This window comes from Rosa rugosa, chromosome 6 (assembly GCF_958449725.1).
Source record: "Rosa rugosa chromosome 6, drRosRugo1.1, whole genome shotgun sequence".
Classification (NCBI taxonomy): Eukaryota; Viridiplantae; Streptophyta; class Magnoliopsida; order Rosales; family Rosaceae; genus Rosa; species Rosa rugosa.
In genome coordinates this window covers 35,850,687-35,911,634 of record NC_084825.1, presented here as the reverse complement: position 1 = coordinate 35,911,634, position 60,948 = coordinate 35,850,687, and the positions used below count along the sequence as shown (strand labels likewise).

The 60,948-nt window shown below is 41.2% G+C and overlaps 2 protein-coding genes and 2 long non-coding RNA genes across 4 annotated transcripts; 2 read left to right on the top strand and 2 right to left on the bottom strand.

The window, feature by feature from the left end:
* Positions 1-1,960: 1,960 nt before the first annotated feature.
* Positions 1,961-3,290, bottom strand: LOC133713537 (uncharacterized). Its single transcript, XR_009848074.1, has 2 exons — positions 2,678-3,290; positions 1,961-2,522 (listed from the first exon to the last, which is right to left on the bottom strand). It is a non-coding gene; the product is annotated as an uncharacterized LOC133713537 (long non-coding RNA).
* A 5,672-nt stretch (positions 3,291-8,962) lies between these two features.
* On the bottom strand, positions 8,963-10,146 carry LOC133717234 (uncharacterized). Its single transcript, XR_009849475.1, has 2 exons — positions 9,680-10,146; positions 8,963-9,524 (listed from the first exon to the last, which is right to left on the bottom strand). It is a non-coding gene; the product is annotated as an uncharacterized LOC133717234 (long non-coding RNA).
* An 11,709-nt stretch (positions 10,147-21,855) lies between these two features.
* Positions 21,856-23,532, top strand: LOC133716684 (receptor-like protein EIX2). Its single transcript, XM_062143360.1, has one exon. It carries the CDS (start codon positions 21,856-21,858, stop codon positions 23,530-23,532), a length of 1,677 nt encoding a protein of 558 aa, XP_061999344.1.
* A 789-nt stretch (positions 23,533-24,321) lies between these two features.
* LOC133716683 (receptor-like protein 43) lies at positions 24,322-25,672 on the top strand. Its single transcript, XM_062143359.1, has 2 exons — positions 24,322-24,380; positions 25,216-25,672. The coding sequence occupies exons 1-2, from the start codon at positions 24,322-24,324 to the stop codon at positions 25,670-25,672; spliced, it is 516 nt and encodes a 171-aa protein (XP_061999343.1).
* The last annotated feature ends 35,276 nt before the right edge of the window (positions 25,673-60,948 follow it).

Here is a 60,948-nt window from a genome sequence, read left to right as displayed (position 1 = left end):
TATTTCCCTCTCTTCCGTCGCGGTGATATTCCAAAGGAACCTCCAGTTGATTCCCTTTTGGGGAACTGGCTTTGCCGCAACGTAAGGTATCGAGCTCCACCCTACTCCGAGTGTTTTATTTACTTGTACTTGCTGGGAGAGATGCCGGACCCAAAAATAGTCCTTTCTAGGCGATTCCCTCCTCCCCTTGATGATGGCTTTCTGCCCAGTGGACGGGATCATAGCGAAAGAGCCTTCCTGGCCTTTCGTCGCGCCATCTCCTGCTTGGATATTCGTCTTGCCACTGAACGCGTAAGTTATGAGCTCTATGCCCCTAACCATTTTGCTCGCCAATTTGGGTTGGCCCAGTTGGTACCCTGGCCTCTGGTTGATTCTGCCAATTACTACACCTCTTGGCGGAGATTAGCCCCACCTGGGTCTGCCCACTTTCAGAGTCAGTTTACTTTGATAGTGATTCCCCCTTGGGTCAGAGCGCTGTACCCCCTCAACGATGTCGACGATGATTATGCTGATTGGTGGAAAGAAGTGTCCGTGAACTGTTGGGACCTGCCACATGACGAACTCTTCGTCCTGATCTTTCGTGGCATGAGTAGTCCTGGTCCGGAGGACCGCAAGATTCTTGAGCGCTTCTCCAACCTTGCAGCACAACCCCCGCGACCTATTCTACCTTCTCGCTCATTGCGTCTAGGGATACAAATCCACGAGCCTAGGGCAACAGTAAGTTTTTGTCTTTCTTCACTGTAACGCCCCAAGCTGCACCTCACCAGCTTAAGCACGTCACAGTGCCGCGAGACTCTAAAACATAAACCGAACGCTCGATTTACATTCTAGAGAACCGCTAGGCATTTTGTTTGAAAACTTTTCGTAAAAACACAGCGAAAGCTACAAATATTTTTGAGGTGAAAATCTTTGAGTTGCCCAAAAATCATTTTGTTCGTCCAGACTTGAAATGAATGCTCACTTAGGAGGCACAAGATTTAAGGACTAGGAATTTAACTACGTTTGACCCAAGAATTCCAGGACACAAAGTTCGAGAAATAGGAAGCAGAATAAAGCCCAGAAGGCGGTTTACCAAACTTGTTCCGCACACCCAGCTCCGTCCGCGATTGTCTCATCACCAGTGCACAGTACCTGCATCCACACTGTTGTAGGGGTGAGCTTTCGTCCTCGCTGCTCTACAGGAACTCTACCACGATTAGGTTTGAAACCAGCAAATATATTTTTGGGATCCCAGTATGAAAACATGCTTAAACCAAAGATTCCAAGGAACGACAAACTTTATAAGATTTTATAACTTAAAAACTGATGCATGATGCTTTAATAAATATGGCGCCAAATCCAAGTATTACCTGATGGCCGGTCCCATAGACCCACTACACGACCTTACCTCAATTTAATTTATCACCAGGTAAGCGTAGCGAGAGCGTCCGCTACCTAGCTACACACACGGATCGGGTCGTCATTGCGATCGCTCACCGTCCGACCGGTGCAACTAACCCTCCGGAGGTTTTGGGGATCGAACCCAAGGAAGTCAGAGCCACCCTTCGCTCTCAAGCCATCACATCTCTCACATGGTTTGGTTAGTATGCATTGCATTTGAACATAACCAAACCATACCACTTAACATGCATCGTTTTAAAAACAATAGATAAGAAAACTACTAACCGAGGAGAGTCCCGAATCCCTACCTGGATTCTTATGCTTATCTTTCACGCAGTTCGAGAGTCACGAACCTTCCGTTCCTCGGGTAACTGGAGTCCCAAATCCGACATAATGATCGTTAATAATTCGTCGAACAAGTAATTAAAATCTCGATGACTTAACTAATCGTTCGACTAACATTTCCTGGTTCGACTAGGATTGACCATAGTTTGACCAACATTGACCAATCACCACAAACTAGATAATTATCCCAATTATTGAACATATCACTTCAAATTTAAGTATTGACTAATTTCCATGCTTTTAACATACCCTTTCTCATTCTATTCGTAGCATAGTAATTCGTTCGAACTACTATGGATACCTAACCTTATTCCATTCTCGATTAGGGTGTGCCCAAAATACTAAGGGCACCCAATCAATGTATAACCAATATATTAAACTTTTCCTTCCCTTTCATCTGGCCAACTAACAATCACGACCAAACCAAATTACAAGTTCTTACAACACAGATAACTGGCACGCACTAAAACTAACAACATTTCGATTCACAGTGAGCATTATCACAACCACCAGAATTTATAACATTGAAACTATGCTCAAACCGTTCAAGGAGACTTCGATTTCAACCACAGCACCACAGTTCACCCAATCTGTCAAGAGTACCAAAAGAGCAGGACTTGAATTTTACCTTCAATAAGTTTGGTTTGCAAAGTTAACCTCCAGCTTGGATTGTGAGTTAACGAAATTCCCTTCGAAACTCTACTGATGATGAACTGAGGTTCCGATGCTCATAACCCAACAAGTTTCTGAATTCCAGTTTCGATCGTGGTCAACCCTCGTCTACGGAAGCACTCGAGCTAGAAACGAACCAAGAAGAGCCGGAAAAGTCACCGGCGTCGGTGACAACGTCGAACCCGAAACCAACCCAGAAATCGATTTGTCAAAACTTGATCAAATTGGAAAAATAATTACACAGAAGTGGAAAGCATAACGAGATGAGCGATTTTCATACCCCATACAGCCCAATCGATGGCCGGAATTTGCAGAAGCTCGCCGGAGCCGTCGGACTTTCTCACGTCGGTTCTTCTTCCTCGTCGAGCGCATGGATGATCTGAAGCGACAGGCGTGACGGAGACGATGAGAGGAAGAAATTGGTGGCCTTGCGTCATTGATCGGTGGCCTGACGCCGGAGTTGTCGCCGAGCTGCCTTGCAGGTTGTCGGGTTTCTCTCTCGGGCCGAGAGAGCTCGAGCTTGCTGGTTGCTCTAGAGCAATCTAGAGCCTTAATCTGATCTTGGGGTATTTATACCTCAAATTTAATTGATTTTAAGGGCTGTGATGAAGCGGTGGAAGCTTTGGACGGCCACGATTGCACCGCAGAAAATCCTATTTCTTTAAATCATTTTTCTAAAATCCCACAACTTTGGAAAATTGATATAAATAGCTCGGGTAACCGAAAAATTCCCCGAAAATTCCCACGAACTCGTCGTGATGTGTACTTTATTATCCAATCCTTAAATTAAGGATTTCACATTGTGAAAATTTCCAAAAATATTCTCAAGCACTTTAATCATTACCGAGATCGTAAATTAATTTCCAACGATCTCAACTTAACTCGACAAATTTTTCTGGGGCTCACAGTTCCACCCCCCTTAAATAAATTTCGTCCTCGAAATTTCCTGACTGGTCAAACGGTCAATAATACTTCACTTCTCATGTCGGACTCCAGTACCCATAACAATTCTCATTCATGATTTCTTGTGTTACAACTCGACTCTTACTAGTCATATATATCACCATCGGAGCTAACATTTTTCTTAACCAAGTGTTCCTCAATTATCATCCACAGGATACACTTCGCTCCGATTAATTACATTCTTCTGTAACCACAAGACTTTTCTTATAACAACTAGACTGAGTAATTCGCAATTTCATTACTCTCCTCATAGCAATACCATACTCGTCATTTCCAAAACAAATCGTGTTTATACCAAATAAGACTGGGTAACTACTAACCTTGTTACCCCAACACAATACTGCCACAGCTGGCAGCTCATAGCCAACTCACGTTTTCATCTAATTCCCGCTCATTACAAGTACAACATTCCGGGAACTGCAGTTTTGTCAAAAGACATACTTAAGTACTCGTAGTCAAATACACCTACCCGTAAGTAAAATTATGTTCCTCACGAGGGACCTATGTCAACTATGAGAGCAAGTCGACATAGTCGCCGCGACTCATAGCTTCTGGCGACCATTAACGTCCAATGGAAAACACTCTCTGTTAACAATTCACTGGTCGTCACTAACATGGAATTCGCAATTCATCGTGGAAGACATATCTGTCCTCAAAAGGACAACCACACACGAAGCTGGCTGAGTATCCGTCTTTTCTAGTCAAGCTATACAAGAAAAGCACAACGGAACCTAACAGCCAATTTCCAAAAGTTATTCCACGAATTTCCACGTGACGACACTTGACGAATTTTCTCGTAGTGCACCCGAGTTCGTTACGTATTCGTTTATGACCGCCGTCTCGGCTAACGCATCCATTCCACGAACTCAAAAGTGAAGCACTCCTTCCAACCACGCGTACGATATGCGTCGTGTTACCAACATCGAATCATGTTGCCCTACCTGCAACAGCCATGTGCCAACATATCTTTGGACACTAGTTCGTCGAACTGATGACCAGTCTTGAAAATGAGCTTCAACAAGTGTTCCTATCACTATCCGACGAAATTTGAGGATCACCGTTAAAGGTTTACCTCTTGAAGACTGAAGGCTCACCCGCTTCCACACATAGCACAGCGTTGATCTCGAAAGCATCACCAAAATTAGAGGAGCTGATGGTTAAACAACCATGAACAACACTCATAACGTACTTGACGTCAAAACACTTTTCCAGGTCACACGTCGTTCAGACCATGTCAAGCCATGTCGCTGAAGTCGCAAGTTGCGTTTCCGATTATGGTAATATAAGTTTTCCGCCTTTCATTCTTTGCACGTCTCTTTCTTGCCTTTCGGTTGCCAATCGTCCAGTAGTGTAGAGAATATCCTCCCTTACTACAGTTTACGTTGAACTTGACTTTTATGGATAAGCAACCGAAAACAATGCCAAAACTTCACTTTGCAGATTTTCTAAGAAAAGGAATTTGAGCTCTAGAAAATTTCAAATGATTTTCAATACCAAATCCGTAAACTTCCAAGAAGGGAAGAGAAAGGAAGTGAAAATTTTTACCAAAACAACTTACAGAGAAGTTTCCAAGTTTTCCTTTCTCGTAAAGCGGATTTGGAAAAATTGCCACGACTTCATGTCCAGTCGAAAAGAAGTGAAATTTTCCAGATCATTGGCAAAGATGCCAAACATTGTTGTGTTAACATTTCAAAATTTCGGAGCTCTGGAAGTCATTAGAAATTGATTCCAAAGTTGTTGAAACGGGAAAATCAGCAGAACTCTGAGGTTAAAAATCTAAGCTTTGAGACTGATTTGGAGGGTTAAAATTTATCACATTTGGGTGAAATTTATTGGAATTGCAAACAATTCTGAAAATAACTCGAAATACTTTTGAACCCGAAAAACCTTTTCAAACACAAGATTTTCTAAACCTTGGAAACAACTCAAATGGAGAAGTCTAAATGTTGAACTAGCATGATTACAACCACAACCAGAACGTCAGAGAATTGAGAAACAAAATCAACCAAAGGAAGAAAATAAAAGTCAACGTAACTATTTACAAGGAAGAAATACTCGCAGTCCTTCTAGGATCCTTACCGGTAACACGTGTTGTTGTAAATGGCCAGAATCCCAGAGAGTCGCTTACCCTTCCTTGAAATACGTTTTACTTGATGACCTTTCACCTGGAGTCAAGCCGTTTGGTCCATGGAACAAAGTAGCCTTATTTCCACATACGTATGCAAATCTCAAAGTTTGGAGACTCGAGTCAACTATAGCCATAAGTGACATGGAGTTTCTACCGCATATACGAGTGAGTCGAAGAAACACAATTCGAGAAGTCGCCATAGAGGTCGCACAGTGGACACACACCTCTTTTCCTTCTTTCCTTATGATACACTTCTGGCCCATGTTGAATACGCATTAACTTGCTAAAGCATTTCCGAAGAGGTCTAAACGCCACCAGGTATAACATAGGATGACCGTAGTCAACCTATAAATTTTCTAATCGCGTAGCTTCCCCGGCTACCCCAAAGCAACGCCTTATATGGTACCACTCGCCGAACCCATGCTTTCAGATTTTACAATCCTAAAATTCCACAAGCAATGTCAAATGGCGAGTACTAAAGCACAATTAAATCCCTCTTACTTAATTTCGAAGTCGACAGGTCTAAGCGAGGAATTTCATTCCGCTGTTCAGTAGATTAAGTAGCTGAAGATCCACTTTTCCTTGACTCATACCCCTGAGGCATAAGAAACGTCAACGAGTTGCGCTCGACAGGATCTTCCCGGAATAATGATTCAAATTCCTCGAGAGTTGTCAAATGACATTTCAAGGCTAACATGAGAGCAACAATCAACATCACCACTCAAACAACCAACCAAATTCACCGTATCACTTTTACAAGTTCCCACATTAATCACATTTACATAAACCCAAGTTTGTCGTTCACATACCTTGCTCCATTTATTTTTACCTCATACTGGGCCCACGTAATCTTTGTCGCAGTCTGTGCACTGTGGAGGAGCTTTGGGTGGCAGTACTTGTTCAAATTCAAGAAAAACAAATAAAGGATGAACAATAACTGGACTCGATAAAGATAACAAGACAGATGCAACATCGAGTCCCACCAACAATATTTCAATGAACAGGATTCACGTGAATATGCACAATTTTGGAAGTGAACCCATAAACCAATTCAACATAATGTATAACCATATAACAGTTGGACTTGAGAGAATTTAAGACAAATCACAACAATCGAGTCTGTGGAAGTAATCAAGTGAACTAGACTCGACAAGGTATCCAAAGAAGAAGCAATTTCCAAGTCCAACATTTAACAAACCGGATTCACTGAACAGAGCGATGGCAAACAACTGAATCGGTAAGTGAATCCAACAATATATCAACACTCAAAAGGATAGAAAATCATTCAAACACAAGTTCAATTACAAAGACAAGTTGGAACTTAAGTCAACCTTTCAAAGAAGGGGTAACGATTTTCGGATTAAAGGATCCAAAGGAAAAACAACAATAGTTCCGACCAACAACAAGTCAAAGTTCGGAGAATAACTCTAGAGTCATTTAGTTGTCGCAAGTTGTATTCATAAATTAACAACTTTCAACCTCGGTATACATTAGGGGGATCCGGTGGCCAGTCGGGCCCTAAACCGTGTGAAGAGTTGTAATTATATGAACACACACTAGCAACAGTCCTTTCAAGTAAACTCTCACACCCATGGAGTGAACCGGAATTTCATGGTAAAGAAATCCCTAAAATCACCCACGTAACCGGAAATCAAGACTCTAGACGAACTTTGACAAACTGTTTAAATCAGTGCCAGGTTTTATTCAAAAACCTCAAATGTAAAAACCCACGATGAAGTTAAACAACGATTTCTACTAAAACTTGCCTTTTTCAGCAAAAAGCATATTTCCGACAAAACACATTTCAAAGTCGTTACGGGTTTAAACACGTAAATAGTAAACACCAAAATCCAAAACTTTTGAACAGTAACGGGAAGCAAATCCCTTTTTTACCAAATCGCCTTTCAAAGCACCTTCGCTTTTAGCACCCCTTTTTCTAAACCTCTTTTTGGAAACACCTTTAAAACCCGCTCGTGAACCGTTTTTCGAAATCCTTTTTCCGGAAACTTTCTCAAACGTTTTTCGGAACTCGGTCTTAAAAACCGAAGTCAAACCCTTTTCAAACGTTAGGTAGAAATTCTAACAACGTCTCACGTCAAAGGTTCAGAAACACGTTTTTGAACAACCATTCCTCGAGTCGACTTTTCAAAAGGATTTGAAGATTTTCCCCGAGCCGACAAAACTTTTTCGAGTATCAGAGGTTTTTAATTGTTGAAATCAAAAACTCGGAAGCATTGCTCTGATACCACTTTCTGTAACGCCCCAAGCTGCACCTCACCAGCTTAAGCACGTCACAGTGCCGCGAGACTCTAAAACATAAACCGAACGCTCGATTTACATTCTAGAGAACCGCTAGGCATTTTGTTTGAAAACTTTTCGTAAAAACACAGCGAAAGCTACAAATATTTTTGAGGTGAAAATCTTTGAGTTGCCCAAAAATCATTTTGTTCGTCCAGACTTGAAATGAATGCTCACTTAGGAGGCACAAGATTTAAGGACTAGGAATTTAACTACGTTTGACCCAAGAATTCCAGGACACAAAGTTCGAGAAATAGGAAGCAGAATAAAGCCCAGAAGGCGGTTTACCAAACTTGTTCCGCACACCCAGCTCCGTCCGCGATTGTCTCATCACCAGTGCACAGTACCTGCATCCACACTGTTGTAGGGGTGAGCTTTCGTCCTCGCTGCTCTACAGGAACTCTACCACGATTAGGTTTGAAACCAGCAAATATATTTTTGGGATCCCAGTATGAAAACATGCTTAAACCAAAGATTCCAAGGAACGACAAACTTTATAAGATTTTATAACTTAAAAACTGATGCATGATGCTTTAATAAATATGGCGCCAAATCCAAGTATTACCTGATGGCCGGTCCCATAGACCCACTACACGACCTTACCTCAATTTAATTTATCACCAGGTAAGCGTAGCGAGAGCGTCCGCTACCTAGCTACACACACGGATCGGGTCGTCATTGCGATCGCTCACCGTCCGACCGGTGCAACTAACCCTCCGGAGGTTTTGGGGATCGAACCCAAGGAAGTCAGAGCCACCCTTCGCTCTCAAGCCATCACATCTCTCACATGGTTTGGTTAGTATGCATTGCATTTGAACATAACCAAACCATACCACTTAACATGCATCGTTTTAAAAACAATAGATAAGAAAACTACTAACCGAGGAGAGTCCCGAATCCCTACCTGGATTCTTATGCTTATCTTTCACGCAGTTCGAGAGTCACGAACCTTCCGTTCCTCGGGTAACTGGAGTCCCAAATCCGACATAATGATCGTTAATAATTCGTCGAACAAGTAATTAAAATCTCGATGACTTAACTAATCGTTCGACTAACATTTCCTGGTTCGACTAGGATTGACCATAGTTTGACCAACATTGACCAATCACCACAAACTAGATAATTATCCCAATTATTGAACATATCACTTCAAATTTAAGTATTGACTAATTTCCATGCTTTTAACATACCCTTTCTCATTCTATTCGTAGCATAGTAATTCGTTCGAACTACTATGGATACCTAACCTTATTCCATTCTCGATTAGGGTGTGCCCAAAATACTAAGGGCACCCAATCAATGTATAACCAATATATTAAACTTTTCCTTCCCTTTCATCTGGCCAACTAACAATCACGACCAAACCAAATTACAAGTTCTTACAACACAGATAACTGGCACGCACTAAAACTAACAACATTTCGATTCACAGTGAGCATTATCACAACCACCAGAATTTATAACATTGAAACTATGCTCAAACCGTTCAAGGAGACTTCGATTTCAACCACAGCACCACAGTTCACCCAATCTGTCAAGAGTACCAAAAGAGCAGGACTTGAATTTTACCTTCAATAAGTTTGGTTTGCAAAGTTAACCTCCAGCTTGGATTGTGAGTTAACGAAATTCCCTTCGAAACTCTACTGATGATGAACTGAGGTTCCGATGCTCATAACCCAACAAGTTTCTGAATTCCAGTTTCGATCGTGGTCAACCCTCGTCTACGGAAGCACTCGAGCTAGAAACGAACCAAGAAGAGCCGGAAAAGTCACCGGCGTCGGTGACAACGTCGAACCCGAAACCAACCCAGAAATCGATTTGTCAAAACTTGATCAAATTGGAAAAATAATTACACAGAAGTGGAAAGCATAACGAGATGAGCGATTTTCATACCCCATACAGCCCAATCGATGGCCGGAATTTGCAGAAGCTCGCCGGAGCCGTCGGACTTTCTCACGTCGGTTCTTCTTCCTCGTCGAGCGCATGGATGATCTGAAGCGACAGGCGTGACGGAGACGATGAGAGGAAGAAATTGGTGGCCTTGCGTCATTGATCGGTGGCCTGACGCCGGAGTTGTCGCCGAGCTGCCTTGCAGGTTGTCGGGTTTCTCTCTCGGGCCGAGAGAGCTCGAGCTTGCTGGTTGCTCTAGAGCAATCTAGAGCCTTAATCTGATCTTGGGGTATTTATACCTCAAATTTAATTGATTTTAAGGGCTGTGATGAAGCGGTGGAAGCTTTGGACGGCCACGATTGCACCGCAGAAAATCCTATTTCTTTAAATCATTTTTCTAAAATCCCACAACTTTGGAAAATTGATATAAATAGCTCGGGTAACCGAAAAATTCCCCGAAAATTCCCACGAACTCGTCGTGATGTGTACTTTATTATCCAATCCTTAAATTAAGGATTTCACATTGTGAAAATTTCCAAAAATATTCTCAAGCACTTTAATCATTACCGAGATCGTAAATTAATTTCCAACGATCTCAACTTAACTCGACAAATTTTTCTGGGGCTCACATTCACCATTCTTTTTCCTTGTGTTGATTTTCCCGCTCTTATTCCTGAGTGTGTTTTGCAGCAAACTACCTGGAGCAGGATAGCCTCTGTTCAGGCGGGGAAACAAAAGGCAATAGCAGAGGAGACTTCTGAGGGAGAGTTTTCGCATGATGAAGATCCCGCTGAGGTAATTTAGTTAAGAATGATCCCAAACTTGTATATTTGGTGCTTCCCCCCTTTTTGAGTTATGACTCTTTTCTCGTACAGGCCACTGCTGTCTTTGCTTGCAAACGCGATCGAGCTCAATTCGTCGAAGAGAGTTTTGAAGATGACGAACCTCTGGGAATGCGATTGGTAAACTCCGACCCCGTCTTATCCTTTTTAAATTTTAGAATCTGGGCAGGATCTTCACTATGTATCTTTTGACAGGTCCGTCAAAGGACCACTAATCCCTCTCGCCTGAGCGAGGCTGGACCCTCAGCCACTGCAGAAAAGCCAACTCTCTCGCTAGTTCAAGCATCAACTAACCCCGTGGCGCCTCTTCCGTCTCCCACATCTACAAAGCATCTGCAAGGTCCTACCATTCTAATAACGATCTCCGATGACGACTCCTCGGAGCATGAAAGTGTGGAAAGCCACTCTGAGGATTCTGCCGCTTATGAGGAACTGATGACGACAGAGATTCTCGCGGCACTAAAGGTCCAAGAGGTGAATGAAGTGAGGCCTCTTCCTCTTGGTGACCACGTACCAGATATTGACCCGACAACTCGAGAGGTAAGCCACTGTTGGCCAATGCTTTCCATTTCCCTTTTGATCCAACCCCACTTTCTGACATTTCTGAATCTAACCAGGATTCTGTTTGTACCGAGGAGGTGGCTACAAACGCTGAGGGTCCTATCGGTCGGACAGTCGCCCAAGAGATGAAAAATGATACTGACGGTGGTGGTGCCCCCCAAGTCTTGCGAATAAATGAGACAACCGTCGAAGCCGAGGGCCCTGTGCTTGAATCTGCTCCACTTGCCCATGGTGAGCCACGAGTTGAGTTTCCAGATTCTCCCGCGGCTGAAGGGACAGACCAACCTATTGAAGATGAAGAAACTGAGGAAGTTGTCCACCCTTTTGCATTGGTGGTTCGTGATCGTGTGGCGCCTCCGCCGCCTCCTACCAGATTCGAGAGATTGATGAGGGTGTTAGAGGTAACTCCTCCTTCTGCTGTGGATGAGGCTAAGATGGTGCTTCACGAACATCTGGGTCCTCAGGTTTTGGAGACTGACATCCTCTCGCGAGTCTTGGAAGCCCTAAGGTATCTTTACCAGGAGAAGGCATTGACCCTGCAGCAATTTAGTGCCATTGACGATCTGCTAAATGAACTTGGTGAGGCCCGCCAACGTCAACCGGCCGCGAACGCCCAGGCTCACGACACTCGAGAGGCTTTGAATAGCCTCTCTCGAGAAATGGACATCTCTCGCGGTATTTTAAATGAGCGAACCAACCGCCTGCGGGAACTACAAATCCAAAGGTCCGACTTCAAACTTCGGATCGAGGACCTCCATACAGGTTTAGCCTTTGTTGAAAACGCGATTGCTACAGAAGAAGCCCAACTCGATGAACCTCTGGCTGCTTCTGAAGAAATGGGCCGCAACCTGGCCCATCTCAGAGAACGGGCCACTCAGGCCGAAGCTAGTGCTATTGCGGGGAATCTCCGCGTGGAGGAACTTTGCTTGAAATTGAGCTTCATGGGCCAATCTCTGTAGGCCCCCCCCTCGAAAAACTGTTCGGTCTCCTTACACGTCAATAATCCATTCTTTTCCGAGATTTAAGGCATTAATCACTCGTTGAAAAACAACGGTCGTGAAAAAATAATCTTGTGAATAGAACAGTTACCTCCTCGAAAACCGTTCGGTTTCCCCACATGCTATTAATCCTCTAATAATAGCTAACTCCTCAAAAAATCGCTCCTCACATGCTGCTAGTCCCTTTTTTCCCGAGATTTGGAATCACTAATCTCGATTTACTGACATCGGTTTTGAAATTGAGCTTCATCCAAGGGTGGGGATTTGCCTGAAGTCCCTATAAATAGTTGTATTTCAGGAAGGGAATACTCACAACAACTTTTCTGAAATATTCGAGAAATGGCCTTTCAATCCTTGCTTCTTTTTCTCATTCTTCACAAATCTTCCCCTCATGAAATGACCTTTAGCCTCTAAATTTTAGGCTTTATGGCGTAATCTTAAGCCTGGGTTAGGCCTCATGGCGTAATCTTAGGCAACCCCTTGTTTCGTCCTTCTGGAGTTCTGCAACAAAAATGCCAGGCTTCAGATTGGTTTAGAAACACGAGGGGGCTCCAAGTGTGGGATCTCCGGTCATGTAAGATCATTTTTTGAGAAAATCCCATACGCGGAGCGAAACGGGGAGAGGGAGGACGGCCACTCTGAGGTTCATCTTTCCTCCTCTGTTTCCTTTCTTCTGGACCTGGCCCGTGTTGTGCCCTCCAGATGGAAGGGGCTTTGGTTCTCACCTCCTTCTCCCCCTTTCTATTCTTGATAGAATCTTGGAGGGATGAGAAGGGATGGACTCTTTGAAGGAATGGGTTCAAGCTACAGAATGGTTGTTCCTGTACTTCACGTCCAGCTAATGGTGGTTACCAAGGCTAGAGGGGGTGCAGAGACTCAAGCTGATATTTGGTTCCTTCACTCTCTGCCCCTCCAGGAGATAATGGCGCGGCTCAACCCGGCGTTGGATTCCATAGCTGCTTCCAATTGAGGGGGCTTGGAGGCTCCATTTTCTTTTACTGGAGTCTCCCCTTCTCATGAATAATGGTGTTGGCCAAGCCTATGTTGTATTCCTCTACCGCTTCCATGTAAAGGGGCGCGGGGGCTCCGTTACTCCTCTTTTTCCTTCCCTGAAGTCTGCCCCTCCTTGAGATAATGGCGCGGCTCAACCCGACGTTGGATTCCATAGCTGCTTCCACTTGAGAAAAGATTTAGAAGATAATCCGAAGATTCTTGTTTTGTATTCTAGCCACTTTTGGCTTTGTAATGAATGTATTGCTTTTGGCCGCAAAGCCACTTTATGAATACAATAATATTTTCTTATCCTGATATCCAAATATCCGTGAAAAGCCAATAATTGTGTCTCGCAAGGCCCCAAATATAGGCCCCCATAGTTGTATATTGAAAATAATATGAACTTTTAAAATATGCTCCGCGTCAAAAAGAGCCTCGTGGCGAGGTTTTTGAGGACATATGTATCTTTTGGATCCACTTGCTGGCTCCCAACTCAAAACTCTTAGCGACAATAACTCCTTCTTTTCCGAGATTTAAGGCACTAATCACTCGTTGAAAAACAACAGTCATGAAAAATAATCTCGTGAAAAGAACAGTTACCTCCTCGGAAACTGTTCGGTTTCCCCACGCGCCAATAATCCATTCTTTTCCGAGATTTAAGGCAACTTTAATCACGCTTTACTGACACTTAGTTTGACTCTTCTCTTTGACCGTCCATCCAAGGGTGGATATTTGCATGCCTATATCTTCCTCCACATTATAAACCCAAATTTCCAATCCCAAAATCATATCATCAACTCGAATATTTCTAACAGCAATTACTCATCATCATCACTCTTCAATTCTCGCATTCTCTCAATCCTTCACCAATGGAACCACAAACCCAGCAACCAACCGAGGATGGAGGAAGTAACAAAGCAGCCGGGAGTAGTGCTAACATGCTTTGTAGGCGGAACAGGTGGAATCCCACTACAGATCAGATAAGAATCCTCAAGGAGCTTTTCTACAATAAGGGAGTTAGGTCCCCAACTATAGAGCAGATTCAGAGGATCTGTCTCCAGCTGAAATGGTACGGCAAGATCGAGTTCAAGAACGTCTATTATTGGTTCGTGAACCAAAGGTCTCGAGAGTAGCAGAAGAAAAGGTCCACTTCGGATGTTCATGTGCCCATGCAAAGATCAGGGCTTGTTGGTGATGACAAAGTTACCAATTGGAAACATGAGGATCAGTATATTAACTTTGGATCTTCTGCACCTGCTTCTTCTTCCGCTGGTGTGATGATTGCTTTTAACGGGCAGATGGGGAACTATGGCGATTATGGATCTATGAACATGGAGATTGAAACCCTTCCTCTGTTTCCCATGCATGGTGAGGACATCTTTGGCAACATGAAGACTACTTCCGATGGAGGTGGCGGTCACGGTGGTGGCTCTTACATTTCCTTTGAGCTCAGCATTTCCTGCGAGGGCAAAGCTGGAAAAAGTTTCTGGAGCCGCTGACTCGGCTTAGTAGCTTTGCGAGTGTAGGAACACTTAGAATTGCCCCCTAAGAGTTGTATTTATGACTTTTTAAAATTTTTTTTTTATTATTATTATTATTTTATATATATATATATATATATATATTTTTTTTTTTTTTTTATTTATTTTATAAGTAGTTGAATTCAATAAGACAATATGAATCAAGGTTTAGACATGCGGCCCAAGTATAGTCGCCTAGACACAAATTTTCTTTCAAATCCTTTGGGCAACCTTACTGAAATGGCCAGGTGGGGGAGGGCGAACAAGAGAGGCAGAATCCATTTTGGCATGAGCTACTCCCACATAGTGGTTTAGGCCCATTTGCACGCACTTCTGGATTCAAGAACCTGTCATGAACGTTGTCCCCTTTCTAGACACCATTTCACATAGGCTATACTTACTAAGATGAGAAAGGTCATAAGTGTGAAGACAGTTCAACAAGTGTTAATAAAAGCCGCCCTTAACCTTAAGGGACCTGAACTAGGCACCAATAAGGAGTTTAGGCCAATATTAACAAAAGAGACTTCACCTATTCCGTTATGATTCACAACCCCTTACCAAATTCAATTTTTTTTTTTTTTTTTTTTTAACTGATTTTTTTTTTTAATGAAAAGAAAACTAGAAACGAAAAAATTAACAGAAAATTAAAAGCAAAGAAAGAAAGAAGCTAGCAGCACCATGTTTGGCTAACCTCTAGAAGACCACGGGGGAGGCCATCTATGCTTCACTCCAAGCTCCGGTGTATCAAAATTTGTAGGGTAAAAATTCCTCCTGTGAGAGCTTGTAGGAAAAGAACAAAGATACTTCTCGTTGAAGAATTTGGAGGAATTTGGCTCGTGAGAGGGGTATTCTTGCCCCCCAAGTATCTTTGTTGGTTGACGAGGCATGATCTCCAATTGTAATTTGGAAGATGACGGTGTCCCAAGATCGGCTTTGTCGCCAACTATCGCCAACTTCTCTTGATCAAAGGGATGATCATGGGTCATATCTTGCCCCCCATGCATCTGATCAGTAGCCACATATTTGGCTTGATCAGTGGAGACATCAGATATTTGTTCAGAGACAATTTTCTTGTCTGAAGAACAATCTTGTTGATGACGTTCTCCATAAGTAGCCTCTATGTAAGGCTGTGATTCACCAGTGAGGTCATTAGGTTGATTGCCACCTATAGGCAAATCAGCCTCATAAATGACCTCTTCTCGAGCGTTCTGCTCAATTTCTAGGTCCCAATCGCGAAACCTCTGCTTTGTTTTTGCGATCAAAATGGCCATGTCCCTGGCTTGCTTTTCTTTATTCATCTCGATGTTGGCCATGATGATCGCGAGCTGTTCATCAATGCTTGTCCCCTCTGGGATGGGAATAGGCATAAACTCATCATTAATGGCGGTATCGCCAATGGTGGCAACATTGTCCATCAATTCACTTTAGGAATTTCTTTTGGTAAAGATTTTCCCCTGGCATCTCAATGATGACGAAAAAAGACTCTAGTATAGTCCCACTGGGCGTGCCAAAATGTTTGGCTCCAGTTTTTCTTGAGCTGGTCAACAGTCTCTTTTCTGCGCGGGCGTGCCAGCACCGTTCGGGTGCGGTCGTCGGGGGTGTCCCTTGACCTGACTTCTATCAAGCGATTGTAGACGAGGAGAGCACCAACCTCGTCGTGGGATTCTTTGTGCCTCGTGGCGAGGACTTTTGCTGAGCTTCTTGAAAATCACAATCGATACTCGATGTTGTAGATCGAGCAGAGCGAGAACCACTGGGAAGTAGAGAGAACTTGCTAAAGCATGACTTTAGCTTGGCTGGGTTGCTAGGGCGTTACCCTTGCTTGGCTGGTTCTGTAACCGTTGTGGTCGCGGCACTACCGTCGGCTCCCGAGGAGACTAGGACCGAAGCACGTTGACAGAGGGTTTGGTGGCACTGAAAGTCGGCTTCCGAGAAGACTAGGACTAGTAGTGTGATCACCGATAAGAGAAAGAGAAGGAGAGGAGTTGCTCTTAGAGAGAACTTAGATCATCTTAGAGATGTTTTGATGTATGAATGAGTATGTGTGAATTGTGTTTCAATGTAACCTCTATTTATAGGCTACCATGCCAACTACTTTGGCATTAAACAAATGAAAGTGGAGCACTAATTGGAGATAAGGGAGGTGGAGGTGTAGGTGGAGCACTAATAGGAATGATGAATTTGGGAGATAAGGGAGGTGGAGATGGAGGTGGAGCACTAATAGGAATGATGAATTTGGGAGATAAGGAAGCACTTTCGGCTCCTTTATTCCTTCATGTATATCTCCACCAGAAATTCAGATTCTGGCCATGATGTCTTCATAAAAAATGTTTCACTATGAATCTAGATCATGCTGACCAAATTTCAGAGCTTTCTTCCATGTGGTTGGGCCGAAAATGCTGCTGGACCTCTTACAGGTCCAGTTTTCCAGTTTTGCTTCTGTAGAAAATTGGGCTGATTGTTTGAAGGCCTTCCACTAAAAAAAAAACTCTTGCACTCTTCATAAGAAATGATCCTTGGGCTGTCTAGAATGGATCTGGAAAGTTTCAGCACATTTCGATTTCATTTGGTTAGTCTGCCACCCCTCCTTCATTGTCTAGCTCGGTTTTTCCTAGCCGAAGTAGGAAAATATGCTAAAGTTGACTTGTCATACTTCCATAGTAGGCTTTATTTAGCCTCTAAATATATATTTCGAGCTTGTCGACAATATATAGCTTGAGCCACTGATATTGGCTCAATTTCTCCAAGACGTGCCTTGTCAGGCCAAAATGTTCATTTTGGGTCCAAACACCATGGATCAGACGTTCCATATCAGAAATAGACACCATAAAGAGGATTCTCCCTTGATTGAGGCGCATTGGCGCAATATGCATAGTCCCTAGGACTGGTGGCGTTGGAAAGTGGTGCCCATGGCCAACGTTGGCTCCATGGTTTCCAACCCTATGTCCCTGAAATTCACGCCTCCTACGGTCGTGGGATTGTCGCCTTGAGCGATTACCTTCTTGAGCATTTCGATCGTATGGATCATGACGTCGATGGCGACTTTCTCTAGCCATAGGACGATGCTCTTGATAGCTATCTTGAAGCCTATCAAATCTTCTTTGCACAAGTTCATTGCCACGTCTTTCAGTAGTGGCCATAGCTTCAATAAGCTGTTGAAAACTTGTGATCCGTCTTGCATTTACATGAGTCCGGAGTAAGTCAGAGGACCTCATAGCATAGACGGGGAAGGTATTGAGGGTTTTCTCAATCAACTGGTCTTATGTGATTGTTTTTCCACAAAGACGCATCATTGCTCTGATGCTGAGAGCTTCCGAATAAAATTGCATGACAGTGTCAAATTCAGAGAAGCGAAGATCTTTCCATTCTGCTTCTGTATTCGGAAGTATGGAGTCACGAACATTGCCATATCGGTCGCGAAGCGCATGCCAAAGCTTTATGGCGCTATCCTCATTTATGAACTCAAACTGTAGGTCACTATCCATGTGACGTTTCATGAAGGACTTGCCTTGGAATTATCTTTCTCAGTTTGAGGGTCTGGAGCTGTTTCTATAGGACAAAGCTCTTGGATTGTATGCAATAAATCACGGGCAATAAGGTGGATCTCGACATCAGTGACCCAAATTAAGTACATTTTGCCTGCATAATCCAATGGAACAAAATCGAGTTTGTTCATGTTTGACATCCTGAAAGATGAAATAGGGACAAGTTAGTTTCGGAGTCAATGCTTCCACGAAAACTAATAAGATTTCCGAGCTATGCTACCAAGAAATCGATTTCCAAGAATGATTGGATTAGACCGAAACGATGATGTTTGTATGGTCGTAAATCGATGCTTACGGACGCTCTTAGTCTGAAGTCTTACGAACGCTTTTAGTTCGTTAATTGCGTGAATCCCCACGATTCCGCTTTTCAATGATCGAACCCACGTTATAAGAAAGGTGGGATGTAGAAGAAGGGAGGTTTTCAAGTCCCCGAGAAAAGAAGAAGAAATATAAATTCCGAATTATAGGAACTTCAAAACTTACTCTTTTGAATACTTACATGTATTTGGATCACGCGCGTGTCGATGCAGGCGTGATGGAGCGAAGCAATCCGAGTAGAGGCGTGCAGCGAATGTTTATAAGGTCAAGCTTGTTGAAATTCGGAGCAAATTCTCTTCTGAACAGTTTTCACTTTGATTGTTGTACTGGTCTCAAAATAACTTCGATAAGGCTTAAATTCGGAGGTCAGATGGAAGAGACAGAGATGAACAACTTTGATGAAGAAAAGATTTTGATCCGAGGTTCCGAACTAGATGTTTCGGAGCCTGCAAACAGACGGACGTGCACAGGAAAGGGGAAAGGTGCAGTCGGTGTGCGTTGGTGCTGCAGGGGCAGTAGGGATGCGTGCGCAGGGGCGCGTAGGTGCTGCAGGGACAGAAGATGTGCGGCAGAGCTGCAGGAGCAGCAGTGCAGCGACGCGGGGCTGCAGACGCACGGGCGCGTAGGCGGGCAGCACGGAGCGCAGGGGCGCGTAGCGCTGGGCGCGCAAGGAGCAGGCTGCAGCGAATGCTTGGCTAGCTCGGGCTAGGGGCTACTGGGGCAGTAGGCACGCAGGTAGGCAGAATAGTTGGTTTCGGTTTTTGTGGCTAGAGTCGTGCTGATAACGTGTTTAAGGATAATAGAATTTAGAGAATTGATGAGAGAATTGTGTGTTATTATTGAGAATAGGAGCCCTATATATAGGGATTACAAAGTACTAGTTCTAATGTTACAAGGAATACCAATCCGTGTAGGATTGAGAAATCTAGAACCTTCTCTCCTATTGCTACTCCTAGTTTGATAAGGCACACTAAATCGATATTCTTTCAACAGAAATAGCATACTCTTCCCCTCAGCAGCGCGCGGGTACGTTAGCTAGTTTTTCTTCTGGAGACTGACGCTCAAGTTTAGTTTAGATCAGACAAAAAGCCTTTTAGATAACAAATTATGAGAAGATATTACACGATAACACGATTTATCATGTTCATCGACCCAAAATCCACGCATATATAGTACACGGTTTCCACAAACATCATTAAGACCTTATTCACCAAAGTCAAAACTTGCTGCACCATATGGGTCCTAGTTGCATGAGAATGAACAGCAATCTCAACACATACAACTCTTTCAACTATCAAAATTTTTTAGGTTAATTTAGTTTCTAGGACTGATAATGATGAATATGATAAGCAATCCATTAATGCACAGCACTGAATGGGCATTCACCTCACCTTGATTACCATCTTCATTTCTCTGATTGTAAACTATTAGTATCTATGTTTTTTAGTTGTCAATTGTTTGATCTTAGGATCTTAATTGTATTAATTGTAATTGCTGACCTATAGGATGTAAACTGATCATCAGTCCTCTAGTGTACTTATTGTAATATCAGATCTTTAGCATCTACATTGATCCTCAGTCTTGTATAAAAGTTGAAACACATCAATGAGAAATCATGAAACATTTTCTCCCAATCTTCTTTAGAATAGTGGCCGTGCATGCGTTTCATGCTGCTGCCTTTGCGTGTTTGACGGACAGTATAAAAGGGAATTAATGCTGCTGCCTATGCGTGTTTGACGGACAGTATAAAAGGGAATTAATGCTGCTGCCTATGCGTGTTTGACGGATAGTATGAAAGGAATGAGCAACCTTGGAAGGTCATGAAAAAGTAGATTATAGACTTTGTTTGGTGAGTTTGGTCTATACTCTATAGTAATTAAACTTCTCCCCTGGACAAAACCCCAAAGTATTGAGCAACAATAAGTCTGTTTTAATATTAGACACAAATACTGTGCTGAACATCCCTGAGAATTCCATTAGAATTTATCTTAGTAATCCAATAGATGAAATAGCAATCTTTGCTTAAACAGAAGTACTTACCAGTAAATACGGTTGGAGTGAGTGGAGGCTATTTTTACTTATAAATAGCAATGAATCAGAGGGACTGGTACCCATTATCTACTTCCTTACCCAGAAACAAACACAATGGCTTGCCACAAAGTAGCAGCTGCTTCCTTTCAACTTCTTTCTCTTGTTAGTTTCCTTCTTTTCTTAAATCCATATTCTTCTATTTTCCTTGAAGCCACAACAATATTTGCCAACTCCACTACTGTCAATGATGAGAGGTCCAATGCAGCTTGCATTGAGGAAGAGAGGAAGGCCCTCCTTGAATTCAAGCAAGGTCTTCAAGATCCTTTGCTTGCGCTTCATTCTTGGGTTGGCAAAGACTGCTACAACTGGCATGGCATAGTCTGCAACAACCAAACAGGTAACATCATCGAGCTTCGTCTTTTGGATACACAAATCTCTGGTACACTATCAATGTCAATAGGCAGTCTTTCGGATTTGGAGACCTTGATTCTTTTCAACAATTCGTTCTCTGGCCCACTTCCGATATCAATCGAAAATCTTTCACATCTGCGGACCTTGAACCTTTCTGGAAACTTAATTTCCGGTCCACTTCCGACATCGATCGGAAATCTTTCAAATTTGCAGAACTTGGACCTTTCTATAAACTCAATTTCCGGTCTAATTCCGACATCGATCGGAAGTCTTTCAAATTTGCAGAACTTGGACCTTTCTTACAACTCAATTTCCGGTCCACTTCCGACATCGATCGGAAGTCTTTCAAATTTGCAGAACTTGGACCTTTCTTCAAACTCAATTTCCGGTCCACTTCCGACATCGATCGGAAGTCTTTCGAATTTGCAGACCTTGGACCTTTTTTCAAACTCAATTTCCGGTCCACTTCCGACATCGATCGGAAGTCTTTCAAATTTGCAGACCTTGTCCCTTTCTTCAAACACAATTTCCGGTCCACTTCCGACATCGATCGGAAGTCTTTCGAATTTGCAGAACTTGGACCTTTCTTCAAACTCAATTTCCGGTCCACTTCCGACATCGATCGGAAGTCTTTCGAATTTGCAGAACTTGGACCTTTCTTCAAACTCAATTTCCGGTCCACTTCCGACATCGATCGGAAGTCTTTCGAATTTGCAGAACTTGGACCTTTCTTCAAACTCAATTTCCGGTCCACTTCCGACATCGATCGGAAGTCTTTCGAATTTGCAGAACTTGGACCTTTCTTCAAACTCAATTTCCGGTCCACTTCCGACATCGATCGGAAGTCTTTCGAATTTGCAGAACTTGGACCTTTCTTCAAACTCAATTTCCGGTCCACTTCCGACATCGATCGGAAGTCTTTCGAATTTGCAGACCTTGGACCTTTTTTCAAACTCAAAAATGAATGGAACTATTCCAGAAAGCATCGGACAACTTAGAGAGTTAGAGTTCTTGGATCTCACCGGTTGTTCATGGGAAGGCTTTATATCCGAAAATCATTTTCAGAACACTAGCAGATTGGATCAGTTTTTTTTATCCAGCGAGGCATCCAACTCTTTGGTTTTCAACGTCAGTCATGACTGGATTCCTATCTTCAATCTTACGAATCTTTATATCATGGATTGTAAACTAATGGATACTGCTTTTCCAGTGTGGCTCAAAAGTCAAAAATTCCTTGAGTACTTAACTCTTAAGAGAGGTGGAATTTCAGATACAATACCCCATTGGTTTTGGAGATTTGCACCATTCCTAATGGATGTGAATTTATCTCATAACCAGTTAAGAGGAAACCTTCCCAAGTCTGTGAGTTCTCATCTTCAACACGTTATTTTGACAAATAACAGTTTGGTAGGGTCCCTTCCACTTTGGCCAAATGTAACACAACTAAGCTTGGCAAACAATAAATTTTCAGGGCCTATTCCTCTAAACATTGGCCACGAGATGTCAGAGTTGGTGTTTCTTGATCTCTCAAGGAATTATTTCTCTGGAATTATTCCTAGGGATTGGACTGGTTTGCAAGATTTGAAGGTCATAGACTTTTCAAATAACAATCTATCTGGTGAAATCCCAAGCTCCATGTGCTCCCAACTACCATCACTCAAATGGTTGAGATTAAGCAACAACAATCTTTCTGGGAATCTTGAGTCGTCTTTGCAAACTTGCAGAAATCTCTCTGCACTTGATCTGACAGGAAACAACTTTTCCGGCACCATACCAGATTGTATTGGAGAAAACCTTCATACATTGTCTTATTTAATTCTAAAAGCCAACAAGTTCACAGGAAATATTCCTCATCAATTATGTGATCTCTCCTCTCTTCAGGTTTTAGACCTTTCCCAAAATAATATATCTGGCTCCATTCCTGCATGTCTTGGTGGTTTGAAACAAATGGCAACAGGAGATGGCTTGCGTATCGGCTGGATGATGGACTTCTGGTTTCCTGATGATCCTATGCATATCGACTTAAATGTGAAAGGAGTAGTATATGAATATATTGCTAATATCATAAAACTCATTAAAAAGTTTGACCTGTCAAGTAACAATCTGTCGGGAGAAATACCAGAAGAGCTGAAAAATCTCATGGCTTTGGGTAGCTTGAACTTATCCCATAACCATTTGACAGGAAAGATACCAGAGGGTATCGGAAGCTTACATGAGCTAGAAGCACTTGACCTCTCTAGTAACCATCTTTGGGGTTTAATTCCTTCAAGCATGACCTCTATGACTTCACTAAGCAAATTGAATTTGTCATTCAACAACTTCTCTGGGCCAATCCCATCAGCCAACCAATTCCCCACCTTCGATCCAACCTCATTTGAAGGGAACTCCGGGCTTTGTGGACCTCCATTGCCAACCCGATGCAGCTCAGCATTCTATAATGATCCAGCTGCAAAGGTTGAGGAAGATGAAGAAGATAAGTATGGAAAATTATGGTTCTATGCAAGCACAGCATTGGGGTTCATTGTAGGATTTTGGGTTGTTTTTGGAAGTTTGGTGATAAAGAGGTCATGGAGACATGCTTACTTCCAGTTTCTTGACAATATGAAAGACAAGCTTTGCTTCTGTTTTTGGAAGTGACTCGTTTATCGAGGAGTTTAAGGGCTTGGAAGATGGTTGATTGAACTGAAAAATGTATAATAATTTGTAATTTATATTTATTGTGTTTTTTAGTTACTGGAAATGTAGATAGATTGGGCATATAGACCTGCATCTATCTGAAATATGATCATTATATAAGTAGAAGTGTTTGTCTGCATGAACAGAGTTCTATCTCTCTGAAATGTATGTTGAAAGAGGAAATGTAAAACAGACAAAATATGAAATTGGTGGAGAAATACACTAACCAGTTACAATATGATGATGAGTTATTGACGGTAAAACAACAAACCCAAACAGAGAATAGAGAAAAGCCTTCACCTCCATATCATTGGAGTAGCGAGAATGCAGCACTTGTTCATGGAGGTGTTTTGACTGCTCAGAATGAATTTCACTTCTCATTGCCGAAGAGGATAATGGCCGGCCTGAACCTTTGTGCAATCCATTAGCAAATATAATGAAGCTTTACACAATCTGAAGTTCTGAACTAAAAAATAAATAAATAAATAAATAAAAATTTAAAAATATTATGGTAGTTGAAGCTGTTCTTGAAGACATCTTGGGTATTGCTAGACCTGGAGAAACAACAACAACAACTTGGTCATTGCATAGTGTATCTGGAGCCTTGAGCCTTGAGCCTTGAGCCTTCTATTAGAAACAAAGTTTCAGGTGCAGGTTGGGTCGGTTTTGGCCCAAACTGCCCACCACACTACGTTTTTGCACCACTTTTTGGTACCAACGTGCGGCAATCAAGCCTAACTGACATTCGACATGCCGAGAAACCTGTTCGGTTTTGGTCAGTCCACCAATGCTGCAAGGTCTGCTAGAAAGTCAGTATGCCATCTTTGAGAAATGTTGACAATTTGCCAAGTTGGCAGTTCTCTTGCAAAAATATGGTACCGGAATTAAATTATCTCATCAACTAACCTATGATGATGATGATGATGATGAATAGTACTCGTGTATTTCATGCTGCTACCTGTGTTTGTTCGGCGTACAGTACGAAAGGAATAAGCAGCCTTAGATACTTCATTTTGCAGAGTTTGGTGAATAGGAAACTTGTCCTCAGAAGAAGGCCCCCATGGATATCATAAGCACTGAATATCCCATGTGAATTGTGATTGGGATGACTAAGATAAACACTCTTCATCAAGAATTCTACTATGTTAATTGTGATTGGAAAGCAACGTCTATCTCTTTAATGTTTTCCTTCGAAGAACGATAACTGTTTTACTAAGCTTATAGCAGAAGGGAATTTAAATATTGGGACACAAAACGGCTGTACTAATAGAAATTCATCTAGTTTTCTGGGCTACTAATACAAATATTGACAAGTAAAGCTTGTTGGGGAACTTCATCCATCCTTCCAAAAACATTCAGAAAGGAGGAAATGAAAGGAAAAGAACTTCGCGCAAATAATTTAGTGAGGCAATCATATACCCTAGCTTCTGAATTTTTGTCACGCAGTTGAAGTACAGAGTCTGACTAGACCATTGTGATACATGTGTTCCTTGCAGTATGATAAAGTGAGTAGAAAGTGAGCTCTCATACTAGTTATCTACTTCCTTACTGCAATGGTTTGCCGCAAAGCAGCTGCTTCCTTTCAGCATTTTATTCTTGCTAATTTGTTTCTTTTAATTCAATATTCTTTTGTTTTCTTCGAAGCCACAACAATTTGCCAATCTCCACTACAGCTTTTCACGAGATTTCCAATGTTGCTTGCATCAAGGAAGAGAGAAAGGTTCTCCTTGAATTCAAGCATGACCTTATAGACCCTTTGTCTGTGCTCGACTCTTGGCTTGGGGAAGACTGCTACAGGTGGAATGGCATAGTTTGCAACAATCAAACAGATAACGTCATCGAGCTTCTTCTTTCACATAAACAAATCTCTGGTAAACTTTCAATGTCAATAGGAAGTCTTTCACATAATTTGGAGACCTTGAACCTTTCCATCAACTCAATCTCTGGTGCACTTCAAACATCAATTGGAAATCTTTCACCTTTGACATTTCTTGTACTTGATCTCCAGTCGACTTCCAACATCAATAGGAAATCCGTCACATTTGGTGACCTTGGACCTTTCCAACAACACAGTCCTCGGTCCACTTCCGACATCAATTGAACATCTTTCTCACTTGCAGACGTTGAACCTTTTCTTGAACTCAATCTCCAGTCAACTTCCGACATCAATTGGAAATCTCTCACATTTGCAGACCTTGGACCTTTCCTACAACTCTATCTCCGATCCACTTCCAACATCAATAGGAAAACTGTCACATCTAGAGACTTTACACCTTCCCAACAACTCAATATCTGGTCCACTTCCAACATCAATTGGAAATCTATCACATTTTCAGACCTTGTACCTTTCCTACAATAAGATCTCCAGTCCACTTCCAAGGTGGGTTGGAAATTTGCCTAATTTGGAGTCGTTGTGCCTTTCCAACAACTTGATCTCTAGTCCACTTCTGCCATCAATTGGAAATCTTTCATTTGCAGACCTTGGACCTTTCCTTTAACTCAATCTCCGGTCCACTTCCGACATCAACAGGAAACCTGTCGCATTTAGAGGATCTGGAACTTTCCTATAACTCAGAACTGAATGGAACTATTCTAGAAAGTATTGGACAACACAGAGAATTACATGAAGTACATGGATTTCAGCGGTTGTCCATGGGAAGGTTTTTTCTATCTGAAAACCATTTCTAAAAACTCACTAAATTGGTGAGTTTTGAACTATCATGCCAGTCATCTAACTCTGTTGTTTTCATTGTCAATCATGAATGGATTCCTCCCTTCAATCTTGCATTTCTTACTATCACAGATTGCAAGCTTATGAGTCCTGCATTTCCAGCATGGCTCAGAACTCAAAATTTCCTTAGAGACATAGCACTACCCGATTGGTTTTGGAGAATTTCACCTCTCCTCACATGGTTGGAACTCTCTCACAATCAGTTGAGAGGAGAACTTCCTAACTCCATAAATTCTCCTCTACAGTTCGTGAACAACAACAGCTTAGTAGGTTCCATTCCACTTTGGCCAGATCTAATAAATCTAAGCTTGGCAAGCAACAGATTTTCCGGACCAATTCCCTTAAACATTAGCAGTGAGATGTCAAAGTTGAGTGTCCCAGGTCTTTTGAGGAATAATATGAATGGTACTGTTCCCCCTTTCTCAAGTTATGAAGTCACTGGTCTTTATTCATCTCTCAAGGAATTATATATCCGGAAATATTCCTAGGGATCGGATGGGTTTACAAGATTTGACCATCACAGACTTTTCAAACAACAATCTATCTGGTTAAATTCTAAGCTCCATGTCCATCACTCAAATGGTTGAGATTAAGCAACAACAATCTTTCTGGGGATCTCGAATTGTCCTTACAAAACTGTGGAAGACTGTCTGCACTTGATTTAAGAGGAAATGAATTCTGGACCCATACCAAAATGTATTGGAGAAAACTTACAGTTGTTGTCCTACTTACGTCTGGGAGCCAATAAGTTTACTGGAAATATTCCTGAACAAATATGTGGTCTCTTCGCTCTTCAGGTTTTAGATCTTTCCCATAATGATATAAGAGACCCCATCCCTAGATGTCTTGCCAATTTAAAACAAATTACAAAGGCAGGTGAGATGATTAGATCCTGGAGGAGCGAGCTGACGTCCTTGCAGGTTTTTCTTGATCTCATGCATATGGACATAAATGTCAAAGGAGTAGAGTATGAATATACTGATACTCCCTAACTATTCATGAACAAGTTAGACTTGTCAAGTAACAATCTGTCGGGAGAAATACAGAAGAGATAAAAAGTCTTACTGCCTTGGAGAGCTTGAATTTATCTCACTACCACTTGACAGGAAAGATACCATGCGGTATTGGAAGCCTGCATAACTTAGAAGCTCTTGACCTCTCTAGTAATCATATTTAGGTTCCAATTCCTTTAAACATGACCTCTTCGACTTCACTACATGAATTGTACCTGTCATACAACAACCTCTCTGGGCCAATTCCATCAGCCAACCAATTCCTTACCTTCAATGATCCCAATGTCATTTGAAAGAAACTCAGGACTTTGTGGACCACCATTGCCAAACTAATGCAGACACAAAGATACATAATGATGAAGCAATTAATAAATTCACTAAACTTATGACATAAATTATTGACAGAAAAACAGCGAATTCTAAACATAAACAGAGAACAGAGAATAAAGAAATGACAGAAGGCAACCCTCCAAATTTTCAAAGTCCACAATGTCGTCCACTGATTCATCCAATTTTTGCCTCCCAAAACGTGGTTTTGTGTTCATAGCTGAAATGGGTGCGGCATTTTCACATACAATTGATGTGCATACAGATTGGTCAAGCACAATGGCAACAGGATTATCCGTTTGTAATCCGGAAATTGCCCGAAAATGTAATCTTGTGGTCTCCACCACTAATTCGAACACATTTGAAAACCTTCAGCTCCATTGAATCCAATCACTGGTGAATCTGACCGGTTGTACCCATATCAAGCACATATGGGCTTGCTTTGTCGGTATATTGTCTCTTTCACCATCTGGGTCTGTATGTTTTATGTTTGAATTCCCAGAATTCCTTCACCAAGTACCCATGTTTGATTTGCAGTTCAGTTCGATAAGGAGAAGCTGAGCGAAAGTGAAGGATATGTTCAAGAAGAGGAAAACAGAGAGAGGTCCCAAGGTTTTGTCTTTCCCTGTTTTAATTTATCTTGCCGAAACTACCCTTACGCGCCCAAACTCGTATTTAAACGAAGTCAATGGGTCTTTCCCTGTTTTGATGTCTGGAAAGAAGAAAGCAGACAAGTTTTGGGGTTAATGTTGTTGTAAATGATAATGACTATTCATGCAATATGTATTGCTTAATGTATGCGATTGATAGACTCGTAATGTGTGCGATTGACATACTTGTAATGTGCGATTGACAGACTCGTAATGTATGCGATTGACATATTTGTAATGTGTGATTGATTAGTATAGCTATTATGTATTGCCTTTTGTATACATGATGTAACCCTATATAAACCTCATGGTGAGATGAATACAATACAATTTTTCCAATTCTCTACAACACGTTATCAGCACGAGCCCTAACCACAAGAAAAAAAAAACCAAACCAGAAAATTCTTCAAAACCTGCCACTGCCACCTTCGAGCCTCACTGCCGCAGCTCCTAGCCCACGCTAGCCTCACCTGCGCACCTGCCCCTGCAGCACCTACGCGCCCTTGCGCACGCATCCCTGCTGCCCCTACAGCACCAACGCACACCGACTACATCCTTCTCTTTTCCTGTGCACGTCCATCTGCTTGCAGTCTCCGAAACATCTAGTTCGGAATCTCAGATCAAAATCCTTTCTTCATCAGAGCTGTTCATCTCTGTCTCTTCCATCTGACTTCCGAATTTCAGCCTTATCGGAGTTATTTTGAGACCGGTACAACAATCAAAGTGAAAGCTGTTAAGAAGAGAATCTGCTCCGAATTTCAACACGTAAGTTTTGTAATTAAGGTTGCTGCTTTCTTGTATTTTAAATTCCTTTTATTTTTTGCACAATTTTGGAATATATGAACAAGATTTTGAGTATTTAATAAAGCGGAATTATGGGGATTCACACTTAAAGAACTAAGAGTGTTCGTATGAACTAAGAGTGTTCGTATGAACTAAGAGTGTTCATAATGCTCGGACTAAGAGCGTCCGCAAGCATCAAATTGTGCCCATATTAAACATCATTGTTCTGTCTAATCCAAATATTCTTGGAAATCGATTTCTTGGTAGCATTAAGGCTCGGAAATCTTATATTAGTTGTCGTGGAAGTTTTTACTCCGAAACTAATCTATTCTCCTTTGTCTTTGAATGTCGAATGCAAACGTGCAAAAACTCGACTTCACTAAACCAGATTCAAATGACATTTGTTATCACCGATGGGTGAATGACGTCAAGAATCACCTCACTACTAATGATATTCTGTGGAGAAGAGCTCACAGACTAAAGATTAATTGAGAAAAATCCTCTCAACCTTCCCCGTCTCAGCGTTAATGATTGCCAAGCAATAGGCTTGTGTGCAATGCTAGATGGATTACGAGGTTTCATCAACTTATGTCAGTTACTGAGAAAACTAACAACATACTCGTGAAAAACTATAATTCAAAGGCCCGTTGGAACTAAGAGCGTTCACGAGGCGAATTATAATAGCGCACCTAAAGAAGGGCGCAAGGAGCGGAACCCTAAAAAGTTAGGGGCCAACGAAATGGACGTGTGGGTTCATACAACCGCCCTACAAAGGAAGGAAAACCGCGAGATTGATAAGCGGACACGTGGCAACATTGGCCAACGTGGGAGAGGCAAAACAGGCGCCGCCGGTAGTGGTGGTGTCGCCACCAACGTCCATGGAGGATGTCCAAATGCACAAGGTGCATCTCAATTAATGGGTGAGGTAATGCTATAGATGTGGATCTTTAAAGCATTGGTTTAAAGCACTAGAATGCGAGTGGAAAAACAAAGCTGCACAATACAAGTGTATAAAGATATGAGAGAGCATGAGGCTCATCTCGCAGCTGAAGGAGATGATGGAAATGACAATGACATCAATCTCATCATTACAGACTTCAAATCTGGCGAGGAAAACAACCATGTTGATGCCGGAGATTTTGATTAAATAGTCTTTTATTTTTCCAAGAATTATGTAATGGCAATTATGCCTTAATCAATAAATGACAATTTTGTATTAACTCTTTCTCAAGTGGCGCATCCAATGAAGTATGATGTCTAGGAAAGTAATTGAGATTAGTGGTACTTAAGAGAGCCTCGTTCCACCGACATCTCTCTCTACTTCCCTGGTCATATTTGATTGGAGTTACCAAACGGATTGAGTGACTACAATCTGTCTAAGTTTGACTTTTATTTTTGGATTAGACTTTGCTTAAGAAACTTTGATGTAATCATTGGCTATTAATAAAGTGTCGATTCTTTTACTTAATGTCTTGGACATACCTTAATTCGAACTTTATTTGAAAGATATAAGAGCCAATGGTTTTCATGTGGAAACACATTGTGAGAATGGACAAGAGTTCCTTTGCATCACCTCTAATGACTACGGGTATAAACGAGTATTAGAAACTTATGTGTCGCTCTAGTGGGTTGTATGCAACCACTATTCGAGTCATTGAATCCAGCCATGTCATGAGAAATGATTTATGGGATTCTGACACATATAGGCTTTGACATGACCGTTTGGGACACCCAGGTCGTGATATGATGATCCGTCTATTAAAGACTTCACACGGACATCCATTCTTCAAAACGAAGAGAAGTAAGAACCAAAAATCGGTTGGAGGAGAAGCACATACGCCTCACGGCGCCAAGACTGTGCATGACCGGCCACTTAGGGCAGGTGTCGTCTACCCCCTACGGCAACAACATGTCTTTGACGCCATGGACTCCTCTTTGACTCCTTTTTCTACTTCTAAAGTCAATTGTGACTTCATGGCACAACCAAATTCTTATTGGTAAGAATTTGGTTGCTTCTAAAGCCCATCTTTCGTTTTGCAAAGCCTGCTCTTTAGCAAAATTAGGATTGAGACCATCCTATGCGAAGGACACTAAGGAAATAATTCCATTCTGACAAAGAATCTAAGGGAATTTTGTGGATTGGATCAACCAACTTGCGGACCGTATAGATGTTTTATGGTGTTGGTTGATACGCAAACACACTGGTCACGTGTTGTGCTATTATCAACTCGTAATACTGCTTATACTATACTCCTAGCACATAACATATGGCTACGGGCTCACTACCCAGATCATCCCCTTCAGTAAATTTGACTTGATAATGCTAGAGAGTTTACATCGAAAATTTCGATGACTATTGCATATCATTGGGTATTGATATCAAGTATCATATTCCCATGTACACACCCAATTGGTCTCGCGGAAAAGCCACCATTAAAAGACTACGATGGTAGCCCAGACTTTGGTAATGCGCACCAATATTTCCGCTTGAGTTATGCAATATCGCATGCAGCTATGCTAATTCGTCTACGACTCATAGCAGCCACTCAATTTTTATTTGCGTTACAGCTAGTGACTGAGTTCGAGTCTAATATCTCGTACTTATGCATATTTGAGTGTGCGGTTTATGTGCCAATTGCGCCGCCACAGCGCATCAACATGAGTCATTGCAATGAATGCATATATATATATTTGTGTTGGACATGAGTCTCCAACTATAAGTCCGCTATGTAGAACCCTTGACAGGCGATCTTTTTTTTTTTTCTTTCGCTGGATTTGCGGATTGTCACTTTGATGAGACAATCTTCCCGTCGTTAGGGGGAGATTAGAACGTCAACTTTCAACAGAAACGACAGGAATTGTCGTGGTTTGTCCCCACTATGTCTCATCTTGATCCCCTAAAAGTGATGAGATCACATATACCTGCTGCAAACATGCCTGCAAGGATTGATGTCCCCACAAGAGGACATGGTGCCACCCAGAGAAGATGGGTACGGCACCACCACCATGGATGGTGGTATGGTGACGCCACAAGGTGGCATAATGGCGTCATAGGTCATGGGTTCCGCTAGAGAGCGTAGGAGACCCATAGGTTCGATGGATTCTCGCCCTAAGAAGAGAGCGAGTTTGGCACAACTTGATCCATTGATCATTGATACTCAAAATCCGTCTCATGAGAATATTTTGGATTGTGGTTATGTCCAAGAGACATCGTTGGGGGACGCCTCAATGTTAGAACCAATTCCTGAGAATATAGAGATCTCTACGGACTACACTAGTGTACATGAGGACGTGGAATTGTTGAGACCAATGACATCGAACCTTACTCCGTTGAATAATGCCAACGTAGAGAAAATTGGCCTAAATGGAAAGATGTGATCCAGGTTGAATTGGATTCACTAACGAAGAGGAAGGATTTCGGGCCTGAGATGCCAACACCTCCTAACATAGTTGATTGAATTCGAAACGAGAACCAAATTGGATGGATTTTCTACAACCACTATAAAACATTACAATCTCTCCATTGAGTAGTTGGTTTCTCCGAATTCATTTTCCATTTCATGGTTGTTTTAGAATGAACCTCAACAATTTAAATGCAATGTATAAGTCAATACAACTAGGAGGCAAATTGGTATAGGTCAATGTCTTTGTAATTAAAATTGAAGTTGCTGAGGGTTTAAGATTCCACATTCCTTCAATGTTTCCAACCATCAATCCTGAGGGTTTGTTGGATGTTGGTAGGCCTGTGACAGTTGCTGAAGTTAAAACTGCTTTGTCTGCTATTGGAAGTCTCAAGGCTCCGGGTTTTGATGGCTTTCCTGCTATCTTCTATCAGCAACATTGGAATATCTGTGGAGAAGAGGTTAGTAATCTGATTTTAATTGCTTTTATTAAGGGCGAGATCCCTGATGGTCTAAATCATACTTTAATCACCTTAGTGCCCAAAATTCAGGGGCCTAAATACATGCACTTGTTTCGACCTATAAGCTTATGCAATACTATTTATAAAATAATCACCAAAATCATAGTTTCAAGGATCAGACCCTTTCTCACACAATGGATAAGTCCTTGTCAAGCTAGCTTTGTTCCTGGTAGGAATATTTCAGATAATATTCTAGTCACACAGGAAATTCTTCACAAGTGTCGTACCGTTAGTGGTAAAAAAGGTTTCATGGTCTGGAAGATTGACCTTTCTAAAGCCTATGATAAGTTGAATTGGAGCTTTATCCAGCAAGTTCTTTATGAACTTCAGCTGCCTGAGAACTTAATAAAGTTAATAATGCATTGCATCACTTCTGCTACTTTTCAAGTTATTGTCAATGGTGATTTATCTGAGAAATTTGGAGCTGGGAGAGGAGTAAGACAAGGTGATCCTCTATCTCCTTACATTTTTGTCCTTTGTATGAAAAAACTCTCACACTTGATCCACGCTGCTATTGAGGCTAAGCAGTGGAAGCCTATTCAGTCTTCACAATCTGGTCCTTTTGTCTCCCATCTTTTTTTTGCTGATGATATAATTCTTTTTGCTGAAGCCTCTACTATCCAAGCCTCTGTTTTAAAGAAATGCATGGATTTATTTTGTGGTCTTTCTGGGCAATCAGTGAATTTTGATAAGTCTATGCTTTATGTCTCTCCTAATGTCAGCAAAAGCCTTGCTCGAGAAATTAGCAACATCTGTGGCTCTCCCCTGACTAACAATTTGGGTAAGTATCTTGGCATGCCTCTTCTGCATTCTCGAATAACAAAAGCTACTTATGCTGAGATTGTTGATAAAGTTCAAGGTAGATTGGCTGGTTGGAAATGCAAGAATCTTAGTATGGCTGGAAGGCTTACAATGATACAAGCTGTGACTGCATCCATTCCTACATACTCTATGCAGACTACTAAACTTCCAGTTTCCACATGTGATCAACTTGATAAGTTAAATAGAGATTTTCTTTGGGGAGATTGTGCAGGGCAAAAGAAGATTCATATGGTTAGTTAGGATAACGTTTGTCGACCAAAATTCTGTGGAGGCCTTGGAATTAAAAAAACGATGCAGATGGATAAAGCTATGTTAGCTAAAATAAGCTGGAGACTTGTGCGAAATGAGGAAGGCCTCTGGTGTGATATTCTTAAAGCTAAATATCTCAAAAAGGAAAATTTACTCAATTCAAACTATACTAAACCAAGGAACTGCTCAAGCACTTGGTCTAGTATTTGCTTTGGTGCATCTCTTCTCAGAGAGGGCATTTTGTGGAGAATTGGCAATGGTGATACTGTTCATTTTTGGACTGATGTTTGGCTTAATATTGGTCCTCTGCATTCTTTGGCTCTAGATTCTGCCATGGTGGATATTCATCTTCTTGTTCAAGACTTTTGGATTGACAATGATTGGGACTCTGTAATGCTTTATGCTTGTTTGCCCACGACAGTTGTGGATCAGATCTTGAATATCCCTATATCACAAATGAGGAATGCCCCTGATAAGATTATTTGGCAGCACACTTCCCATGGTAAATTCTCGGTGAAAAGTGCCTATAATTGTATGTTCCTTGACCAACAAGTTGACAATACAAAGTGGAAACATGTTTGGAAATTTGATATTCCTCCTAAGCTGAAAATCTTTGTTTGGCTTTTTGTTCAAAGTAGATTGCTTACAAATGTGAACAGGGTTAGACGAAATTTAACTACTGATTCTAGTTGTCATCATTGCCCTGGAATTCCAGAATCCATGACTCACATTTTCAGAGATTGTGTTAAAGCTCAAGAGATTTGGAGAACTATTGGTGTTCCTGATACAATGAAGAGAACTTTTACCCTTGACTGGAATGGTTGGTGTGCTTCAAACTTGTTCCAAGCCAACTGTAAGTTCTTGGGTTTCAACTGGTCTCAACTTTTCATCTTTATCTGTTGGTTTATATGGAAATGGCGCAATAAGTATATCTTTGATGCTGATTTTAGGGGTCCATATAGTGCATCAACTATAATTTTCCAATATATAACAGAATGGATATCTCTAAACTCTAAGCCTGCAAAAAATTGTAATACAAGGGTGGAGATGCTATGTTGGCAAAGACCTGAGATTGGTCATTTTAAGTTGAATGTTGATGGCTCTAGAAATGGGGAGGGGCTAATTGGTGCTGGTGGGGTTATTAGGGACAGTAATGGTGTATGGAGCAAAGGGTTTATGAAGAACATTGGGCGTGGAGAAGTACTTCAAGCAGAGGCCTGGGGTTTGTTAACTGGCCTCCAAATGGCTGTTGAGATGGATATTACGCATTTGGAAGTGGAGACTGATTCTGCTGTGTTGTTTAACCTTCTACACAGTACTGATATTGAGCTCCATCCTCTTGGAACCTTGTTGAACAATTGCAAAACTTTGGCACAACATTTTGAGTCCTACTCTATCAAGCATATTTACAGAGAGAGGAATACGGTCGCTGATATTTTAGCCAAAAGGAGTCTTGATCAAGATCTGGGAACTTACAGCTTCAATACCAATCCAGCTTTTACTACTCATGCAAGCTGTCTTAGATGACATTGATGGCCTAGTGAGGTCTCGTTCCTTTGTAACAGCCTTGGCTGTTTAGTTTCTGTGTTTTTGTTTTCTTTGTTTGGGCTTCAGGCCCCCTTGTAACCAAAAAAAAAAAAAAAAATTGAAGTTTTTATCATATGTTCACACACATCTATTGATGGAATATTTACAGACGTGATGTGAAAAAATAAGCATGTTTCGCGGTCGTCATGCCATCGGTCAACTAAGAAGACATACAAGTGACAACGGTTGACCAATTCGATCGGATTCGAAAATATGGTGAAATTGGCTAAATTTTTTACCACACTCATATTTATTGTAATAATCACATCCAACGGTCGGTTTTCCCATTTTCTTTGAATTGATAGAGGTTGCTCTTTAGAGTGTATATGATATAAATATAGGTTTATAAGAGTAACTAAATTTGATCTACTTGATCGAATTCGAAACGAGAACCAAATTGGCTGAAATTTTTACAACCACCATAAAACATTACAATCTCTCCATCGAGCGGTTGGTTTCTCCAAATTCATTTTCCACTTCATATTTGCTTTAGAATGAACCTCAACAATTTAAATGCAATGTATAAGTTATACAATTTTAGGAGGCAAATTGGTATAGACCAACATATTTGTAATTAAAATTGAAATTTTTATCTTATGTCCACGCACATCCATCGATGAAATATTTACAAATGTGATGTAAAAAAATAAGCACGTTTCGTGGTCGTCACGCCATTGGTCAACCAAGAAAACATACAAATGATTATGGTTGACCAATCCGATCAAGTTCGAAACTATGGTGAAATTGACTAAATTTTTAACCACACGCATAATTTATTGTAATAATCACATCCAACGGTCGGTTTTCCCATTTTCTTTGAATTGATAGATGTTGCTCTTTGAAATGTATGATATATAAATATAGATTTATAAAAAAATTAGTGTCTTTAAATATTTTTTATAAATAAAGCCCACAAGGCCCGGCCCGAAAAAGCCCTCAAGGCCCGCTTTATATAGACGGGCTTGGATCCTTCGATTTACAATAAATCCCGGCCTGGCCCGCCTTTATTTAAAAATATAGTAAGGCCCAGCCCGGCCTGTTGACGAGGCCTACAACAAAAGCTTCCATAGGGCCAATGTAGGACAACAAACCAAACCCTCTTGAAGTGGGATTTCCTCCTCCACGCTAGCTACCTCCAGAGTTGGTGCAAGCTTGGGCTTGTTTAGATGACCACGAGGGCGGCCCTTCTTCTTCGGCACCTTCCCAACAGTAATGAAAACCTCCACCAAACCTTCACCAAAATCAATCGGCCCAACTGCCAATTTCAGCCGCTTCCCAACCTCAGCCCAATCGTCGCAAAAAGTTCAATTTGTAGTCGCAAAAGCTCAATTTGTCGTCACAAAAACAATTGTTTTTAGTACTGAGCCCAAAATCATTGGGCCCAGCAATATGTCTAATAGGCCCACCCAGCCCACTGCTCCATTGCCCAACAGTCAACCCTAGTTTGAAACTAAGGTTTCCGGCCTGCCTAGAGAATTGGAGTACCAGAGGTCTGGACCTCCGCTTCTACCAAATGTGGACCACCATCAATCGACCCCAGAGATCCCGAACCAGCCCCAGCAGCCTTGAGTCCACGAGCGCCACCACCTCCGACGACAAAGAGTCCGCAACCACCTGCAAATCAATACCAACGGAGACTAGCACAGCAACCACCGCCAACACCAACCCCCTGTCGCAATTCACACCTCTATGATAGAAGAATCCACAATCCTTGCAAATGCCATGGCACCTCTCATATTGGAACTCCAACTCTACAGACAATTCCGGCGAATAATGAAACTCCCTTCGAGCCCATATCCACTGCCACACATTGTGAATCTGCCAAATTCGTTTAATCGAATCCTTCCTCTACAACGCCACCAGATCAGCCCTAACAAAAGCTCCCCATCAAATTTCTGATACGGGTCAAGGCTCGTACGTTGCGTATTGCAACGCACAAACCCTTGACCATAACCCAGACCTGGGAAGGAGTGCAGCAGGACCTCTGACAACGTACCTACATCATCGTAGTCTGCCAGCAAGAGCATCGAGTTGCTATAATACCACGGTCCACCATAGAGGCCAGATGCGGTGCTTCTCCTCCTGCTCCTTGAATTGGAACACAAACATCCCTTGCTCCTCATGACGGATTAAACCTTCTCCTTTAGCCGCCACACCCTGGAGATCGTCACCGAGATGGACGGCACAATCACTCGTTTCTCAGATAGCAACCGGCCACACAGCTTAAAAACGATTCATGGAGCACATCTCCACACCCCACTAGGCTCACCGCAGCCTCCTCCAACAGAGCGAAAGTAGCCGCCTTTTCCTCCTCCACCATCTCTAGGTAACTCTTGATCAGTTTTTCAGCTAGGGAGAAGACCCTAGCAGAGAAAAAATTGACAAAATAAATTGATTTTTTTATGAATCAAACCACTTAATTGGTTGGAAAAGAGGTTAAGATATGCAAGTGAGCTCATGTTTGCGAAAGCATTCGGAATCAAACCACTTAATTGATTGGAAGAGAGGGATAGATGTTCAAGTGAGCCCATGTTTCTAAACATGTGAGTCCCAAAAAATTTGTCGAGTTTAATTGAGATCATTTAATAATTATTTTACGACCTCGGAGATTATAAGGTGCTCGAGAATATCTTTTGGAAGTTTTCACAAGGTGAAATTCTTGATTTAAGAATTTGATAATAAAATACATGACACGACGAGTTCGTGTGAATTTTCGGAGAATTTTTCAGATACCCGAGCAATTTTTAGTAATTTTTGGAATTTTCAGAATTAAAGAAATTATTCAAGAAAAATAAAAAATACGTGGTGCGATCTGAGCCATCGAAATTCTGCACCATTTATCTGAGCCGTTAAAATAGAGTACATAAAGGCTAGGATGAGATCAGCGCACCAGATCACACCAGAAACTTGTCAAGCTTTCGACCCGGATCGGCGACCCGGCGACTGGGTCATACCGGAACTCAGCCGTCCGGCCACTTCACGTCGGCGCACTAGTGCCGTTCGAATTCACTCGTCGTCGCTGTCTTCCCTATGCCCCTGGATTATCCATCCATGGAGCGAGGAGAGATAATCGAAGGTAAAATCCTTAAAGCTTTTTCCGGCGGGTTCTGGAATTTTCCAGTGCCTCCGGTCATCGTTGCACGTGCTTGAGGTATGGAAAACGATCCCCTCTTCGTGCTGTACACACTGGTATAATTGGTTTTCCATTTTGATTAAGTTTTGATCAAATTGATGTTTTGGTTGATTTCGAGTGTCGACGTAGCCATTGCTGTTCACGATGGCTTTTCCGGTTTTCTGGGTTCAGCTCCGACGTCTAGGGGCATCGGTTGATGTCTTCTAGAGCTCGATTCACTGGGAACGTTGAATTGGTGAGTTCGGCCAGAATCTGCCACCGCGGTGCCACTCTTTGTGGAGGCGATTTGAACTTTGTTTGGTTATTGACGAAAGATCGCTCGGTTGCAGAATCGATGAATGGATTAGAGCCTAAGGTTGGTGTTCGAAATCAAGTCGAATTCATTGTTGGAAAAATTAAGGTAATTTCCCAATCCTAACCTCAAACGAAAATGGATGGCGGATTTGGGATTGTGAAATCATGTGGATATTGTGCAAATTGAAATGAGTTGGAAATAACTGTGAAAGGTTGGAATTCATGTCTCTGCTCAGAATCGACCGGTTTGATTTAGAAAAAGATATTGAAGGCAAATTATGATTTGTGTTGTTGTTGGAATTTAATCTTCCAGATTTTAAGTTTCAATTGATTCGATCGCTCTTATTGTGATGGCTTGAAAGTTACAAGAAATTATAGGGTTTTGAATCGATAATTGACATTTGATATAAGTTGGTTATTGGTTTGAATGGAACTTAAGAACTAAAGTGAAAAGGAAAGAAGAGTAACATATTGGCCAATATGAAATGGAATTGGACTAAGCTTCTAATTATTTCGATATGGTCATGATCGGTCGAAACTATGTAAGTGCGATAAAAATTGTCGGCACTTAAAGCATGTTGTGTCACAAAGTAAAAGTTATTGGTCGTGGATTGGTCAAATTAATTTGGTTAAATTAGGGAAATGGTTGGACAATCTAATTTGTCAAAGCGTATATAATTTTTTTTTTTTTTTTGAATAAAGGGCTGGTGCGGCTACCCTCAAGCCTTGATTAATGAAACTGTCGAATACAAGGGGGGGGACATAGAGCCTAAACCCCTGATTACCATAAGCATCTAGAATATTTTCCGAAATAATATCAGAAAACTCTACAAGACTTGTATTCTAACAAGCACCAACTAGCAAAGAGTGCAATAGCTACTCCATTTGCTTTAACATAGCAGTGACATAGCGGAAAGAAAACTCGATATGTACCCCGTGTACAACATAGCATAATTACCTGCTTTAGCACAGCTTTCCTCCCATGTGGCCGCCGAAAAGTAAATCCGACGACACTTAATCTCATCCTGCCACTAGGCGGTAGCGTCCATTTGACAAAGCAAATAAGTATAGAGTGCATACTTAGGCACAAAGCCCGATTAGGCCTACACAGTATATGTAGGATTTTAAGCGTATATAATTATTTCCCTAAGAAAGTGTTATTAATGGAATTGTGTTAGAATTTAGGACTCCAGTTACCCGAGGAACAAAAGGTTCGTTTCGGACAACATGAAATTGTAAAACTTTGGTATCCAGGTAGGGGACTCAGGAGACAATCTTGGTTAGTGATTTTCTATTTCGATTTATGTGTGATGCATGATGCATGATAAAAGTGCTAGTTAATAAAAGTTCAAGTGTTTAAGTGATTAAAAGTTAACGTGCGCGGGAGACCTGTTATTGGCTTGAAAGCGAAGGCGTCACTGACCTCCTTGGGTTCGATCCCCTTAACTTCTGGAAGGTTAGCTACACCAATCGGACGGCGCTTCGACTGAAATGACTACTATTTTCCGTCTGTGTAGCTAGGTAGCGAACGCTCTCACTACGCTTACCTGGTTTAAAATTTATGTGAGGTAATTAAGGTCGTGTCGTGGGTCAATGGAACCGTCCAACAAGTAATATGTGGCGTCGTGTTTATTTGAATATCATGCATCAGGTTTTTAAGACGGAAAATATTTTTGAAGTTTGTCATTCATATATATATATATATATATATACAGATTTTATCCAGAACGGAGCTCCGCTTTGAAATTAACGTGTAAAGTTCGAGTTTTGGGTCACTTTTCGGTTGCATATCCACATCTTGACCGTTCAGTTTTTAGGTACTAGTGTATAGCCAAGTATTGACTTGACTTGTAGATTATTGAATCTTCCATATTAGCCGTGATCAGTTTATTTGCACAGAAATTGCTTACAGAAAAACCATTTGATAAGAATTTGGAAAGTGGAGAGCAATTACAACCAGTCAAATTACCAGTAATTAACAAGTTGAAGAAAACACAAAACAACAGATGTGTAGGAAATACTCTTTTTTCCTTTATCACTCTATTTTATTCTTTTTTTTTTTCTAAACTAAATACTCTGCATTAGACCAAAAAAATAAAAAATAAATAAATACTCTGCATAGTGCATGCTAGCATAGTGTCAGTGGATCCATCATCTGTGTTAAACAATTCTATCTTAAAATTGTCAGTAAATTTCCTCTCAAACAACCCTTCATCTCTGGGATTGAACTACTGGACTCAAGTTAGTATCAAACACAAAGTAGCATTTTGTCTAGCTCTCTTTTCCAAGAAAAAAAAAATGATCTGGGATAATAGAGATAAATTAGCTATATAGTGGCACAATATCAAAGTTCCTAGTGGTACGCTAAAAGCAAGCGCGCAATTTAACCCTATAAAATGTAGTTGTTAGTACAGAATAAGTAGGGATCGTTCAAGCCGGGAATTGAGGATACACCTGTAATTGCATAAAAAACAAAGAATCAATAAAAAGTATAAAGTATTATTTACAAAAATAAACAAAGTTACATGAGATCAAAATTAGGGGTTTTAGGATTATAAAATTAAAAATTAAAATAAATAAAAATAAAGAAAATGTAAAAATACATAGATAAGGGTGGAATGCAAGGAACAAAGATCAAAACCACAATCATATGAATTAAATTCAATCACAACTCTTATAGTTGATTTTCTATGTCATGAGAAAGTAGTTCACCATGTAAAACGTTAGTAAGCAAACGATTTCCCATTTTTTACTTTCCTTGAATATTTAATCTAAGTGAAAGCACATAAATTAAACCTATTGAACATACAATCATAGTCTAGAAAGCTAGCTACTCAAGAACACATTCAATGCATGAAGAACAAAGGAAGGATGTCAACCAAAGTGCACAACCTAGTATGAAAAAGTTCATCTATTTGCAATCCTCCTTAATTGGTTTCAACTTTTGTCCAAAACCTTTACTACTTATGAAATAGGTTCACAAAACTATTAGGTGAATTGTTAACCTAAATCTAGCTCCAATTACATGCATATATCCTAAGTTGGCCACCAAAGAACACATACATATAAAAGCTTTTTGTAATCCAAAATCAATTCAGCAATCTCACATAAGCAACATAGAAATCAACATATAGAGATCACAACTTTATTTCAAAACATATAAACGGGCTTTAAACTTTGCCCTTAACGTTATTTGTTAACTAGAATTCATAACTCTACGAATCAAACAAAGGAAAACTAAAAAGTTTACAAAGAAAAAGATGAAATACACCGTGAAAGATGAATGACAAGCCTTGAGACGAAGAACTTGAAGATCCTTGAAAGCAAGAAACCTTCTAAGGACGGCACAAGGATAGATGGCAGCTAGGAATTTGATGTATTGCATGGCTTGTTCTTCTCCTTGCTTGAAGACGCAAAACTAGAAGACTAGAGAATGGAATCTAATTTTTAGTGTGTGAAAAGAATGAAAGAATTGATGATAGAAAACGTCCCAAGGATGCATCTATATATAGGGGACGGAAAACTTAGTCTCCAAGTCTTCTGGATCCTTCTTTTAATTTCTAGGAATTATCTGGTTGATCCACACAGCTCCAACCAATCAAATAAATCCATGCCATGTCAGCTTTTCTGCATTGTCCAACCAATGAGAAGCCTCCAAATTAAGTAGATTTAAACCATGAGTCTTTAAAGAAGATAATATTGCTGAATTTATAAAGAAATTTTCTGATTTAGACTCCCAAAATTCGTCCAAATAGGGGTGTGAGCAACAAGCAACATATCTGGACTTGTTTCCATCTTTTCTGCATGTTGTAATCCCTTAAAACTCTCCAATGATGATGTCAAACCATTTTGGAAGCCTCTAGGGCGTCACATGTGGAATATTATCTGAAATATGAAGCATAAATTCGGTCATGGGCTTCCCGATGTGATTTGAGCCTCAAAACAAGAAATTCCAATCAAAAGTCCGATTTGCGCGTAGCTTGACCTTCCTGTACTAAACCAGCCGTAACTTCTTCTAAAAAAAAGATATTGGTAAGCCGTAAAAAGCTCTGGAAACTGACATTTGAGGAATTCCAACAATATAAAAATCATCATCTAGTTCATCATGAGCTGCTCTCAATGCTCTGTCTAAGTTGATTGACTTGCACAGGCAGATTTCTTGATTTGGCCTTTCATGTGTCTTTGCTCCTAGTGCTCTCAGGTTTCCTAGCCGCATTAGAACTCCTTATGTCTTCAGGAATCCTAGTCAAACAAGGACTCTTGACATGAAATATTCTTGAACATTCCGAAATTTTCTTTCGCTTTCCTAGTTCAACTGAGACTCCTTGTGTCATTAGGATTCCTTTTCCTAGCAGGAATAGGTTTCCTAGTCCAACTAGGACTCTACATTTTTCACCATTTTTCTTCTCCGAACATGTTTCCTAGTTGACCCAGGATTCCTACTTTGACTGGGTTTCCTAGTCAGATAAGGATTTCCTGGCTGGACCAGGAAAACTTCATTTCTTCATTTCAACTCATTCTGTATCCTTGTGCCTTGCCTTTATCGTTTCCAACATCTCATTTGCTTCTCATATGCCTTTAAGCTCATTTCCTCTTCATTTGCTCCAGTGCACCTAAAAATAGAAACTACATTAAAACTGATTTATTTAAGGAAATAACTAAGTAAAATATGAGGAAATAACTATTAAAACATTGCATTAAAATGCTCCTATCACCTAGAGCCACTCATAATTTTTTACCTTCTTACCATGTCCATGAGGCAATTGATGGGTCAGATTCTTAAAGTTGATGGGTTAGACTTGCTGGTTTCTAAAGAAACCTGGACCCGTACAAGAGGTAATTTGTTAGTGAAAATCAACTAGACTACTAAAGGCCACTATTTGATTGTCATCCCTTTCCATCAGTTGTGTTGTAATTTGGGATTCTGACTTACAAATTGCATGAGAATTAGAGTGGAAAGTTATTGTAATCAAGAGGACCTAAATTTGCTGCTATTGCTTTTTTGGCAGGCGTCACTGTCGTTTGGAAATTGCATCGTATCTGGTACTATTGCTATAATACAAGACACCAGTGCCCACATGAATTAATATTTGAACGTAATGGAGACGCAGCAACAACTTTGATTGAAAACGAGAAAACTTGGACGCAAGTATCTCCGTTTGCTACTACTGCTTGAATCTAAAGAAGTAATAATTTCTGATTGGAGCATAATTATGCGATGTTAATAGCGTTAATCTCTATACTTTCTTTGTTAGTTTAGTGTATTTTCTCATTATTTATGTTGTTTATTTGTTTTATAGGTATCTTGGAGCAAAGAAGGAGAAAATAAGCAAAAGAGGGATTGAAAGGCAAAATCGGTAAATCTGCCTGTGCATATCAGTCAACTTCGGAAAATCACTGACACCAACTCACAACGATACAGAGGATGATATTTATATTGTTGGAAAGCCTTAGATGTCTAGTTTTCAGATATTTTTACGGCTCATCAATATCATTTTTCTAGAAGAAGTTATGGCCGATTTAGTACAAAAAGGTCAGGCTGCGCGTGAATCTGAGGTTGGACGGAAATTTATGTTTCGAAGCCCAAATCACACCGAGAAGCCCGAGGACGATTTTGTGCTTCATATTTCAGCTTAATATGGACAAACGGCATGATGTGAATGGTTGGAATAAGTCATCAAGTTCAAGAGCCAATAGGAATTCACGTGAACCCTAATTCTTTTAGGTTTTGGATTTCCTACACAACAAGAAAGATGAAGGCAACCTCTAAGCATATAAAAGGAGATCAATCTGCAGCAGCTCTCTCTCTTCCTCCCCTTCTTTAGTTAGTTTTATTTCTTCTATGTTTAACTAGTTTTTATTAGTTAGGGGGCTGCTTGAAGCCTCTAGACATGAACTACAAGATGATTTGACCTTTGATGTTATTTTCTTTTAATTCAAGATGAGACTTTAGTTTACTACTTTTCCATTGATGAATGCTTGCTTGTATGCTTTGAGTGCACGCTTAGTATGCATGTTAGGATTCTATCGCTTTGATTGTTTGATGCCTGAATCAATAGTTGGACTCATCAAACCTTCTAGAGAAGCAATTGTTAGTTTTCACTATCAAGTAAACAAAGTCCTAGGTTTAGCAAGGCGCTAAGTTTATTGCGATGCCTTGTGATTGCTCAAACTCTTTTCAAACTTAATGATCTCTGCATGTTTAATCTAATAAGCGTACCTTTAGATTGCATTGCTTGGGATTGTCTAGGTGTAGAGCACTTCCTGCCTAGCGTACGAAGTAAGAAAGGGTAATAGGTTGTGTTCAAGCGTACCGAGCCAACCTGAGCATCTTCATCTAGATTACTTGAATTAGGATTGAACAAATTATCTTGTGTGTGATTGTCGAGAGTGGATGCGTCTTCCCTAGCTATCTTTATTCTCATTGATTTCAAAACCCATCTCAAAATCTGTTTTCTTTACTTTTTGTCTTCTATATTTTCGTATTTGTTTAGAATAGTAAATCAATTTCGAATAATCCCAAATTTGGTGTGATAGACACCCAGTGTTTCTAGTATATCTCTGTAAATTTTCGTAATTTTCTGAGTAGTTTAGATTAGGTTTTTAATTAGGTCTTCGACTGCTGTTCGCTAGGAACAGTGGTCACTTTTGTGACATTGTTTTGAGTAGTTATAACCTTAGTCCTCTGCGGGAAAGACCCTTGTTTACCCTTGCTACAATTGACAATCTTAAGTGTGAATAAGGAAAATCAATAGCTTATAAGTTTAGCTTGTTGTAGAGAATTGGAAAAATTGTATTGTCTTGTATTCATCTCACCATGAGGTTTATATAGGGTTACATCGTGTATACAAAAAGCAATACATAATAGCTATACTAATCAATCGCACATTACAAGTATGTCAATCGTATACATTACGAGTCTGTCAATCGCACATTACAAGTATGTCAATAGCATACATTACGAGTATGTCAATCGCATACATTAAGCAATACCTATTGCATGAATAGTCATTATCATTTACAACACTCCCCCTTGGATATTCCATGTCAATAGTGTTGCCTCTGCTATGCGCTTCTAAGTTGCCTCGTCAAAAACCTTAACAAGTAATAAAAACCCTGTAGGAAAAAACAACCTTGGTCGAAGGAGAAAAAGAGCACAACGCGCGTGAATGTGGAGTAGTCGACATCCTTCAACACTCTCCCTTGTGCCGCTCAAACTCGGTGATGACGCTTTGATCGTTGCCTCACTAAAAACCTTGCCAGGTAACAAAAACCCTGTGGGACAAAAATAACCCTGGTCGAAGGGCAAAAAGAGCACAACACGTCCTTCACTCTTCGAGATCGAACATGTAGACATCATACCTCCCCCTGATGTCAAGGTCTCCCCCTGATTTCTACAATTATGGGAGTTTAAATAACTTTCTTAATCCGATGCTCTTCACATGTTTCCCGAAGGTGGATTTAGGTAATGACTTGGTAAACAAGTCCGCTACATTATCCTCTGAACGGATTTGATTCACTTCAATATTTAGAAGTGTTTGTTGTTGCTGATTGTAAAAGAACTTAGGCGATATATGCTTGGTGTTGTCGCCCTTGATGAAACCTAACTTCATTTGCTCAATACAAGCTGCATTATCTTCATAAATGCATGTAGGTTCATCTGTGGTAGACTTCAAACCACAAGTTCCTCGAATGTGTCTAACTACAGACCTTAGCCATATGGATTCTCGCACGGCTTCATGTAGAGCGATAATCTCTGCATGATTTGAGGAAGTAGCAACAAGCGTCTGCTTTGTAGACCTCCAAGATATCGCAGTGCTTCCCATGGTAAATACATAACCCGTTTGGGAGCGACCTTTGTGAGGGTCAGAGAGATACCCTGCATCAGCAAAATCCATCAAGACATCATTGTCATTTTGATGGAGGGGAAGAGGAGCACGGAAGGTGGCGTTTTGCCTTGTGGAGTCCGATCCCACACTTCCTTTATTTCTTTTCTCTCTGTAGGGATAGAATAAACCCATATCAATCGTACCTTTCAAGTATTGAAAGATTGTCTTTATGCCAATCCAATGGCGGCGTGTTGGCAAAGAACTGTGTCGAGCTAACAAGTTTACTGCGAATGAGATGTCTGGTCTTGTGCATTGAGCTAAGTACAATAATGTGCCTTTTGCACTTAGATAGGGCACTTCAGCCTCTAATAAGTCTTCGTCCTCATCCCTTGAACGAAACGAATCTTTTTCAGGCTCAAGACTATGACCGATCATGGGAGTACTCACAGGCTTTGCTTTATCTTCATTAAAGCGCCTTAATAATTTTTGGGTATATGCTGACTGATGGATCATAATCCCATCACTATGGTGCTCGAGTTCTAGTCCGAGGCAAAACCGTGTTTTCCCAAGATCTTTAATCTCAAATTCGGATTTCAAGTACTTAGCAGTTTCCTTTAACTCATCTAGAGTTCCAATTAGGTTCATGTCATCGACATAAACTGCTACAATTGCAAATCCGGAACTTGTCCTTTTTATAAACACGCATGGGCATATTTCATTGTTCTCATATCCCTTCCCAATCAAGTAGTCACTTAGACGGTTATACCACATCCGTTCGGATTGTTTCAATCCATATAGTGAGCGTCTCAATCTTATTGAAAACGCGCTCCGTGGTTTAGAGCCACTTGACTTGGGTAATTGAAGTCCATCTGGAACCTTCATATATATCTTTGAATCTAGATCCCCATAGAGATATGCTGTAACCACATCCATAAGCTGCATGTCAAGTTTTTTGGAAACTACCAAACTGACAAGGTAGCGGAACGTTATAACGTCCATTACGGGAGAATATGTATTCTCGTAGTCGATTCCAGGGCATTGTGAGAAACCTTGCGCCACAAGGCGGGCTTTGTATCTAACAACCTCATTTTTCTCATTACGCTTTCTAACAAAGACCCATTTATGGCCAACAGGCTTTATACTTGGGGGTGTCAGCGTTATAGGCCCAAATACCTGTCTCTTTGTTAGTGAATCCAATTCAACCTGGATCGCATCTTTCCATTTAGGCCAGTCTGCTCTTCGTTGACATTCTTCAACGGAGCGAGGTTCGATATCATCGTGTTCTATAATTTCTTGAGCAATAGAATATGCGAACACATCATCAAGGATAATAGAATCTCGATTCAACGTCTCATGTACACTAGTGTAATTCATGGAGATCTCCCTATTCCCTCTAATTGGTTCTAACATTGGAGCGTTCCCCAATGATGTCTCTTGGACATAACCATAATCCGGAATATCTTCATGAGACGGGCTATTTATGTCGATGATTAATGGATCTTTCTGTGCCAAACTCGCTTTCTTTCTCGGGCGAGAATCCATCGAACCTTTGGGCCTCCCACGTTTCCTTGCTGGGAGCCCGGCCTGAGCCACATTACCATCACTATTAGTGGTGGCGGCGCCATCCCAATACCCCTAGGGGTGGCGCCATGTCCATGATTTTTAGGGACATCAATCCTTGCAGGCATGTTTGCAGCAGGTATATGTGATCTTGTCACTTTAGCGATATCAGAAAACACATCAGGCATAGAGTCTGCTACGTTCTGAAGATCGAGAATTCTCCGCACTTCAATTTCGGACTGTGCGGTTCGGGGATCAAGATGAGACAAAGTGGGAACAGACCACGACAATTCCTATCGTTCCTGTTGAACATTATTGTTCCTATCTCCCCCTAACGACGGGAAGACTGTCTCATCAAAGTGACAATCCGCAAATCTAGCGGTAAATAGATCGCCTTTCAAGGGTTCTAAGTAGAGGATAATAGTTGGAGAGTCATATCCAACATAAATGCCTAATCGTCTTTGAGGACCCATTTTGGTGCGCTGTGGCGGCGCAATCAGCACATAAACTGTACACCCAAATATGCGTAAGTGTGAGACATCAGGCTCATATCCAGTAACCATCTGGGACGCATAAAATGGTTTAGTGGCAGTAGGCCTAAGACGAATGAGCATAGCTGCATGCAATATTGCATAGCCCCAAGCAGAAACAAGAAGATTGGTGCGCATAACCAATGCTCTAGCGACCATTTGAAGTCTTTTAATGGCAGCTTCTGCGAGACCATTTTGGGTGTGAACATGAGGAACAGGATGTTCAACCGCAATCCCAATGGACATGCAATAGTCATCAAACGTTTTTGATGTAAACTCTCCAGCATTGTCAAGACGAATTGACTTAATGGGATGATCAGGGTGGTGAGCCCTTAATTTAATGATTTGTGCTAGGAGTTTAGCAAATGCAGCATTTCTTGTGGACAATAGCATGACATGTGACCATCGTGTCGATGCATCAACCAACACCATAAAAAATCTAAATGGTCCGCAAGTTGGTTGAATAGGCCCACAAATATCACCTTGGATTCTTTGTAAGAATGAAATATTTTCCTTAGTGTCATTTGCATAGGATGGTCTCGATCTTAATTTTGCTAAAGAGCAGGCTTTGCAAAACGAAAGAGGGGCTTCAGAATCAACCAGGGAAGTATCTGGTTGAGCCACGAAGTCACAATTGACTTTAGAAGTAGAAAAAGGAACCAAGGAGGTATTGGTGGCGTCAATACCACTTTTGGGCCGCAGGGGGTAGGCGGCGCCAGCCCTACCTTGGATCAAATTTTGGTTCTGACTTCTTTTCGTTTTGAAAAATGGATGTCCGTATGAAGTCTTTAATATACGGATCATCATATCACGACCTGGGTGTCCCAAACGGTCATGCCAAAGCCTATATGTGTAGGAATCCCATAAGTCATCTCTCATGATATGGTTGGATTCAATAATTTGAATAGTGGTTGCATACAACCCACTAGATCGACACATAAGTTTCTCTAATACTCGTTTATGTCCGTAGTCATTAGAGGTGATGCAAAGGAACTCTTGTCCATTCTCACAATGTGTTCCCACATGAAAACCATTGGCTCTTATATCTTTAAAACTCAATAGGGTCCTTCCAGCCCTAGGAGCATATAGAGCTTCGGTGACATTAATACTTGTGTCATTTGGCAACATAAATTGAGCTGGTCCTCGACCATGAATCAATTGTGATGGTCCAGCCATCGTAGTCACAGAAGATCGACTAGGCCTCATCCATAGAAATAGTTGCCTATGTCGCAATATAGTATGTGTGGTGCCACTATCAACAAGGCATTCCAACTCTCCAGGAAACATACTGAAAAATAATAAAGTTCGGAATTAAAACATGTCCATGACATCAAATAATAATACGATACTTTATTAATAAAGATAGCCAATGATTACATCAAAGGTCTCAAAAAGTCTAATCCAAAATAAAATCAAACTAAGACACATTGTAGTCACTCTATCCGTTTGGTAACTCCAATCAAATATGACCAGGAAAGTAGAGAGAGATGTTGGTGGAGCGAGGCTCTCTTAATGTAGATACCTCCACTAGCAAGGCTAGTTCTCTACATCACCAAGCATAAGTAACACCCATTTTGGGACATCCACAAGACATGGCAAGGCCCAACCGAGACATGCATCGTGTAGCCCTATGTTCAGGCTACGCGGCGGTATCCGGAAGTCGCAAATCCGCCACCGGGAAGCCACCTTCCCGCCCTTGCCAAGATGCCTCCACAACATGGCTTTCTACATGCTTCTTGAACTAGCTAGAATTGTATGGTTGCTTGTCCCACATCGAAGAACAAGTAAAGGAGATGGCTTCCTTGACTTATAAAAGGAATCCCTCCTCCCACCATTCCACCATTCCATCACATCCCATTACATCTCTTGTAATCTTGTTAGGCCGCAAGGCTCGACATACTAGTACACATTCAAGTGGACGTAGTCTCCCGCTAAGGCGGGAGGTGAACCACTATACTTCGCTTGTGTCTCTCTCTCTCTCTCTTTACTTATCGTTAATTAGATCCCCACGGATCCAAGCATTAACACTTAAGTACCATTAATCTCAATGACTTTCCTAGACATCATATTTCATTGGGTGCACCACATAAGAAAGAGTTTAATACAATTGTCATTTATTGACTAAGGCATATTGCCATTACAAAAATTCTTGGAAAATAAGAGGACTAATCTAATCAAAGTCTGCGGCATCCTTGTGCACTTCATCGTCAGCTTTGAAGTCCTCTATGGTGAGATGGACGTCTCCACCATTTTCTTCTTCTTCTGCAAGGTACACTTCTTGCTCCCTCAGGTCCCTGTATGCTCTGTATCTTGCAGCTAGTTGCTCGCTTGCCTTGCATTGCTTGAACCAATGCTCACTTGATCCACATCGATGACACACATCATTGTGGTTGCCTCCCTTTAATTGAGGTGCACGTTGTGGGCGTTCCCTAGGAGGGTTGGTGCCACCACCACGGCCAGGGTTGCCACGACCCCCTCTCCCACGTGTGGAATTGCCACCACGTGTATCCGCACCAAACTTGCGGTTTCCTTCCTGGTTAGGGCGGTTATATGGACCCATACGTCCCTCATATCCCTTATTCTTAGGGTTCCGCTCATTGCGCCCTCTTTTGGGTGCATTATAATTCGCCTCATGAACGCTCTTAGTTCCAATGGGCCTTGAATTATAATTCCTCACGAGTATGTTATCATGTTTCTCAGCTACAGATATGAGATTGATAAGCTGATGAAACCTCGTGATCCGTCCAGCATTGACTTCAGTGCGGTATTGCTTTGATACCACAATGGCTGAAACGGGGAAGGTGGAGAGAGTTTTCTCAATTAGCTCTTGCTCTGTGACAGGTTGTCCACAAAACCTCAATATGGACTGTAGGCGAAGAGCTTCTGAATTATATTTAGCAACAGACTTGAAATCAGCAAAGCGCAGATTGTTCCATTGAACCTTCAAGTCAGGGAGGAGGGAATCTTGGACATTGCCAAAACGCTCTTCTAGCGCTACCCATAGCTCTCTTGCATCCTTGATCGACATATACTCCAATCTGAGTGCCTTGTCCATATGGCGTCGCATCAAGATAATTGCTTGAGCATGCTTTGTAGGTGTTCGCACGAACACACAATCTGGGTTAGGTGCCTGGATTATGGGTAATATTCCCTTTGAAGTGAGGTGGTTCTCAACATCGGTTACCCAACTGTGGTAATCCGAGCCTGTTGAGTCAAGCATGGGAAAGTCGAGTCTAGGTTCATTCGACATCCTAAAAATAAGAAGAGAAGATATATTAGTTTCGGAGCTAAACTTCCACGAAAACTAAAATAATAAGATTTCCGAGCTATGCTACCAAGAAAACAATTTCCAAGAATCTCTTTTGGATTAGACCAAACAATAATGTTTTAATATGGTCACAATTTGATGCTTACGGACGCTCTTAGTCCGAGCATTATGAACACTCTTAGTTCGTTAAGCGTGAATCCCCATAATTCCGCTTTATTAAATACTCAAAATCCTGTTCATATATTCCAAAATTGTGCAAAAAATAAAAGGAATTTAAAATACAAGAAAGCAGCAACCTTAATTACAAAACTTACGTGTTGAAATTCGGAGCAGATTCTCTTCTGGACAGCTTTCACTTTGATTGTTGTACCGGTCTCAAAATAACTCCGATATGGCTGAAATTCGGAGGTCAGATGGAAGAGACAGAGACGAACAACTCTGATGAAGAAAAGATTTTGATCTGAGGTTCCAAACTAGATGTTTCGGAGCCTGCAAGCTGACGGACGTGCACAGGAAAGGAGAAGGATGCAGTCGGTGTGCGTTGGTGCTGCAGGGGCAGCAGGGATGCGTGCGTAGGGGCGCGTAGGTGCTTCAGGGTCAGATGTACAGGTGAGGCTAGCGTGGGCTAGGAGCTGCGGCAGTGAGGCTCGAAGGTGGCAGTGGAAGGTTTTGAAGAATTTTCTGGTTTGGTTTTTTTTCTTGTGGTTAGGGCTCGTGCTGATAACGTGTTATAGAGAATTGGAAAAATTGAATTGTCTTGTATTCATCTCACCATGAGGTTTATATAGGGTTACATCATGTATACAAAAGGCAATACATAATAGCTATACTAATCAATCGCACATTACAAGTATGTCAATCGCATACATTACGAGTCTGTCAATCGCACATTACAAGTATGTCAATCGCATACATTACGAGTCTGTCAATTGCATACATTAAGCAATACCTATTGCTTGAATAGTCATTATCATTTACAACATAGCTATCAATTTTTGGCACCGTCTCGCCGGGGACTATTGTGTTTTAATTACTTGTGTTCGTATTTTTAGTTTTGATTGTTTTTGTATATATTACTAACTTGATTTTTGTTTTCTTTGTTTCAGATGTGGCATCAAGCTTATGAGGCATGTTCCATATGCTCTGTGGTTGGTCATTCAATGGAGACATGTCCAAACATGAAATATCAAAGTGACTTTCATCAAAGTAGCATGTTTGGAGGATATCAAGCAAATCAAGGGCATTGGAATGTTCAATATGCGCCTGCGTACAATCCGGCGTGGGATTATCCTCCATACTCTGAGTGGAATGGCCACCCAAATGTCCAACAAGGATCCTTTAATGCTTTTGAAGCTTCCTCATCGTCATACCATGACTATCAATCGCCAACACCTCAAGGTGACTCTGTTGAAGATTTAGTTGCTTCTATGACTAAAAATGTTTCTTCCTTTTCGCAGATTGTGGATTCTTGTATCCAAGACATGAAAATTTATAGGCAGAATATTAACGAATCTGTTGAGAACATTGGGCAACATGTGGAGACAATTTTGGCATGCTTGAATCAAGAGTCAAAGGAGCAAGAACCAAGTCAAGAAGTTTCCACGAATGAGGATGATGATTGGCCGACAGTTGATGAGATTTTGGAGACCATGGTACCGCAAGAGCACCCTCCTACACCTATGATAACTCTATGGGAGCCCCCTACAGCTACAACCTCGCTTCAACCTCATGATGCACCACTTGAATCAATCTTTGATGAGGATGAAGGCATGGATTTGGATGAGCCCCATGAAGAGGAACTCAAAGTCGCGACTTGTGAGAGTCATACAGTGCAATACACAACTGAGCTTGAAGCATGTGTATATAATGATAATGAGGACTCTTACAATGTAGAACTTCAAGTTGAGCTTAATGACAATGAGTACCTAGTGCCGGAAGAAATCACAATACATCATGAGGTTCAAGAACATTACAAGGATGACATAGGTGATTGCTTAGAGAAGGAGACCATCAAAGCTCCTATGTTTGGGCCTCTACTTCCAGCACATGGAAGACCACCTAATTCTTCCTTCCCACATTCAAGTTCTACACATGTTTCCTTCATCCAAGCACCATTTGAACTTTTTGAACATTTGGACATGGTAATCTGTGAGCATCCAAAATCTAATGAGGAGATCCTTCTATCCATGCTTGGTGGATCTAAGAAGAGAAGGAGACAATGGAAGAAGAGAAAGAAGAAGAGAAGCGTCAAATCATATCTTTTCATTGCTCCTAAAGTACCCAAGTTGTTGTCAAGAGACCATGAAACTTCACTTAAGAGGGTTAAGCATTTGGTGGAACCAAGACCTAAACCTCCAGATTACTCTTGATGAAGAGATGCTATGTCAGGCTGACGACGTTAAACCAAGCGCTTCTTGGGAGGCAACCCAATTAATGGAGGAAGAAGATTGCGGCATTCAAAGCTTCCAATCATAAGAGATACTCTCTTTACTCCTTTTATTCTCAATCTTTGCTTCATATTTGTTCGTTTTTATGTTTTTGGTGTGTGTGCAGGTCATATAGTTGAGGAAAGTTCGAGGAAAATCACTTTTTAGCAAAACAGTTTTTCTGCCTCAAGGATCAGTTCACTTTGAACATCTGCCGTTCACATCTCACTGGGAACTAGAAGACGTACCTTATATGGATCTAACGCCCCAGGAGTCTATTTTTTACTGGAGTTAGCAGATCTAAATTCCGAGTTCTAATGAGTCTGTAGTCTCCAGTTGAGTATAGAAAGGTCGGGCAGAAAACCAGAAAACTGGGCAGCTGAGCCACATAAAGTGAAAAACAGGGGATACTTCCCGGGGTCCAAATGAGACAAACCTTATATGGATTTGAAGCCCCAGTTGTCTACTTCATTCCTACCAAAGGGTTTCTGAATGTGACCCTGAATGGACAAAGGTCATTCTGTCAGCATTCTGCCAGTTTTCTGTATTTTTTTTTGCTAATTTTGCAGGTCTCTAGTTTTCACATCCCTTGGACTTAGAATTCGTGCCACATATGTACGGAAAGCCCTGAATATGAACATTCATATCCAAGTAGGATCTTTGGATTCCGGTTCTGAATGGATGAGCTGTAAGCCTCGGAAGTAGGGCTGCTGCAAGATTTTAGCTGAAATCAGTTTGTGAAAAGTGATGTTTCCTATTGTTTTGAGCATTATTGGAGTATCTTTGGAGCGAGTTTGGCATGAAACTTACATAAGGAAGTCAAGGCTTAATAGCCTTGAGGTTGGTGTCTTTAGTTCGTCTCCAAAGATTGTGTGCTTTGGGAAGTCTACAAGAGTGAGCATTCTCTACTTTTCTTAACTATATTTGTTTTTGTTGTTTCCTTTCCTTTCTCTTTCTATACTTAAATCTATTCATTCCATGTTATCATTGGTCAAACATTGAGGGCAATGTTTGGTTTAAGTGTGGGGGAAAGAAAATTGAAACTTTTTTTTTGCTATAGTTATGTTGTTAGTTTTTGTCGTCTATATAAAAAAAAATAAAAAAAATAAAAAAAAGAGTCTAATTTAGTATTGTTGTAGAGAATTGTAATCGTCTGTTTATTATTGATAATAGGAGCCCTTATATAGGGAGTTACAAAGTACATAAAAGGTAATAGAATCCGAATACATTGAATACCTAGAACCTTATCCTATTACAACTCTAAACCCTAGTTTGTAGAGGCACACATTATGTCGACATCCTTCAACACTCCCCCTTGTGCCGCTCAAACTTGGTGATGACGCTTTGATCGTTGCCTCACTAAAAACCTTGCCAGGTAACAAAAACCATGTGGGACAAAAATAACCCTGGTCGAATGACAAAAAGAGCACAACACGTCCTTCACTCTTCGAGATTCAACATGTAGACATCATACCTCCCCCTGATGTCAATATCTTCCCCTGATTGCTACAATCATGGGAGTTCGGATAACTTCCTTAATCCGATGCTCTTCACATGTTTCTCGAAGGTGGATTTAGGTAATGACTTAGTAAATAAGTCCGCTACATTATCCTCAGATCGGATTTGATTCACTTCAATATTTAGAAGTGCTTGTTGTTGCTGATTGTAAAAGAACTTAGGCGATATATGCTTGGTGTTGTCGCCCTTAATGAAACCTAATTTCATTTGCTCAATACAAGCTGCATTATCTTCATAAATGCATGTAGGTTCATCTGTGGTAGACTTCAAACCACAAGTTCCTCGAATATGTCTAATTACAGACCTTAGCCATATGTATTCTCACATGGCTTAATGTAGAGCAATAATCTCTGCATGATTTGAGGAAGTAGCAACAAGGGTCTGCTTTGTAGACTTCCAAGATATCGCAGTGCTTCCCATGGTAAAGACATAACCCTTTTGGGAGCGACCTTTGTGAGGGTCAGAGAGATACCCTACATCAGCAAAATCCATCAAAACATCATCATCGTTTTGATGTAAGGGAGGAGGATGGGTGGCCGGCGGCTTTGCCGATCACGGCGTCTTGGACGGTGCCACTTGGGCTAATGAGATCCGTTCTCATTCATCAGTGATTCTTTTCTCTCTGCAGGGATAGAACAAGCCCATATCTATCATACATTTTAAGTAACGAAAGATTGTCTTTATACCAGTCCAATGGCGTTGCGTTGGCGCAGGGCTACATCTAGCCAACAAGTTCATAACAAATGAGGTGTCCAGTCTTGTATTGTGTTAAGTACAATAATGCGCGTATTGCACTTAGGTTAGACACTTCTGCCAATTAACACGTCTTCGTCATCATCCCTGGGACGAAACGTATCCCTCTTAGGGTCAAGACTACGGACGACCATGGGAGTGCATCTTTGATTTTATCAAGATGCAAAGCATTTATTGACACGGTATACAAGTTCTAAATCTAGACAAAACTGCGTTCTCCCAAAGTCTTTCATCTCAAACTCGGATTTCTGGTGTTCAGCGAATTCCCTTAACTCTCAAGGGTTCCAATTATGTTTATCAACATAAACCGTGACAATTGCAAATCCAGAACTTGTCATGAAAACGCAGGGGCATAGTTCATCATATCCCTTCCCAATCAAGTAGTCACTTTAGTGAGCGTTTCAACCTCGTTGCAAACGCGCTCCGTGGTCTAGAGCCACTTGACTTGGGTAAATGAAGTCCACAAGAACCTTCATTATATTCCGTATCTAGATCCCCATAGAGATACGTAGTGACCACATTCGTAAGCTGCATGTTCAGTTATTTGGAAACTACCAAACTGACAAGGCAGTGGAGTGCAATGACATCCATTACGAGAGAATATGTCTTCTCATAGTCGATTCCAGGGCGTTTTGTGAGAAGCCTTGTGCCATAAGGCGAGATTATCATCTCTTTTTCTCATCACGCTATCTAACGAAGACCTATTAATGTCAACAGGTTTTATGTTAGGAGGTGTTGGCATCTCATGCCCGAAATCCTTCCTATTCGTTAGTGAATCCAATTCAACCTGGATCACATCTTTCCATTTAGGCCAATTTTCTCTACGTTGGCATTCTTCAACGGAGTAAGGTTCGATGTCATTGGTCTCAATAATTTCACGTCCTCATGTACACTAGTGTAGTTCGTAGAGATCTCTATATTCTCAGGAATTGGTTCTAACATTAAGGCGTCCCCCAACGATGTCTCTTGGACATAACCACAATCCAGAATATTCTCATGAGACGGATTTTGAGTATCAATGATCAATGGATCAAGTTGTGCCAAACTCGCTCTCTTCCTAGGGCGAGAATCCATCGAACCTATGGATCTCCTACGCTCTCTAGCGGAACCCATGGCCTATGACGCCATTATGCCACCTTGTGGCGTCACCATACCACCATCCATGGTAGTGGTGCCGTACCTATCTCCTCCTGTGGGGTCATCAATCCTTGCAGACATGTTTGCAGCAGGTATATGTGATCTCGTCACTTTTAGGGGATCAAGATGAGACATAGTGGGGACAGACCACGACAATTCCTGTCGTTTCTGTTGAACGTTGACGTTCTAATCTCCCCCTAACGACGGGAAGACTGTCTCATCAAAGTGACAATCCGCAAATCCAGCGAAAAAGAGATCGCCTGTCAAGGGTTCTACATAGCGGACTTATAGTTGGAGACTCATGTCCAACACAAATATATATATGCATTCGTTGCAATGACTCATGTTGATGTGCTGTGGCGGTGCAATTGGCACATGAACCGCACACTCAAATATGCATAAGTACGAGATATTAGACTCGAACCCAGTCACTAGCTGTAACGCAAATAAAAGTTGAGTGGCTGCTATGAGTCATAGACGAATTAGCATAGCTGCATGCGATATTGCATAACCCAAGCGAAAATATTGGTGCGCATTACCAATGTCCGGGCTACCATCGTAGTCGTTTAATGGTGGCTTTTCCGCGAGACCAATTGGGTGTGTACATGGGAATATGATACTTGATATCAATACCCAATGATATGCAATAGTCATCGAAAATTTTCGATGTAAACTCTCTAGCATTTTCAAGTCGAATTGACTGAACGGGATGATCCGGGTAGTGAGCCCGTAGCCATATGATTTGGGCTAGGAGTTCTTCTTAAGCAGCATTACGAGTGGACGATAGTGCGACACGTGACCAGCGTGTCCACATATCAACCAACAACATAAAACATCTAAGCAGTCCGCAAGTTGGTTGAGTCGATCCACAGAATCCCCTTGGATTCTTTGTAAGAATGAAATTATTCCTTTAGTGTCCTTTGCATAGGATGGTCGTGATCCTTAAAAAACAGGCTTTACAGAACGAAAGATTGGCCTTATAATCAACCAATGAAGGTTTTGGTTGAGCCAGAATGTCACAATTTACTTTGAGAAGTAGAGAGAGGAGCCAAGTCTCCATACATGACGTCAATGCCATGTATTGGCCGCAGGGGGTAGGCGGTGCTGGCCATGTGTGGCCAGTCTTGCACAATCAAGGCGCCATGAGGAGCATGTGCAGCTCCTCGAACCAATTCTTGGTTCTTACTTCTTTTCATTCTGAAAAATGGATGTCCGTGTGAAGTCTTTAATACACGGATCATCATGTCACGACCTAGGTGTCCCAAACGGTCATGCCAAAGCCTATATGTGTCAGAATCCCATAAATCATCTCTCATGACATGGTTGGATTCAATGACTCGAATAATGGTTGCATACAACCCACTAGAGCGACACATAAGTTTCTCTAATACTCGTTTATGTCCGTAGTCATTAGTGGTGATGCAAAGGAACTCTTGTCCATTCTCACAATGTGTTTCCACATGAAAACCATTGGCTCTTATATCTTTCAAATAAAGTTCGAATTAAGGTATGTCCAAGACATTAAGTAAAAGAATCGACACTTTATTAATAGCCAATGACTACATCAAAGTTTCTTAACCAAAGTCAAATAAAAAAAAAGTCAAACTTAGACATATTGTAGTCACTCAATCCGTTCGGTGACTCCAATCAAATATGACTAGGAAAGTAGGAAGAGATGTCGGTGGAGCGAGGCTCTCTTAAGTACCACTAATCTCAATTACTTTCCTAGACATCATACTTAAGTAGGTGAGCCAAGTGAGAAAGAGTTAAAACAAAATGTCATTTATTGATTTAAGGCATAACTGCCATTACATAATTCTTGGAAATAAAAGACTACTCTAAAAAAATCTGCGGCATTTTGTCTTCATCGCCAGATTTAAAATCTTCTTGAACTCGATGTCTTGATCACTGTGAGGCATCTACCTTCTTAGGTATATTGCAAACTCAGGCCCATTGATCAGACGTTCCATATCAGAAATAGATACCATGAAGAGGATTCTCCCTTGATTGAGGCGCATTGGCGCAATGTGCATGGTCCCTAGGACCTGAGGCGTTGGAAGATTATGACCATGGCCAACGTTGGCTCTATGGTTTCCAACCCTTAGTCCCTTAAAATCACGGCTCCTACGGTGGCGTGATTGTCGCCTTTGGCGACTACCTTAATGAGCATTTCGATCATATGGATCATGACGTCTATGGCGACTTTCTCTAGCCATGGGACGATGCTCTGGATAGCTATCTCGAAGCCTATCAATTTCTCTTCTCACAAGCTCATTGTCTTGCCTTTCAGCAATTTCCATAGCTTTAATAAGCTTTTGAAAGCTTGTGATCTGTCTTGCATTTATATGAGTCTGAAATAAATCACAGAACCTCATAGCATAGACATGGAAGGTATTGAGGGTTTTCTCAATCAATTGTTCTTCTGTGATCGTCTTGCCATAGAAGCGCATCATTCCTGTGATGCGGAGAGCTTCCGAATAAAATTGTATGACTGTATCAAAGTCAGAGAAGCGAAGATCATTCCATTCTGCTTCTAAATTCGGAAGGATGGAGTCACGAACATTGCCATAATGTTCACGAAGCGCTTGCCAAAGCTTTATGGCGCTATCCTCATTCATGAACTCAAACTGGAGGTCTCTATCCATATGACGCATCATTAGGGCAAGTGCCCTGGAATTGTCAATCTCATTTTGAGGGTCTGGAGCAGTTCCTTCAGAACAAAGCTTTTGGATTGTGTGCAATAGATCACGGGAAATAAGATGGAGCTCAACGTCCTGAGCCCACAATAGGTATCTTTTGCCTGCATAATCCAATGGAACAAAATCGAGTATGTTCGAGTTTCACA

What these genes read in the sequence shown, in the direction of transcription:
- LOC133716684 (XM_062143360.1), top strand. Translation starts at nt 21,856, where the DNA reads ATGAATGGAACTATTCCAGAAAGCATCGGACAACTTAGAGAGTTAGAG.
- LOC133716683 (XM_062143359.1), top strand. Translation starts at nt 24,322, where the DNA reads ATGCCGAGAAACCTGTTCGGTTTTGGTCAGTCCACCAATGCTGCAAGG. An exon ending in GCTGCAAGGTCTGCTAGAAA is followed by an intron (nt 24,381 to 25,215) that starts GTCAGTATGCCA and finishes TTTTCTTCGAAG; the next exon opens with CCACAACAATTTGCCAATCT.